This window comes from Eleutherodactylus coqui, chromosome 3, assembly GCF_035609145.1.
Source record: "Eleutherodactylus coqui strain aEleCoq1 chromosome 3, aEleCoq1.hap1, whole genome shotgun sequence".
NCBI lineage: Eukaryota > Metazoa > Chordata > Amphibia > Anura > Eleutherodactylidae > Eleutherodactylus > Eleutherodactylus coqui.
In genome coordinates this window covers 89,394,724-89,466,812 of record NC_089839.1, presented here as the reverse complement: position 1 = coordinate 89,466,812, position 72,089 = coordinate 89,394,724, and the positions used below count along the sequence as shown (strand labels likewise).

Sequence of the window (72,089 nt, the reverse complement as noted above, 5' to 3'; positions counted from 1 at the left end):
CTGTATCCACGGTTTCGACAGGACTTTTGTAGTTTCAGGTGTCAGGTGGGTCTCCTGCAGGCACAGCACATGTGGTTGCCAGGAGCGTACTAAAGAATTTATTGCTGATCGCTTTCTGGCTGCCCCATGCGCCTGACATTCCAGGACACAAAAACTATCCCCGCCATAGGCTGGGGAGAGTCGATCGGGTCCGGATGAATTTCTTTATATTGTTCCGACCGTCAGGAGTCCCACCCCGACACTCGGTTACATTCTTATTATACATCATGCAACAGTATTTCAGTGCATTTTTAAGATCATCATGGAGCTCTTGATACGTACAATTTGTTAACATTACGGTAGTATACTACCAACTTAACACTTAAACAGCTTATTTTGGAACAAACTTTAAATGCTTTTTCTGTTGAGATAGTATTCGTGGCGAACTGGTATTAGGGAGAACCTACTTAGCATAGCTTTAATATGGGCTATACTTGAGGTACTGTTATATAGATCAATAATAGAGGCCGACTTTAGCCTGGTGGGCATTATCTAGGTGGGCCCCCTTGCGGGGGGGGGGGGGGATCTCTCCTCTTCGGGCACTTCCACGTTACCTTTCTCTATATAAATGATAAATTTCGCTATGCCCGGAGCAGAAGACAGGAGGGGGAGAAGGGGGGGGGAGGAGGTATATGATAGGTCAGAAGGAAGGGGGGGGGGGAGGTATATGAAAGGTCAGAAGGAAGGGGGGGGGGGATTAATGGTACCAAGGGGGAGGACAGCTCACCGCCATCTTCGGGGGGGAGCAAGTCGAGCAGCCACAATAGTTTGCAGGAGTCTCAGTCCTGTGTCTCAGTCTCAGATATGGTCTCGGTATGTCTGGGGCACAGTTTCTGATGCGCAGTCATGTGGCTTTTAAAGGTATGTTCGTGTGTTTACACGGGAGTCCTGGCACCTGGAGGAAGAAAGGAGTGGCTTCTGGACGACGTCTGGTAGCCAGCCTCTCTTCTGCTTCGGATGGGGTAGAGAAGAAGCGGGCACGGTCTCCGTCTGTCACTCATAGTTGTGCCGGGTACATCATGGAGTACGGGAGCTGCAGGTCTCGAAGTTGCCTTTTGATTCCGAAGAACGATGCTCGCTGTTTTTGGAGGTTCGCTGAGAAATCTGGGAAAATGGAAACTGTGGCGTTGTCATATCGCAAAGGTCCTCTTTTTCTAGAAGCTTGTAAAATTATATCTCTATCACGAGAGTTGAGTAGTTTAGCCAGCAAGGGTCTAGGTGGTGCGCCTGGTATGGGCGGCTTCATGGGCACCCGGTGGGCTCGCTCAATCACAAAGACTTGTGATAGTCCGGCATTGGGAATAGTGGCATCCCACAGCAGTCCCCAGCAGTAGTAGTGATATCCCACAGTGGCCCCCAGTAGTAATAGTGACATGCCACTGCAGCCACTAGCAGTAATAGTGACATCCCACAGCGGCCCCCAGTAGTAATAGTGATATGCCACAGTGGCCTCAGTAGTAATAGTGACATCGCACAGCGGCCCCCAGCAGTAATAGTGACATCCCACAGCAGCCACCAGCAGTAATAGTGACATCCCGTAGTGGCCCCAGTAATAATAGTGACATCCCACAGCGGTCCCCAGTAGTAATCATGACATGCCACACTGGCCTCAGGAGTAATAGTGGCATCCCACAGCAGTCCTCAGCAGTAGTAGTGATATCCCACAGTGGCCCCCAGTAGTAATAGTGACATGCCACAGTGGCCTCAGTAGTAATAGTGACATCCCACAGCAGCCACCAGCAGTAATAGTGACATCCCGTAGTGGCCCCAGTAATAATAGTGACATCCCACAGCGGCCCCCAGTAGTAATCATGACATGCCACACCGGCCTCAGGAGTAATAGTGGCATCCCTCAGCAGTCCCCAGCAGTAGTAGTGATATCCCACAGTGGCGCCCAGTAGTAATAGTGACATGCCACTGCAGCCACTAGCAGTAATAGTGACATCCCACAGCGGCCCCCAGTAGTAATAGTGATATGCCACAGTGGCCTCAGTAGTAATAGTGACATCGCACAGCGGCCCCAAGCAGTAATAGTGACATCCCACAGCAGCCCCAGTAGTAATATTGACACCCCACAGCGGCCCCAGTAGTAATAGTGACACCCCACTGCGGCCCCTAGTAGTAATAGTGACATCCCACAGCGGCCCCCAGTAGTAATAGTGACATCCCACAGAGGCCCCAAGAGTAATAGTGACATTCCACAGCAGTCCTCCGTAGTAATAGTGACATCCCACAGCAGTCCCAGTAGTAATAGTGGCATCCCACAGCGGCCCACAGTAGTAATAGTGGCATCCCACAGCGCCCCAAGAAGTAATAGTGACATCCCACAGCGACCCCAGTAGTTATAGCACCCTCCTGAGACCCATATACTTACCCCTTCCTCCTCATGAAGCGCTGCTGCTCCTCTGATTGGCACTGCTAGCTGCGCTGATCCCAGGTGCACAGTCTGACCTCAGTGTACGCTGCCGGAAGCCTCCTTTCCCTGCTCTCGCGGAACCTAAGAGGAAGCGTCAGGGAAGGTGAGAAGAGGATCCCGGCTGCACATTAACGTCACAGTGTGCGCCGGGATTAGCACCACAGCTGAGTGAATATCGGCATGTGCTGCTGCTTAGCCCAATTCCTCCCATTCTTTATGTGCTATTTTTATTTTTCTTGCCCAGATGCAGGACTTTGCATTTCTCCTCGTTAAATATCATTGTGTTAGTCGCCACCCACTGTTCAAGCTATTCTAGATCTTTTGAATACTCTCTCTCTCTTCCCCAATGTTAGCTATCCCTCCTAGCTTTGTGTCGTCAACAAATTTGATCAGTTTACCATTATTTCCCTTCTCCAGATCATCTATAAAAATGTTGAACAACACTGGGCCTAGGACAGAGCCTTGTGGTACCCCACTTGATACATTCTTCCACTTGGATGTGCAGCCATTTATGACCACTCTTTGAGTACGATCACTCAGCCAGTTGTGAATCCACCTACCAGTTGCCTTGCCTTGTTGCGTGTAGCCATCAACCCACACAGTATGTTACAGTTTGCTTTACACATATGCCCCCTACCCTGCGGTTGGGTCCAAACCCACCAGGCCGTGTGCCCGCATCTTGAGCCACATATCATAGTATTTTTGACTGGTCTTGCGTTTAGAATATATATTCCTTTCCCAGGGAAGGATTTGGTTAACTTTATTTTTAAATTCACACAATGTAAGAGGAGCCTCATCCAACCAGCGTTGGGCTATCGTTTTTCTTGCTAGATATAGTAGCCTAGCTACTATTGCAAGTTTTTCATGCTCTTCCAGTGCCAAGTCATACATGTAGCCTAAAATGCATACAAATGGCGTTAGATCTATAGCTACACCAAGCACTGTGCCAACCAAATCACATACCTCTGTCCTATCTCGAGGCCCATACTTTTTTTTAGCATAACTATACTAGTTTAAAAAAATTAATATAAGGGCTTATTCACACAAGCGTATATCAGCCGGCCGATATACACTACTGCATGATGCACTGGGAGGTGTATACGCTGTCGGGCGGGGGGGAACAGCCCTTCCCTCCCCCTCGCCGGCTCTCTGCAAGGGGAGGAAGCAGGACTGGACGAGAGGTAGTGTGCGGAGCTCCCGCCCCTCTCCACCCTTTGCTGCTGTTTGCAATGGGAGGGACAAGGCGGGGCTTAGCTGTTTAGGACATTTTCTATAACATACTTAATTGTACTTATATCTACACTTCTTTATTCTACTCTTAGACCTTATGTCCACGGCACGTGCGCATTTCGTGCAGGGAATCCAGCTGTACCCGCGTGGCTGTGTGGGTTTTCTATCTTCTCCACTGCGGATGTGGGAGGCCGCACCATCCGGTGTGCCATTGCACATGCGCAATCAAGTTTTTGGTTTTTTTTAATTTGCTACTTTACCATGGGATCCACGGACCATCTGCAGTGTCAGCTGTAGATGGGTCACGGATCAGACAGTTTCCATTGACTTCAATGGAAGCTGTCAATGCGGGACCCACAGCAAAATGGAGCATGCTGCAATTTGTTTTTCAGACCAAAATGTCCGTAAATCAAATCCGTATGCTAAATTCAGCTGCGGGCACCCATAATTCTCTTTGGGTGGCTTGAACTGCAGATCATCTGTGCGGGTGTCCCGCACTGATTCCTTAATTCAATTTTGCTGGGGGACATGAGGCCTTAAGGTTATTGTCTGCAATCTGTTTCTGACAGCCAAAATCTGAGCACAAATTTGGAATCGACACCCCAAACTGTAAGAAATACAAACATTTGGTCCAGAAAAAATTACATTTTGCTTTTTGCAACATCGCTCTATACATGTGCAGGGATTCTCTTTTAATGCCCTCATATAATACCCTATTTTTGCTTTTGTTTTTATTTTAGATTTTATTTATCCACGGCTTGCTTCAGCGTATCAGCTGGCTTTCCTTGGGCTGTTGGTACCTGGAAGGTTACCTCCATGAACCTGGTTACTGGATTTTTCCAGTATCTTTGGGGTAAGTCCAGTGAATTGTTGCTTTAGAATGTATACCATTTATATTCTGCTTTGTGCTGTTGCTGTTTAGTCTTTGGGTTATGGATGGAGCTAAAGACAATAATGATGTATGACTAGTAAAGATGGACTTTCAGTGTTAGATTAGTCAATGGTTATATTCTCATCTCTTGTAGGACTTTAGGTGAATTAATAGACTGCAAAATAAGGACAGTTGTAATAAATATATAATATATTATGCTCATGTTATTGATAAAAATAGGATATGGTATATTCTGACTGGCCCGCCTGTTTACAAGTAGAGATCTCTAATAAGCAAGCTTGTAACAAAGTGGCTGTCACATGTCATCACTAGCTGCCAAACAGTAACCAAAATGTATCTTTCTTCTGGGACCTGAATATTGAAGGCTGCTCTGTGTAAGGCCTCCTGCACACGGGTGGATTTGCATTGTGGAGTCCCCGGTGGATGTCCGCCCCCGGACTCCACGGCAAATACCGCCCAATAGCATGCTATGGCAAACCGTGATTTCATCTCCGCTTGCGGAGAAGAAATCACAGCATGCTGTGATTCTGTGCGAGCTATGCACAGACAGCTTCCGTGAGCACTGTGGAAGTAGCACGGAATCCGCGTTATCGCCTAGCGCTGACAGCTACTGCATATGCGTGTTGGAGCGACGGCTGGCACTTCCGCACGCTGACATTAGACACCGGACAGGTACGTGGGGTTCACTGGCCAGACATCAACTCAAACTCTGCTGGTGGAATCCGGCATGCGGGGTCTGACCCGCCTGTGTGCAGGAGGCCTAAATGGTCATATAACATCCAAGCTCAAGTCCTGTCAGTTGTGTTGGCTGCCGCATGTTCATAGAATCATAGAATGGTAGACAGATATTTGTCCAGCCTTTGTTTTGAACACTTCCATTGAAGGAGAACCCACCACCTCCCCTGGTAACCTGTTCCACTTATTGATCACCCTCACCATTAGAAAGTTTTTTTCTAATATCTAATCTGTGTCTCCTCTCTTTCAGTTTCATCCCATTGCTTCTAGTCTTTCCTTGTGCAAAGGAGAATAGGGCTGATCTCTCTGCATTGTGACAACCCTTCAGATATTTGTAGACAGCTATTAAGTCTCCTCTCAGCCTTCTTTTTTGCAAGCTAAGCATTCCCAGATCCTTTAACTGTTCTTCATAGGACATGATTTGCAGACCGCTTACCATTTTGGTAACTCTTCTCTGAACTTGCTCCAGTTTGTCTATGTGCCCAGAGCTGGACACAGTATTCCAGATAAGGTCTGACTAAGGAAGAGTACAGAGGGATAATGATCTCACGTGATCTAGACTCTATGCTTCTCTTAATACATCCCAGAATTGTGTTTGCCTTTTTGGCAACTGCATCACATTGTTGACTCATGTTCATTCTCTGATCTATTAGTATACCCAAGTCTTTGGTTATAGCCGGAAGGAAAATCTATATCCACTTCTGGGGACGGAGGATGAGATAAGTCATTCAGCACAAGGTTAGTGAAGCTTTTCTTTCGCTTCCTCCATGTCCTTCACTATTGTAAAAAAAAAAAAAGTTTTTTATTCACACACAAATGCAACGCGTTTCGGCTAACCGGTAGCCTTTTTCAAACATTAAAATAGATTACTACACCGACAAGGAACGTGTGAAATCTCACATACCCTTGCATTCCTCTCGACCACAAGTGGTATTCGGGCGACACTGGATTAGGGGTGCACTCATCAGAGGCACCCCTGTGCAGGAAGACCTTCACCATCTACAAACTATATGCATAATCTGGAGCTCTGGGGTTTTTTGTATAGGATTTGCCTATACCATTGTGTTTGCTCCCTCCCCAATAATATATCTTTGGATTCCCATGGATGCTCTCCCAAGTGGATGTCCTAATGGACCAGCGCATTTGTATTTATAGCCTTACCAGTATATAGGATGTACCGGAGCATCCTGCCTTAAAGAGGACTCTGTTACATCGGGTGAGTCCAATCAATATTTTTTTACCTCTAACGTATCCACTTAGGTTTTCGGGTGCGCCCTATTGATTTTTCAAAACATACTTAGATACTTTTTATTTCCACTATGAATTGTATGTAGGGCGGCTTCACACAGGTATATTTGAGTATAAAAATTTTGTGTTTACAATGCATAAGGAATAGAAGCCACTGAAATCAATGGGTTCATTTACATTTCCGTATCTTCTGGTGCATTTTGTGCGTGCAAACCATAAGCAGCATGCTCTACTTTTGTGCACTTTTGGGAATCAAGGGTCTACAAAGAAGTCCACCTTTTTTTTGGTTTAAATACCTGTGCTATTGTGTGTATACGCATCCATAGAGAACAATGGTCTATCACGTGTGTATATATCGGCAAAATAGAACATGCTGCATTTTTTTTGTATTTGCGTATTATTATGCAATTCCGTCGCTCCAATGTGAACTGTGAGTCCGGCCTTCAGCTGTATTTCGGCTCTGTTCACGTGTATTGGGGCTCCTTTCAGAGTCTCCTGTGCAGATCTGGCGTAAGATGCCGGACGAAAGAGTCATGCATGTAGGACTTGTTCATTCGGTAATAATGGCAGACAGATGCAGGAACCAAACGTCCCCCATTATAGTCAGTGGGGTCCATGCGGCGCAGTTTGGTTCTGTTCATCCAGAGGATCCCCACTTCCTGTTCCCATAACTGAATCCCCAGCGCAGATCTGAGCTCAGCCGTACGCAGACGGGAGCGTTGGACCCATATTGCACTTGTAAAACTGTCATTTTTTTTTCTTTCTGAGACTATCATGCGTTTTGTGTGAAAAACACATCCTATCATTGTAAATGCATTCACCATATCATTGTATATGCGTTGACCCTATCATTGTATATGCGTTTACCCTATCATTGTATATGCATTCACCATATCATTGTATATGCGTTTACCCAATCATTGTATATGCGTTAACCATATCATTGTATATGCGTTTACTCTATCACTGTATATGCGTTTACTCTATCATTGTATATGCGTTTACCCTATCATTGTATATGCGTTTACCCTATCATTGTATATGCGTTTACCCTATCATTGTATATGCGTTTACCCTATCATTGTATATGCGTTTACCCTATCATTGTATATGCGTTTACCCTATCATTGCATATGCGTTTACCCTATCATTGCATATGCGTTTACCCTATCATTGCATATGCGTTTACCCTATCATTGCATATGCGTTTACCCTATCATTGCATATGCGTTTACCCTATCATTGTATATGCGTTTACCCTATCATTGTATATGCGTTTACCCTATCATTGTATGTGCGTTTACCCTATCATTGTATGTGCGTTTACCCTATCATTGTATGTGCGTTTACCCTATCATTGTATGTGCGTTTACCCTATCATTGTATGTGCGTTTACCCTATCATTGTATGTGCGTTTACCCTGTCATTGTATGTGCGTTTACCCTGTCATTGTATGTGCGTTTACCCTGTCATTGTGTGTGCGTTTACCCTGTCATTGTGTGTGCGTTTACCCTGTCATTGTGTGTGCGTTTACCCTGTCATTGTGTGTGCGTTTACCCTGTCATTGTGTGTGCGTTCACCCTGTCATTGTGTGTGCGTTCACCCTGTCATTGTGTGCGCGTTGACCATGTCATTGTGTGCGCGTTGACCATGTCATTGTGTGCGCGTTGACCATGTCATTGTGTGTGCGTTTACCCTGTCATTGTGTGCGTTTACCCTGTCATTGTGTGTGCGTTGACCATGGCATTGTATATGCCTTTACCATAGCATTGTATGTGTTCACCATATCATTGTATATGCGTTTACCATATCATTGTATGAGTTCACCATATCATTGTATATGCGTTTACCCTATCATTGTATATGCGTTTACCCTATCATTGTATATGCGTTTACCCTATCATTGTATATGTGATTTTCTCATATGTTAAAAAAAAAAATCACATATTTCTTCAGCAGTTAAAATAGAAAAAAACGCCCCATTCTTGCACGAAAATCATATGGCATGTGAGTGCGATTCATGTACGTGTAGGAAGGAAGTAGTGGGCATTCTTGAATAAAATCGCCCAAAAATAAGATTTGCTGTGAATTTTCAACCTTCACTCTTGGAGCGAGCAAAAAAAAAAAATCGCTAATCTACATTAACCCGTTGAAATCTAAGGCTTACTCTCACTTACGGGTTTCATCCATTTCACAGTCGGACAGAACTCGCATGGGAAAATCATTTGCGTAAAAAATCCCTAAGAACCTTATCTATTGTGGTGATGATTAAAATATTGGAAGTTTCTTCTGCATCCATTACTTACACTAAGGGGTTAAACTTAGCTCCGCCCCTGTCCCTCCCATTGCAGACAGTGGCAAGGGGGGGAGATAAAGCGGGAACTCAGTGCACTAGCCCCCCCCCCTTTTCCCGTCCCATCCTGCCTACTCCCTCTCCAAAGAGGGGCAGCGTATATCGGCCGGTGTGAAAACCTGACCGATATACGTCCCTCTGAATAAGCCCTTATAATGATATAAACCCCTGATTATAACGGTTTTGCTCTCATTAGCGGTATTGTCGCCCCTTACTAGTGCGGGTGAGATAAGATCGGACTTGCCCCATCCTTCCCGCACTCTTTCCCACATGTAGTAATACTATCTTCCCGCGGTTTTATTGCTAGAGCGGTTTTATATTTGTTATAGCGCACAGTTTGAATATTCAGAGATGAAAAATACCCATTCTTGCACAAGCAGCTCCGTAGCGGCGAGCGCGGTTGTGCAGACAAACCATTTTTTTCAATGAGTTCAGTCACAACTGTATTTATCATGCGACTTTCGGTCGTGACGTATTCGCACATGAACAAGTCATTCTTGTACGTGTATCGTCACATAGTACAGTAATTTTTGCACATGCAGGGCATTTTCACGTACATGTGCAAAACACCCAACCTCATCTAAAAGGCTATTGCATCTAATGAGGTCCAGATGTGGTGTTTTCCCCGCGGTGAGTTGTGTATGTATGTATCCCCGCCCTTAACATATAGCGGAATTTTAAAAAATCACCCACTGCGCATGTCCATGACGTGGGATTCATGCCTACAGGCAGTGCCAGACTCTGCCCATACACGGTCTCTGCCAGCAGCATGGGCTGTGATGTGTAAAACCCGCAGCGTGGTACGCATACAGCCGTGGGCATGAGCCCTCATGTATCACAATACTTTGTAGGAAATATAAGGGCCGCCGTCCATGACCTCCAGCTGAAGGGGCATCAGGTGATGCAATAAGACAAGGATCCAAAGCACAGAAGCATGGAGTGCGTCGGACGGGTGGATTTAGATCCTTGGACTGTCTAAGGATGCAGCACTTGGGGAACCCCGGGTGTCACCCATGACCCCTACCAACTGTATTTGGTCTTTGCTGCGAAGTCCCCAAGCGTTACTCACAAGGATAGTCCCGGGAGTGCGGCTGCTGGCGCTGCACTGGGCTGGGGTGCGGTACGTGGTGGTGTGAATGGGTGCGCAGCTGGTGCAATGGTCAGGGCTGGTGGCATCGATAATGGCAGAAGGTTTGGGCAGGCAGCAAGCAATATAGAGGTCAGATACACAGAGCCGAGGTCAGGGAGCTCAGAAAGCCGACAGAGGGGGACATAGGCAGGAACTCAGAACTGCAATGGGGCTTTGTCACAATGGCTTAAGAGACTGATAAACACCAATAAAACATATAAAAACCTCCAGTACGATAGAAGTTTGGATATTTCCTGATATTTTTCAGGCGTCAGAGATGGTAAAAAAAAAAGGTTGCATGAATAGGTAAAAAAAATTACGGAATAAAATAAAAATCTATACATAACAAAGAAAATGACCCAAAGCCAAATCCAAAACCATACATATTATATATTAAAACGTCTGAAACAAAATGTGGAACCCGTTTCCATACTTTATTTTAGAGTAAATTTTACTAAAAAAAAACTATACATGTTAAAAATATTTTTTTCAAATCTCCTACTTTCCTGTGGGTCCGCGGCACGCTTGCAGTGACAGTTGTGGGTGTGCCGCAGATCGGACGGCTTCCATTGACTCCAATGGAAGCCGTCCCTGCGGGATCTGCGGCAAAATAGAGCATGCTGCGATTTGTTTTCTGGACCCGAAGGTCCGCAAAACAAATCAGCATGCTTTATTAAGCTGCGGGCAACCATAATTGTCTATGGGCGGATTGAACTGCGGATCATCCCTGTGGGTACACCACACAGATTCCGCAATTCAATCCCGCCTGTGGACATGAGCCCTAAGTGGTGACCCTGTGGTTCACTCTTGATGATCCATGTATTTTTCTTAAAACTCAAAGACAGATGTGATCTAGAGGTTGATGGGGTGTAACTACATGCCCCCCCCCCCCGACCCATGACTTAGGTATACGATACCTAGTGGCATTGGGATAACATTAAATAGCACATCCAAACGGAAATAAAGACACCGACACAAAGGTTTATGGAGGGAGAAAGAACATTTTATTTCTAGTTGTAGGAAACTTTAGATTTTATTATGGGGAATTTTGAGGCGGAGTTGCTCCAGAGGAAGGCGAAAAACCCTTTGATAGGAAAAAGCCAATTATCCTTATTTAAAGGGGAAAAATTCCTTCCTGACCCCAAATATGGCGATCAGAGCAAGTCCCAAAATCAAAGCCGAAATCTGACCTGACTTTCTAAAATGTGTTATTGTTTCCATAAATCTATATAAATCTATTACCATTTATTGTTTGTGTGAGATATAATGTGTATTGGAATAAAGCTGTTTATAGACTGTGTTGATCCAGAGGAAGGCGAAAACCCCCTTGAGGAAAGGGCCAATTATCCTGTTTTAAGGGGGTAAAATTCCTTCCTGACCCCAAATATGGCGACCAGAATAAATCCCAGCATCAAACGCCAGCCGCTCACCTCCCTAGTGTATGTGATGTCAGCTAAAGATTGTGTTTCTTTATGTTTATATTATGTTATTTATGTGGCTGGTTCTTTATAAATAAGACCTAACCCTATTTAAGGCTGTGAGTTGATCCAGAAGAAGGCAAAAACCTCCTTGAGGTATGAGCCAATTGTCCTCAAGTTGGAAAAATTCCTTCCTGACCCCAAATATGGCGATCAGAGCAAGTCCCAGGATCAAAGCCGACATCTACACCTATCTGTGTGTATACTTGTGTCTATGTATGTGTTAGTGTCTACACTAGTGTGTAACCTTCATGTATGTGGTGCGTGCTACTTACCTGGCCTGTGCTGAGGTCTTACTAGTAACCAGGAGTTCAGGGATAATAGTCACTTGGGCTATTGTTCCTGAACTCGCCAGTTACCAATCAAGCACAGGCCATTCCTGGGGGTGTAGAGGATCTTCAGGAGAGGATGATGTCCGATGTCAGCCAGAGGATGTCGGGGTCCGGAGTAGCATGATGGTAATGCCGGATACAGTTGGTGGAGAGAGGATGTTGCTGGTAAGCCGGGGTCTTCTACAGCAGCAGAGTTGTGGGTTCAGCAGACAGTTGTCGCGGCCGAGCCTACAAAATATAAGAGAGAATTGTCAGTTTTACCAGTTGTGGATATAAACCAGTGAACTACTGCAACATGACGACTTGTATCAGGATCTGATTTGTATCTGATATAAAGAAAAGATATTTTATATATTAAACTTTTTACAGTATGTGAAGTTCTCCTACAGTGTATGGATATAATCGTAGGTGTCCTGTGTACATAGGTGTATATAGGTGTACAGATACGTGTGTGGAGTTGTATATAGAGGATACTTACCAGATGGTTGTGGCTTCCTTCACAATCGGATTCTTCTCGTCATCCTAAGAAGAAGCAAAGACATAGTAATTACAGAAGCAATAATATTGTAGCCAAGGAGGGAGAAGTCTGCGGACCAGACATGGTGACATGAAGCAGAGGATGATGATGAACACAGAAGTCTGCCTGAAGAACATCATCCCTAGAGGAGGAAGATCTTACCGGGTCCAGCTTGGTGAAGCGTACGAGAATCCGTCTACGGGGTGAAGGGGTGTCCCAACCTTCGGCCATGGAAGGTCTCGATTCTTCGGAACTCTGCTGAAGGGTTTGAATGGCGGCTCTGCTCTTCTCAGTTCCAACTCCTCCCAATTTATGGTGCTGAAGAATCGGTGACCTCTGATGTTCTTCTGGACACCAAGCCTCCTCTTAGGCTTCTTCTGCAGCAGTCCCTTCAGAAGATGCTTTACGTCAGCATCCAGCCAAGATGGAAATTTTGGCTTCTTTCTTTTGATGGACTTGATGATCTTTCTCCTGGAGGAGCCATGGTAGAAAGGGGACTGTCCTGTCGCCATGCAGGATACGACAATCCCCAGGCTCCACCAGTCGACTGCTGCGTCATAGTCCTTCTCGCGAAGCACCTCTGGGGCCACGAAACGATATGTGCCTGTCACGCCGCTGATGATCTTAGATGGGACGACGCCGTCTTGGGCCAGCCCCAGGCCAATAAGGCGAATGTGTCCATCTCCGTCCAGCATGATGTTTGTCGGCTTTATGTCACTGCAATGAAGAAAAGAGAAATGTTAATCTGTTCAGTTAGACAGAAGACTTAGGAATGTACCGCAGCAAAACCGGTCCTAATTCAGGACTTTGGGGAAGCTGGGTACATTATCGCCACCATCTCAAGGAAACAGGGAGATGTGGGACAGTTATACTTAACGGTGGATGATGTAGCGTCGGTGCAGGAACTGGAGACCGCATGCTATCTCCGCTGTGTAGAATCTGAGAAAAGAGTGTAGTATCAATGACATGACATCATTCCCCTGACATCATGTCACCATCATAGTGTCCCCACCAGAAGAGGTGCTGTTTATGGCAGCCTGTATGTCCTCCACTCTTCTATACCTATCATGTCGCCCTCAGTATCCCCCCCACCACCACCCGGCTCCTGATTAGTCATTTACTCACCTCACATGGTTGATGTCCAAGCTGCCGCACATCCTGATCATTGCTGCCAGGCTTCCTCCGGACAGATACTCCGTGATGAAGTAGGCCCGGTCTGCTGACTGCTGTGCGGCGTACCTTACTGAAGATGTCAGCCAGAGAGGAGACTGAAAGCAGCCTGCTGGTCAGTAGACTGCTTTGGGAGTACCGGGGAGGGAGGATTGAGACATCAGGATCTGGTGCTGGAAGTCCTTTTTGCTGTCTCCGTCTCTTAGGACAGAGATGCACAAAAGGTTAGAGAGGGCGAGTGCGCAAATGTCCAGTTTGCTTGCGGCGGCTAGAAGAGGGCCACACCAAGCCACTATGTGCGGACTGTGCGGAGAAGGTGATCCGCGAAGAGGGTTCCTCGGGCATGTCGGACATCCGATCCATGATCCGCGAGGAGATTGAGGCCTCACTCTCATCTCTTTCTCTGCCGCCCCCCACGAAAAGGGTAAGGCGGGCACGAATGGAAGAGTCAGACTCTGAGGAGGTCCTAGAAGATTCTCCTTCAGAATTCATGCCACCCATGGAGGATGCAAGGAAGTATTTCTTTTCATCGGCGGACTTGGGTCAGCTGTTAACTGCAGTCCGGCGCACCATGCAGGTGGAGGAAGAGGTGCCGCAGCAGCCATCCTTTCAGGATAGCCTGTTCCGGGGACTCCTACCACAGCCAAAACCGTCATTTCCAGTTAATGACATTTTAAAACAGCTGATCCTGACAGAGTGGAAACAGGCAGATCAGAAATTCCTCCTGTCCAAGGAATTCAAGGATCGGATGGTCTTCACACCAGAAGATATCGAGTTCCTAGAAACCGTCCCTAAGGTGGATCTGGCGGTTGCCAGGGTCTCAAAAAAAGCAGCCCTTTGAGGACATTTCCCAACTGCGGGATCCACTAGATACCAGAGTGGATTCTGCGATGAAAAAGGCCTGGGAGACCACGGCCCTGACCGTCAAAGCCAACATCACGGCCACATCTGTGGTGAGATCTATGTCGGTCTGGTTAGACCAACTCCAGACGCTGATTTCTCAGAGGGGCTCTAGGGAGGACATCTCCAGCTGCCCTCCCCTCCTCCAGCAGGCAACCGGCTTTCTGGCAGATGCCTCTGTGGAGTCAGTGAGGTTCGGGGCCCGTTCAGCAGCCCTCTCGAACACAGCCAGGAGGGCTGTCTGGGTTAAGGCCTGGACAGGAGATAACGCCTCCAAGAATAGACTCTGTTCCCTGCCCTTCCAAGGACACAGAATCTTCGGGCCTTCCTTGAATACTCTCCTAGAGAAGGCATCGGATAAGAGCCAGGGACTACCATCGGAGAAATCGTTTAAGCGGCCTTCCTCCTCCTACCCTCCTCCTACTCTCCTCCTTTTGCTCCCTCTAGAGCAGTGGTGGCGAACCTATGGCACGCGTGCCAGAGGCGGCACTCAAAGCCTTACCAGCTGGCACTCGCCGCCGTCGTCCGCTCACCAGATTAGTACATACTGCCAGGTGCCGCAGCCCCCCTGCTGGTATTCACTCAGCAGCGCTGCTAGAAGCGCTGATCCCGCCGCACACTGTGATGTCAGTGTGCAGCTGGGATCCTCCTCTCCCCTCCTCTGCAGTCTCCTACTTGGTTCCGCAAGAGCAGGGGAGGGAAGGAGGTGTCCGGCAGCACGTCACAATGTGCTCCTGGGATCAGTGGCAGAAACAGCGCCAAGCAGAGGAGCTGGGGGGGGGGGGGGGGGTCGATTTGGGTCTCAGAGGGTGGGGGGTGCTATTACTACTGGGGGCCACTGTGGGATGTCACGATTGCTACTGGCTACTGTGAAGTGTCACTATTACTACTGGGGACGCTGTGAAGTGTCACTATTACTACTGGGGACCACAGTGGGGTGTCACTATTACAACTGGGGACCACTGTGGGGTGTCACTATTACCGCTGTTGGATGTCACCATTACTGCTGGGGGCTGATGTGGGATGTCACTATTACTACTGGGGCCGATGTGGGATGTCACTATTACTACTGGGGCCGATGTGGGATGTCACTATTACTACTGGGGCCGATGTGGGATGTCACTATTACTACTGGGGCCGATGTGGGATGTCACTATTACTACTGGGGCCGATGTGGGATGTCACTATTACTACTGGGGCCGATGTGGGATGTCACTATTACTACTGGGGCCGATGTGGGATGTCACTATTACTACTGGGGCCGATGTGGGATGTCACTATTACCACTGGGGCCGATGTGGGATGTCACTATTACCACTGGGGCCGATGTGGGATGTCACTATTACCACTGGGGCCGATGTGGGATGTCACTATTACCACTGGGGCCGATGTGGGATGTCACTATTACCACTGGGGCCGATGTGGGATGTCACTATTACCACTGGGGCCGATGTGGGATGTCACTATTACCACTGGGGCCGATGTGGGATGTCACTATTACCACTGGGGCCGATGTGGGATGTCACTATAACCACTGGGGCCGATGTGGGATGTCACTATAACCACTGGGGCCGATGTGGGATGTCACTATAACCACTGGGGCCGATGTGGGATGTCACTATAACCACTGGGGCCGATGTGGGATGTCACTATAACCACTGGGGCCGATGTGGGATGTCACTATAACCACTGGGGCCGATGTGGGATGTCACTATAACCACTGGGGCCGATGTGAGATCTCACTATAACCACTGGGGCCGATGTGGGATGTCACTATAACCACGGGGGCCGATGTGGGATGTCACTATAACCACGGGGGCCGATGTGGGATGTCACTATAACCACGGGGGCCGATGTGGGATGTCACTATAACCACGGGGGCCGATGTGGGGGGGGGGGGGCAATATCACTGCTGGGATATGTTTACATGAAGTGGAAATGCTGTAGAATGTCCTCAGTGGAAATTTCCGTGGGAAATTCTACAGCAATTCCGCATCCAAAAGAAGTCAAAATCTGCACCCTGTCTATTTTGAAACAGCCTTGTCCTTTTAAGAACAACGGAGGTAAAAATCATACGTTGTGATAAGCCCCACCCCCTGACATGTTGGCACTTTACAATAAATAAGTGGGTTTTGAGTTGCAGTTTGGGCACTCAGTCTGTAAAAGGTTCGCCATCACTGCTCTAGAGCATACAAGGGGAAAGGAAAAACCGGACACTGGTCCTATCCCAAAGGCGGAAAGGGTGAGAATCCGCCTTCCCGGATCCTACAAGTAGGGAGTAGACTGAAGGGGTTCGCCCTTAGATGGAGCAAGGTGACCTCCAATCCCTGGGCCTTACGCCTAGTCTCGGATGGCTACAAAATTGAATTTTCCTCCCCTCCTCCCCGGAGGTTCGTGGTCACCCCCTGCCAGTCACCTGCGTCTGCTCAGGCCCTCCAGTTGGGGGTGCAAGAGCTGTTGTCCCTAGGGGCCATCACTCGGGTTCCCGCAGAAGAACTATTCAAGGGGTGCTACTCCCCCTTGTTCCTAATCAAAAAACCCAACGGATCCTATAGAACTATAATTAATCTGAAATTCCTGAATAAATCTATCGCATATCAAAGATTTAAAATGGAATCGGTGCGGTCAGCAATCCTCCTAATTGCGCCGGATAGTGTCATGGCCACCGTGGAATTAAAGGACGCATATTACCATGTCCCTATACACATAGATTCCCAGCGGTTTCTGCGGTTTGCCCTGGTGATAGATGGCTCTGTCTCTCACTTTCAATTTACGTGCCTGCCGTTCGGGATTTCCTCCGCACCCCGGGTGTTCTCCAAACTGGTGTTAGAGATGGTGGCGGCACTAAGGACTGACAAGGTGTTGATTGTCCCATACCGCGACAATTTCCTGATTATAGCAGGATCGGCTTCAGAACTCCAGTTCCAGGCCAACCTCACACTCCGTCTGTTCGAGTCGTTAGGCTGGATCATCAACTCCTCTAAATCCAGTCTTCTGCCCGAGCAGAAGAAAAAATTTCTGGGAGTGATTCTGGACTCACACCATCAGTGCTCATCCCTTCCTAGAAAGGCAAAAAAAAACAAACATCCAGGATGAGTGTCGGGCACTTTCTCTAACCACTGAAGTCTCCCTTAGGAGAGGCATGAGGGTCCTCGGCCTCATGACATCTTGCATCGGGGTAGTCCCTTGGGCCCAGTTACATTGTAGAACCCTCCAAGACTTTATCCTAAACAACTGGGATAAATCCCCCGCCTCCCTGGATCGGAAAGTCGTCCTTACCTACAAGATAAAATCCTCCTTGGAATGGTGGATGTCTATCTCCAACCTTGCCATAGCCACGGCTTGGTACCCCGCATCTCCAGTATCCATCTCTACTGACGCAAGTGCAACTGGTTGGGGGGCCCACTTAGGCCGTCATTACGTCCAAGGGGGCTGGAACCGGGAGGAAGTTGCTCAATCCTCCAACTACAAAGAACTTTGCGCTGTCTGGAAGGCCATTCGGGACCTCGAGACAGAGATCAGGGGTAGACACATTAAGATCTTTTCGGATAACATAACAAATGTGTCCCTCATCCGCCACCAGGGATCCACGCGGAACCCCCGACTCCAAGACCTGGCGGCGAAAGTTCTCCGGTGGATAGAGCAGCGGACGCCTTCCGTCACAGCGTACCACGTAAGGGGCCCAGAGAACTCCATGGCGGACCATCTCAGCCGCAGGAAGATAGACCCCGGGGAGTGGACTCTACATCCACACGCGTTCCAGCTAATTTTAGAGATATGGGGGACACCCAAGGTGGACTTGTTCGTCTCTCGGGAGAACACCAAGTGTCCCCAGTTTTTCTCCAGGGGAGCAGACGGGGGCTCCCTGGGAATAGATGCACTATCCCAGGCCTGGGATTGGGACCTTGCATACGCCTTCCCGCCTATCCCCCTGATTCCTCGGGTCCTAAGGAAAGTTCAGGAGTCCCCAGGCTCTGTTATCCTGGTGGCCCCATTCTGGCCCAAGAGACCCTGGTTTCCGCTCCTGGTCGCTCTCTCGACAAGGAGCCTCTACATCTGCCGCAGAAAGACGACCTCCTTCAGCAGGGCCCCTGATATGCCCAAAGGTCCGACAGTTCAGACTGGCGGCCTGGAAGTTGAGCGGGTAAAATACCTGAGCCAGGGCCTATCAGGGAGGGTGACCACTACGTTATGTGAGAGCCTCAAAAAATCCACCAGGAAAATATACTCCAGGGTGTGGGATACCTGCTCTAGGTGGTTGGGGCATAGTATACATGACCTCCAACAGCCCGACATTAACAAAATACTGGAGTTCCTACGGGATGGGTTGGACATGGGGCTAAGACCTGGTACCCTTAAGGTCCAGGTGGCCGCCCTTGGGCCTTCTTCGACTTCCCCTTAGGCGACCATAGGCTAATTAAGAAATACCTGAAAGGGGCAGTCAGACTCCACCCCTTTATAAGGGAAACCATGCCCCCCTGGGACCTGAACCTTGTTTTACAGGCCCTCTGCGCACACCCCTTTGAGCCTCTGGAAGATCTATCAGTAAAGATCCTCTCCTATAAAGTTGCCTTTCTAGTTGCCATCACATCCGCCAAACGGATCGGGGAGATCCAATCCCTCTCTATTAGGCCCCTGTACATGACCACCTTCCCAGATAAAATAGAGTTCAGGCCTGACCCCTTTTTCCAACCGAAAGTTCTCACAGACTTCCACAGAGAACAGCGAATAGTACTTCCCTCCTTCTGCCAAGAACCCCGTAACACCACGGAACAGAGGTTCCATAATCTAAATGTTAGACGAGCAGTCCTGAAGTATTTGGAGGTCACACATTCCTTCAGGAAGTCTAACAATCTCTTTATTCAATTTCAGGGTCCACGCAGAGGAGGGGCCGCTACTAAGGACTCCTTAGCGCGTTGGGTCAGGAGGGCCATAGAAGAGGCATACAGATCCCAGGGGATCCCACTCCCGGGCGACGTTAGAACCATTCCACTAGGGTGGTCGCCTGTTCCTGGGCGGAGAGAGCCCAGGTGACAACCGACCACATCGGCAGAGCCGCCACATGGTCGAGCACTCATACCTTCACTAAACACTATCGCCTGCACCGGGGGGCCAGTCGTGATATGGCCTTTGGGCGGAAGGTGCTACAGGCGGTGGTCCCTCCCTAAAGCCCTTGGTCGTTGGCATTCCTCCATGTGTATGCTGTCAGGATGACGAGGGGAAGACAGGAATTAGGTCCTACCTGTTAATTCCTTTTCTTGAAGTCATCCTGACAGCATAGGGGCTTTTCCCTCCCCTTGAGTTAATTTTACGTGAAGTAACGTATTGTACTTTAATTGCTGTATTAAAAATGATTGGTTAAGCAAGCCGGGTCACTGTAGTTATTTGGTACACACTGGTGAGCCAGTGGTGGGAGTTGTCTTTTGTATTTTCCGCTTCCTGTCCCAACAGTTGTCCAGCAGACAACCTCCATGTGTATGCTGTCAGGATGACTTCAAGAAAAGGAATTAACAGGTAGGACCTAATTCCTGTCATATCCAAGCTAGAAGTAGTACAACAGGATATCAAAGCCTCCATGTCAGCCAGTTTCCCATTTTGTATCCAAGTAGAGGCTGTACAATAGGGTACTATAGTCTCTATTTCTGCGTGTATCACATCTTGTATCCAAGCTAGAAGCGGTACAAATGGAACTAGAGACTCCATACTAACCTGTTTTACACCTTGAAACCAAGCAAGAGGCGGTACAACAGGGTACCAGAGCCTCCGTGCCCACCTTTTTCACATCTTGTATCCAAGCTAGAAGCGGTACAGGATGGTAGTAGAGACTCCATACTAAGCTATTTCACATCTTGTATCCAAGCTAGATGTGGTACAACCGGTTACTAAAACATCCATGCCCGCCCGTATCACGTCTGCTATCCAAGCTATAGGCACTACGACAGTGTACTAGAGGCCACATGTCTGCCTGTATTACATCCTGTGTTCACGCTAGAAGCGGTACAACAGGGTTCTAGAGCCTCCCATCAAGGAGTCAATTTTCCACAATAATGGTCAATGTGTACGGATGGAAATTCCGCAGTGAGATTCCGCGTGCACGCAATTCTATGCAGACAGCTGCAAGTTTGATCGTGAAAAATCTGTGCAGTAACAAATTTGCGGCATGTCCTATTTCTGTGCGAGCGTCACAAAGGCTTGCATAGAAACATCACCGCTGACACGCTCTGCTCTATGCATGGGTGTCTGTGCCATCCGACACATCGCAGAGCAGAGAGAGAAGGCGCCGGACGGGTAAGCGAGAGGTCACTGCAGGGACACTGGTCTCATTCCGCTGTGAGAATCTCGCAGTGTGAATCCGACCCGCCGTGTGCATTCGGCCTTAATTATACTTTTGCTCTGATATTTTAATTACTTTTATCAACATTACAAGGACATATAGGAAGTTCTATTTCATTCAGGCCACTTCTGCCTGGTGTTATATGGTTGTCATCAAAACTACTCTGCCCTCATGAGTCTGCTTTATGTAACTACATGCTGTGTCTCACATTCACTCATCATCACCAAAGCATCTACAGCAAACTTCATGCCTCACATCATCTAAATCTACACAAGCAGCGCCAATCTGCCCCTCTATGGCTAGGCTCACACAAACATGGCGTATATCTGTGAGTGGCCCAGTAGATATCAATGGGCTATTGGCATTATGTGTTGCACACAGGAAAATTGCGTGCGCAATGACAATACGCCCGTGTGAGATCGGCCTAAGTCAAACACACAAGCCTACATCGGGTGAATGTACTCTTTTTTCAGCAATCATCTGCTGAGTTTCCATGGCGACAATTTCACGAAATGCCAAATATTGAATCAAGAAATTCCAAACTTAAGTCCTCTGAAATCCTGGTGCAGTCTGACATATATGATGGAGAAGAAGAACTCCGAGTCGCACAAGCAGAGACAGCGGCTTAACATTAAGGCCATTCTCACACGACCGAGTTTGAATTGTGGAATCCGTGATCGTCACCCGCATGGAAGCTCCGCGGCATTTCGTACACATTGAAACAAATAGAATATTTGCGATGGCATGGAAAAAAAGATTTGAAAAAAATGTGTACTGCGCCTGTCCAACAGGGAGCCGTCCGGACCATCCGCAGTACAGATAAAATTCAGGTACGTGTGGGCGCCGGCCGGGGACAGGGACAGATTCCGGTACGAGCTCGCACATGGGGAATCCGACTGGTCCATGTGAGGCCGGCCTAAGGGTGCGTTCACGTGTGGCGGAAATCCTGTGGTTTTTTTCTTTAACAGAAATTATGCGGTAAAAACAGCAGAAACGTCAATTAATAAAGTGAATGGGATTAACGCAAATCTTGTTTAGGCCAGTGGCAGACGACCGGATTTGAACTGCACAATCCGCGATCGTCACCCGTGCGGACGATCCGTGATATTCCGCATCCACTGAAAGAATAGAATGTTTTCATGTCCGCTCACATGAGCAGCATGTTCTGTTTTTGTGCAGACTCCGCATGGACGGCTTCCATTGTCATTACGGTTTGGTCGCGGTCATTCGTGTCATCGCCTAGCGCTGGAAAAGCAAAGATTTAAAAAACAAAGAGCAAGACCAACGGCGAGCTGCCATGGTCATGCACAATACAAAGCTGACCAGGTATGCAGGGTCCTCAGCCAGGGACAGAGACGGGTTCAGCTGCGGGCTCCTGCAAGCGGAATCCAACCCGTCCATGTGCAGCTGGCCTCATGTGTAGAGTTAAAAAGAAGCTCACATGAGCGAACAATGATTGCGATTTCCACAAGTGGAAATAAATTCGCAGTATCTACTATTTTTGTGCGGACTCCGCACGGACGCCTTCTGTTGTAGTCAATGGAAGCCGTCCGATCCGCAGCATATTCACCGATGTGATTACAGATAGGTCATGGGTACCCGCTTCATCGCCTAGCAACGGCACTGGAAGAGCCAAGATTAAAAAAAGAAAAACAATAAAACTGCACTGTACAGGACCGACAGCGAGCCTCCACAGTCATCCGCAATACAAAACAGACCAGGTATGCAGGGTCCTCAGCCAGGGACAGAGACACATTCTGCTGCGGGCTTCTGCAATCTGAATCCAACCCGTCCGTGTGCAGCCGGCCTCATGCGTAGAGTCAAAAGCTGCAGATCTCCTGCAGGAATGGCAGCCTTCCCGGCTGTTATAATGTGTGGTGGTCCAAAAGGTAAATGGGCCGCATGGGCCGGTCGAGGATAAGTGGTAACAATGGGAGAACATGCTTCTTGTGTGCAGCTCTGAAATAGATGACTACATCATATAATAGTCCTAGACATTACATATCTGTCCGCACATTTCATCTGAACGTAAGAATCCCCATTTAATGATTAACATAACCAGCTGCTGCTAAAGCGCCTTCATGCAACTTTACACCTTATATTGTGGAATCTTATGTCAGCAATCCCCTTCTATATCTGTATGAGTTCTACTACTGGCAGAAGTGATTCAGGTAGTAGAGAGGTGATCAGCAAAACAGGAGAGCCCTTTAAGCCGGTATCACACGAACGAACTTCTGCAAGAGAACTATGTGTACAGCGTGCAGAAATTAGAACCCAATGGGATCGTTTACAAGCGCATAAGTGTACAATGGCCTTGCGCGCAAAAACCCCCCAAAAAAACGCACCATGTGCTATTTTGCTGTGCATTTGCATTAGTAGCCTGGTGCAGAACTCCCATGCTGGGGAGAGTAGGTGCTCGCCTGTCGGATGACAGCCGGGCACTTGCTGTAATAGCGAGAAGTACAGAAAGTTTTGCTTCAGTACGACCGCAGCATGTAGAAGGCTGACAGATATGATCGTGGAGTACCGATGGGTTGCCGCGGCACTCAGAGGCTTTATTATAACGGCTCTGCCAGCTACGGTGACCCATGAGGCTCAGGCTCTGGCTGATCTTCATAGCCATTCTAATACACTGCTACCAACACAGTAGGATAGACAGGCTGGACTAGATGGACAATGTCTTCATTCGGCCTTACATACTATGTTACTATGTTTCCCTGAAAATAAGACAGTGTCTTATAAAATCTTTTGCCTCAAAAGAAGCACAGTGTCTTATTTTTGGGGAGTGTCTTATACTTACCTAGCCGTCGGCATCTGTGTCCCTCGCACTGGTCTCCACGCTGCTGCAGTCATCAGCGCTGACAGAATCCTCTTCTTGTAACAAGGCTTTGAATACCCCGCCTCCGGTAATCGCTTCGTAAATGGATTACCTAATTCCGACCCGCTGATGTGAGTAGAATTATGTAATCCAATGTATTTGATTCATCCGTGTATTACCACGGATCAAACGCGTGCAGAATCTGCAATTTCTCTCCAGTCGTGTGGGGGCGGCCTTAGGTGGATCGCTACCTTTTTATCATGTGACCGGGGACCGCTTAACGAGACCACCGATCACTGCTCCAGGCTCTCGGTGACCTTTGGTAGCCGGGAGCAAGGAGGATCATATCAGGGTTCAAATGCGGAGGCCTCCAGTAAGAAGTTTCATCTCCTCTCACCAATCGCATCGAAGAAGGGAGATTAAACTTCAACTTTCCATGATCGCCCTTATCCAACCGAGGATAAGGATCCCTTTGGGGGACATCGCCGGAGGCCTTAGGGAAATATTTTCACCCCCTTCCTCACGGATTGGTCTGTGACAGGAGGTGAAGCTGTAACTCTTTTACTTTTACATGATCGCCGTTATCCATTGGATAAATTGTTAAAGCACACATAGGCAGGAAGTCACTAAGGGGTTAAGGCGCAAACAGACTTTGTCATTAAGGCCGCTCTCACACAGACAGTTTTTACAGCGTTTAGCGTGGCGTTTGAATAGCCGTCATAAAACACCTCCATTGATCACAATGGAGCTTCTCAGAGGAGCGTTCGAACGCCGCGATCTTCTCACGCTCTATGCTCTATTTTAGTTTGTTTCAGCCCTTTTTAATGCACCTCATCACCGATTGTGAGGATGGAGCGCGTTACACAACGCTGTGGAACATGTTTGAAAATGTTGTACTTAAACACTTTAAAATGCAGCGTTTTAACAGACGCCTGTGTGAAAGCAGCCTTAGGGCTCATGTCCACGGGCGTACACGTAAAACACAGCGGGCCTACCACGGCGTCTTACAAATTACAGCCAATATGCTGCAGAGGGACGGCAGGGGTGGCGTATGCGAATCTCACATCACGGACATGCGCAGTGTGTTTTTTTTACATTTTTATTCCCGCTCTGTTCAGAGTGGGAATGCGTATTGACACACTGGCCTCTCGCAATGTGTGCGTATGGACAGCGTATCATACACAACCCATAAAGAGGGCTGCATATCATGCGCAGAGAAAGAGCATGTCCGCTGACTTTCATTGATCCATTCACCTCGTAGCATGCAACGCACGCTTGATACGCAGTGAAAATACAGTCGTGGACATGAGCCCTGAGGCTGACTTCACACAGCGAGCGTGATGTGTGGCTGTGATTCCGCCTCCATATTGCGCTCCTTACCATGTGATTTTCCCAGGGATGTGAGAGTTCTTATGGGTAAACAGCCTCCATCTCTTCAGGGATGCAGGGATCCTCCTGTGCGGCTGTCACAGAGGATCGCAGAGGTTCTCCCATTGCTTACAATGCAGACAGCGATGCTGCAGCCGCCCCCATTGAGAACAATGCGACTACGATGTGAGAGCACGCAGGTAGATAGAGCATGCTGCAATTTACTTCTCACATTGCATCGCATCGCGGTACCATGCAGGAAAACCTCGCTCATGTGTATGACCCATTCAGAAGAATGGGGTTCATATTTGTGCGTTTTGCAACACACAAATCTTGTGTGATTTTCTCGGCCGCGTGAAGCCGGCCTAAGGGGTTAACTACATTGGTGAGGGCTTATTCCCATGAACGCCTGTAGTGCCCCAGAGTTTTGGGGTCCCCTCCAGCACCTCAGAATACATGTTTTATGTTTGTCATAAATGTGGAATGCATCAGGGTGATGTGTATGGGAGTTTGCAGGCATGAAAGGGTTACTGTCTGGAAAATGTAGTGGCAGTGGTGAGCACGCGGGACGGCGACTCCGCCATTCCGGGATATGTCGTCACATCGTATGGCGCCTGTTGTACAGTTATACTTATGTAGTACATGTGTGATATTCAGTCACTGCTCCTCCGCAGTAATGAGGATATGTCTGTGTACTACACCACCCAGCAGGGAGCTTCATGTGTCCTGATGGGGGGAGTTGTCCTCCTCACTGCTGGGAATAGATGGGGAGAGAGAGAACCTGTGTCATACAGGACGACAACCATTGACCCCTATGGCCGCCTGTCCACGGTCGTTGCGAAATATCGCTAGCAGGGGAGAGAACTGTCAACTCTCCACGGTGAGCCTATTTGATAGATAAGCTAACCGTGTAGAATCGCGGCATGCCGCAATTTACCATCCGCGAGCAGAGAGTTTCTATGATTCTCTGCTCGGGGACATGGGAGGTTGCGCCTTCCATAGCTACACGTGCGCTCACTAGGTTCCTTGTGGCGGATTATCGCCGCGGGGAACGCAGATCACAATCGCCCGTGGACAGGAGCCCTTAAAGGTGAGCTCTCTTTTTTTCTCTTTAGTATTTTTTCTCCACTTTTAAAAATGATCCCCCTTTTTTTATCCGTCCCGTCGCTGTCGGAGGACTGGTGGTTTGCAGGTGTTTTTCAATGATCCTATGTAATGCACTAAAATACTTAAAAAAAACAACTAATGGAGTCAAATGGGGGAAAAAGCGCAATATTGACATGTTCAAGGGGTCAGTCTTTTATGGCGTTCACACTGGCTTCATTCTGCGGGTCGGTACGATTACTACCAGACCGAGTTTATAGAGACTGTTTTAATGTGCTACTTTTAGAAAAATAATTTTTGGAAGAAAATATAATTTCCTGCCGCCTTCTTCAAACAGCCAGAACTTGTTTTATTTCCATTGACATCAGTGTACGACGGCTCGTGTTTTTGCGGGACGTCCTGTACTCTCCGTTTGTACCATTTTGGAGTACATACCACTTTTTCATCGCTTTTCATTACATCTTTTTTTGGAGACTGTGAGACCAAAAAGCTCCATTGTGACGAGTATTTTTTTAATTTTTATTTTTCTGCTGACGTTCACCGTGAGGGGAGAATAATGCGTTACATTCATAGATCTCACTTTTATGGATACAGCGATTCCAAATATGTGCTTGTTGGTTTTAGCAATTTTTTTTTTAACTAGAAATATGGCTTTTTTTTAAACTTTATTTAATGCAACTTTTAAAAACTTTTTTTCATAGCTTCTCCAGTATTATGTAATACCATAGTGATACATTATACCACGATCCTGACTTAATAGGCAATCTGCAATGGCAGCTCTGGGGTTTTCAGAAGTCTTGTGGCTGCCATGGCAACCAAACCGCACCCAAGATCTCATTTCACTGGTGCCGATTGGTACCTCCGATCTCCGATTCGGTAGCAGCATATAAAGGGTTAGCAGCCGCAATCAGCAGGAGTTAAGGAGTCTCCAGCACACAAAATGCCCCCAGAGTAAGTAATGGTGCAAAAACAAATATTGCTCACCTCTCACCTTGCCTCCGAGTCAGCACTGCCGACCCGCTACCCGCTGAGCCAGGAAGTGTCATCGTTCGTATGGTGGTGAGTGTACTGTGCCCGCCTGCGTATCACAAGCGCACGGATACGTACAGGGGGACTCTTTTTTTTTTTTTTTGTTCCAAATTCCCCGCTGTGTTTCAGAGTGGGATGCATATGAAGACGCCACCCAAACGCAATGTATTGTGTATGGACAGCATTTCATACAAATGTATAGGGGTAACGCTGCATACCGGTAGTACATAGGGAAATAGAGCGTGCTGCCATCTATTTCTTGTGCGTATCGATACCCAGTGTCTACACCCACATGTGTAAGGATCAGTGAAAGTCCATTGACTCCATTCACTACGTATCGCGCAGCGTGGACAGTCATGGACATGAGCCCCGTAGACCGATAGTCCGAGTTCTCTGCATGGCTTATTCTTCTGCAAGAATCGCCCATTATTTTCTTTGGGAGCGTAAAAATAAGCACATCACAATCACATGTTCCAGCGCGGCTTGTCCAACACGGCTTCTCTGCAGTATGTGGACGAAATTTTTGCAAATCTCGTCCTCTCTGCTGGATCGGCTCAGATTTAAGATCGCTGGTTTCTGCCCCGTGTGACCCTGGCCTTATGCTGCCGGTCCTTCATGTTACTGAGAATTCTGTCTTCTCCATTAGGATATATTCTGTAATCACAAGACAACGGAAACAAATGCCAACATTACTGGACACATATTGTAAATGTAGGGCTCATCCCCACGAGCGTGACGTATCACGCAGGGAATGAAGTCCGTGAAAGTTCATTGATTGTCATTGAAGCATTCACATTGCATATATATATTGCATGAAATACAGCATGTTCTATTTCACTGCGTATCACGCATGTACAGAACTTTTTTTCTTTGGCTTGTGTATTCAACCATGTTCATACTTGATACATTGTGTATATGCGGCGTTGGATATGCAATGCTGCTACAGAGCGTGTGTGCGTGAGATCCGTATACAGCGACTCTCTGCTGGCATCCATGGCGGGAAAACGCAGGATTCATCTAGCAGTTTCTGCATACGGTTGTGTGAATGAGGCCTTAGGCAATGATTAGGGATGTACTACCATGTTTCCCTGAAAATAAGACCCTGTCTTGTATTAATTTTGCCCCAAAAGAGCCACAGGGTCTTATTTTCGGGGAATGCTTTATTATACTTACCTAGCAGGCGCGGCCCGAGTCCCCCCGCTGGTCTCCACCGTTCCAGCAGGCTTCCGAGTAGTTCTCACCGCCAACAGAACATCGCTTGTTGGTTACGAGGTCTGTAAACCTCATCTACAGCAAGCGATGTTTTGTCGGCGCTGAGAACTGCTAGCAAGCCTGCCTGGGACTGCGGAGACCAGAGGGAGGGACCCGGATGGCGCCTGCTAGCTAAGTATTGCTTTTTTTCATGTATTCTAGCTAGGGCTTATATTTTTGCTGGCAACACACTTCTCTGTTAACCTGACCTATGTCTAAACGCTGCCTACGCTTCTGGCAAAGCAAATGCTGAGGAAGGGGTGCCAAAACACTGAAGCGCGTCTCCTCAGGCTGCCTGTCCACGGGCATTTTTGCATTGCGTTCTCCGTGGCGATAATCCGGCCCCGGGAAAGCGCAGCCCTGTCCACGAGCGGAAAATCACAGCGATTCTCCGCTCGCAGGCAGCAAATGCAGTATGCTGCGCATTGCTGCGATTCTCCGCAGTGAGCCTATCTGTCAGGTAGGCTCACTGCGCAGATCCAACAGCTGGCTCCTGCTCCCCGACGGCGACTCCCTCGGCAGACCTCAGCAACGCTGGTGGACAGGCAGCCTTAAGCCAGTTTCAATAAAGCAGAGTAGTTGAGCTAATCCCCGATCCATTGTGCTTCGCTAAGATAGTCACACCTATACCCAGTTTTTTTTTACTATTGACCAACAGAATCCTTGAAGGATGGCAGGCTACATCAGCTGTGCGGACTGGTCGGCGCCTTTAAGATGCGCTACGCTATTTGCCTAGCGCGGCCTTCCTAAGTTTTGACTCAATTACTCAGTGGCACGCTGACGTGGAATGCGTTAGTTGCTACATTTATAAGTTGATGTCTTGTAGATTTAAAATCCGCCCCGCAGGTCAATTTAAACTGTAGTTTTTTCTCCACATAGCTAAGCTATTTACTTAGTGCGGCCGTGCTGCACAGATAGTGTAGTGCTGAGTCAAGTTGAATTGTGACTCAGTTATTCAGTGGCATGCTGCGCCATTTGCCTGGTGGACTTGTGCCGGACGGTCAGTAGTACCTGTGGACGCATTGTTGGCAATGAGACTAGTGCTGCGCAGTCAACGTTTGCTATATAGCCCTGCGACCTCACACTCTCAAGCCGGTTTCACATGACCTTTTTCCTATTGTGGAATCCGTAGTCGGCGTCCACGCGGAGGATGCACAGCAAATAGCACGCATTGAAAGATACATACGTTCATTTTTTTTTTTTCTTTCACACTCGCGGATACGAATTGAAAAAGTCGCAGAATGTTCTATTTGCTGGGGACTTCCTCCATTGAAGTCAATAGAGGTCATCTGACGTGCAGCCCATCCGCAATGTCTGACGGTGCGGGAAATACAAGTATTTTAAAAAACAAAAATCTGTACTGCGCATGACGGCCTGCGAGCCTCCGCGGTCACCTGCATTACAGATTTTACAGGAACACAGGGTCGCCGGCCAGATTCCGCTGCGGTATCGGGATGTGGGACCTGAAGTGGTCATGTGCAGCCGGCCATACTGAAGACAATGGAGTTGCGGTATAACTCACAAGTAGCTGCGACCCGTATATTGCAAGAAATCCAACCTCGGTGGGGTTTTTGAAATCTGTAGGTTGTGGCAACTAGCGCGACCCCATTGATTTAATTGAAAATGCAACTTCACAGGGCTGCACAGCGATCTTTGGTCACATGACCCATGTCATGGCGAAATACTCCATGGAGTTCCAGCCTTAGAGCTCATGTCCATAACTGTGTTCTCACCGCGGAGACCCGCAGCGTTTTATGCCTACAGCCATGGGTCCTTTGGCCAGATTCACATGAATATATCTGCGCAGCATATCACAGCGGGGGGAAATCATGTGACTGTACGCTGCGATCGCAAAAATTACATTAATATGCACCAATATGCCCGTAAAAGCACATCACTTACAGCGCAAATGTGTTGCACTTAGTCAAGCGTTTTTGGGCATGCGCTCGTATAAAGGGTCCCTGAAACACGCACGCTTATATACGCAATACCTATCACACAAACAAGGAGGCCGTGCTCTGTGCCTGCATCATTTAGGCTGCTGTCACATCTGCGTTGTGGTTCCGTTTTCCTACTCCATTCCAGGAGCAGGAAAGGATTCCCGTGGCTGAACGGGTACGGCTTATGATGAAACCGAACATCCATTCTGTAATCATCATCCTCTGTACAGCGCCGGTGCTCCAAACGGCACATTCGCAGCAGAGGAGAAAATCGGCGGAGAGGTACGCTGGGTCACCGACAGGGCACCGGGTCGAACTCCGCTGTGGGAATCCCGTATGCTGGGTCCGACCCGACCGTGTGCAGACGGCTGGGAGACACTTTGAGTTTCATAATAGACTGTTGCAATGTTATGGGATCATAGTGCAGTAAGTTTATATTATAAGGAGGGCAGCAAGGAGGAAGAAAGTTGTCATATACTTTCTTAGGCCTTGTGTCCACTTGCACGGATACCAATGCTGAATCCCGCAGGGGTATCCGTGCGAGCCCGCGTACATGGAAAGGGAAAGACAGTTTATTACCTCTCCAGGTCCAGAGCAGGTCTCCACTGAGCCGGCCAGATCTTCATTCTTCAGCACGGCGGATGCGTCCGGGGGCGTTGGGCGACACACCCGGCACATGCGCAGTTCTTTCTCTTTTGTTTTTGAATCTCCTGCTTTCCCGCATAACTTTAAAGGCTAATTACAATGAAGCCTCTGTATTTGGCCTTCAGTCATTCACCACCTAATATTCTTCCGCTTTGTTCCACATGTAATCGCTTTACAATATACGTATTTTATGTACATGTCGTAGGCTTCTGTCTGATTGGTTACTGAACAACTCTTTCCATTTGGCAGGCGGACAGATATCAGGGACCTTCAGAGGGGACTTTGGAGCTTCTAAAAAGTGAGATGTTTCCTAGAAGCTGGACTCGTGGTCATTCTGCAACCATCACTTTCTTGATGGCCGCCTTCACTAGCAGAATGCTGTCAGAGACATCTGTACCATAAATCCAGCCGAGGAAGAATGTAGCCTTTTCCGTATTGAACTTCTGTAATTCCCTGCTTGCTGATCGGTCATCACAGAAGGTCTCAGCAGTGTTGGTTCAGCACTTGTTCTGCTGACATCAGTAATATTGTCCCATCCGAGAACAGACATTTGCTTTTGGGATTCCTTACAGGAGCTGCAGGAGTTAGCATTGCCTTGTGCTGGAGAAGATATGGTAAACATGGCTACATTCTCCACTGGCCTGAGACTTGGTCATTTGGTACAGCTAACCAAGTTCAGGACAACCAAGGTGCTGTTATGGTCCTTCCGAAACTAGAAGAACAGATTAAGGATGAGCTCAGAGGCAAGAATGATGGGAAGAAGGTTAGTCTGCAGCACCGAAGTCTTTAAAGAAAGAAAAGTGAGACCACAAAGGCATCGGGTGATTATCCTAGTTCTGAGGATGCACAAAGCGAAGGGGGTAAGTGTGAAATACAGTAAATGCCGTAATATGTAATTTTCTTGCGTTCATGCTATCTTGTGTTCTCAGATTATAGATGTGCTGTCCGCTTCCTACTGCATATAATCCATACAATCTGCACATACAGATTATGGCAGTGCTGGCCAGTTACTACGTAATCCTCAAAACTGCATATACAGATTATGGCAGTGCTGGCCAGTTACTACATAATCCACAAAACTGCATATACAGATTATGGCAGTGCTGGCCATTTACTACATAATCCTCAAAACTGCATATACAGATTATGGCAGTGCTGGCCAGTTACTACGTAATCCACAAAACTGCATATACAGATTATGGCAGTGCTGGCCAGTTACTACATAATCCTCAAAACTGCATATACAGATTATGGCAGCGCTGGCCAGTTACTACATAATCCTCAAAACTGCATATACAGATTATGGCAGCGCTGGCCAGTTACTACGTAATCCTCAAAACTGTAAATACAGATGCAGGCAGGGGGCAATGCAGAATAACAGGCCAACACTGATTGGCTGAGTCTCAGCGAACCAACGCTATGTTTCATCTCTGCATTGCTTAGCGCCACAACAGCGTAAAGCACACCATTCCACCCCTAGTGGTTCCACCCCTTGTAGCCTGTCCTGCCTGACTTCACGATTCCAATTAGAATCAGAATTGTGCTTCACCAAAATGGTGAATTAAAGGGGCTTTCCAGGCGAAAACTATTGGTGACCTTTTCTTAGGACAGATCAATAGTTAATCCGCTTCAGCCCTGCCACTTAGGATCACTGATCGCCAGGACCGTTGCACTGACTTTTTCATCAGGGTCACGATAGGAAGTACCAAAGTCGTCTTCTCTCCTATTGAAATCACTGGGAGTGCTGCCTCCTGTTACACTTCCAGAACTTCTGCCTCCTACATTGGATTCAGAATGATGGGAGTGAAGCCCACTATAACACTTCCTGTGCCGATGGCTATGTCCGGACTGCCATACTTATAGGGGACCGGATGATCAGCTGATCGCCAGGGATCTTGAGCAGCAGGTTCACAGCATTTAATTATAGTGAGGATAGGTCATCAATAGTTTTACCTGGACAACCCATTTAATTAAATTCAAATGTGATTAATCGCCCGGCCCTATCTGTAGATATAGCTTATACAATGAATGTTTTAAGGCTTTTCTTAAAATCCTACTTTATAGATTTCATTTACTATATACCATACAGTTTTCTTTTTTGCTTTCTTTCTGTCTGCCCATGAAAGATATGTCAGAAGAACTCTGTAATACTATATACTACATATCCAAGTGACTTAAAGGGATCCTGTCATCAGGTTCATGCTTGCCGAACCGCAGGTAGCGTGAACCCCGGGAAGCCTGCTGCAGCCGTGAGTGTTTTATACTGAAATGCTAAAACTCACAGCGACAGTATACTTCTTTTATCCGGAAGTGACGTCAGACGCCAGGAGTAGCGGCACGAGACGGAGGCACGAGCGAGCGGGGAGCTGAAGGGGACAGCGGAGCAGCTCAGCAGCCGAAGCAGGTGTGGGGGCAGCGGCAGCCGAAGCAGGTGCGGGGGCAGGAGTGACCAGTGTGACCGGAGCGCAGCAGCCGGCGCCAAGAGGCCACCAGGAGTTCAGCGGAGCAGCTGAGACAGGAGGGCAGAGTGAGCGGCCGCCGGGACAGCGGGTGACGTCACCAGGAGGAGCGGAGGAGCTGAGTATCTACCTCTGTGTGTGTTTGTGAGCTGTGTGTCTTCTGTGTATCTGGTTAGTTGTGTCTTCTGTGTGTGTGTGTGTATGGGGGTCTAAGTGTTTGTGAGGGGGGGGGGAAATTTTGACTGCTTGCGCATAAGTGTCAGTGGGTAAGAGGTTGCGCGAGAGAGGCAGCGGGTGAGGGGTTGCAGCAGCGGGTGAGGGGTTGCGGCAGCGGGTGAGGGGTTGCGGCAGCGGGTGAGGGGTTGCGGCAGCGGGTGAGGGATTGCGGCAGCGGGTCAGCGGTTGCGGCAGCGGGTCAGCGGTTGCGGCAGCGGGACAGCGGTTGCGGCAGCGGGACAGCGGTTGCGGCAGCGGGACAGCGGTTGCGGCAGCGGGTCAGCGGTTGCGGCAGCGGGACAGCGGTTGCGGCAGCGTGTGAGCGGAGTGTGAGCAAGTCTATCTTCACTACTTCCACAAGTAAATTGTAGATCCCCATTAGGATGAGCTCCACGCCTGGCAATGTCATCCAGTGTGCTACTTGTGCAATGTATGCGGTCCTTGATCAGCCGATCGAGGGTGCATACTGTTGCGCAAGATGCATGCACGTTGCAAATTTAGAAGCCCAAATTCTGGATCTAAATGGGCAACTGGCAACACTGAGAGCCATTGACATCATGGAAAGGAGTTTGGTGCTCACTGAGCAGGCACTCGCTGGGGTAGAGGCGGGGGCGGATGGTAGTACGGAAGAGCAGGGGGAGCAGGCAGTCAGCTGGGTGACAGAAAGAAGGAGGGATAGAGGGAAGAGAACCAGGGAGGCTAGTCCTGAACTGGCACAACCCAACAAGTTTGCACGATTGGCAGATGAGGGGGATGCCATTACAGAGCCAGCACCGCTGCAGCACGACACGCCCTCTGAACGCCAGGGGGATGACTGCTCCAGTGAGACGGGGACGGGGAGCGCAGGGCAGGCTAGACAGGTTCTAGTGGTGGGGGACTCAATTATTAGGGGGACAGAGAGGGCAATCTGCCATAAAGACCGGGATCGTCGAACGGTGTGTTGTCTTCCTGGCGCTCGAGTTCGACACATCGCGGATCGGATTGACAGATTACTGGGAGGGGCTGGTGAGGATCCAGCAGTCATGGTGCACGTTGGCACCAATGAACAAGTTAGAGGTCAATGGAGGGCCCTCAAAAATGATTTCAGGGACTTAGGGTCCAAGCTCAGGGCGCGGACCTCCAGGGTAGTTTTCTCGGAAATACTACCTGTACCTAAAGCCACACTAGAAAGGCAGCAGGACCTTAGGGAGGTAAACAAGTGGCTCCGGAGTTGGTGCAAGAAGGAGGGATTTGGGTTCCTGGATAACTGGGCTGACTTTGCGGTCGGCTACAGGCTCTACCGTAGGGACGGGCTGCATCTAAATGGGGAGGGTGCAGCTGTGCTGGGGGAAAAGATGGCTAGAAGGCTGGAGGAGTGTTTAAACTAGGGACTGGGGGGGAGGGTAAAATGAGAAATAGTGGGGTAGCCAGTGTAATTAGCGATCTGGGTCCAAGCAAAGGGAATGGGGGACGAGCAGGGGGTGGGGTTAGTACAGTTAGAACTGATAGATCAGCCATAAGTACGAATAGCAACAAAACAAATTTAAAAAACAAAAAAAATGAAATAAATTGTATGATCACGAATGCACGAAGTCTGATCGGTAAAGTGGGCGAGCTTGAAGCAAGAATGACTGATGAAAGTTATGATATGGTCGGAATTACTGAAACATGGCTTGATGATAAGTGCGATTGGGCGGTGAATTTGCAGGGGTACAATCTCTTCAGAAGAGACCGAAGGAACCAGAAAGGGGGAGGGGTATGTCTGTACGTCAAATCGAACTTGAAGCCGAGGCTACGGGAGGATATAGGGGTAGGAGACGAACAGGTGGAATCTCTGTGGGTAGAAATACAGGGAGGAAAAAATAACAAAATCCTGATAGGGGTCTTCTATCGACCACCAAAAGCAACAGAAGAAACTGAAGACTTACTACTAAGGCAGATAGAAGAGGTGTCAAAACGAAACAAAGTAATTATCATGGGGGACTTTAATTACCCAGATATAACATGGGAGAACGAAACCTGCAAATCTCACAGGGGTGATAAGTTCTTGAGAGTAATTAAAGACAATTACCTGAACCAACTTGTGCAGGAACCAACAAGAGGGAGAGCCATTCTGGACCTAGTGCTAACTAACAAACCGGAACGTATAAAGGGGGTGCAGGTTGAGGGGCACCTGGGGAACAGTGACCACAATATAATCAACTTCCAGCTGTCAATCAATAGAAAGCCTTATCAGGGAGTGACAAAGAAACTAAACTTTAGTAAAGCAAAATTTGATGAGCTTAGAACTACTATCGGTAACATTAATTGGGACAACATCCTCAAAAATATCAGTACGGAGGAAAAATGGGAAAAGTTCAAAAGGATCCTAATCGCCTCATGTGAGCAGTTCATTCCCTTTAAAAATAAAAGAAACTCAGCTAAAAGGAAACCAATGTGGCTCGACAAGACGGTACGAGGGGCAATAAACGAAAAGAAGAAAGCGTTCAAACTACTAAAGCAACAAGGCAGCGAAGAAGCGCTAAAATCATACAGGGAAAAAAACAAAATATGCAAAGATACGATTAAAACTGCCAAGGAGGAAGCAGAAAGACGGATCGCAAAAGAGAGCAGAAACAACCCGAAGCTATTTTTCAACTACATAAACAGCAAAAGGATTTGCAGGGAGAGCGCTGGCCCTTTAAAAAACAATGCAGGAGAAATCATTGATGATGACGAAGGGAAAGCAAATCTAATAAACAGTTTCTTCTCAAGTGTGTTCACCAAAGAAAAGGAAATGCCACACGAGATGCAGGGGAATAAAACGAACCCCTCACAAAATATCTCATACCTAACGCAGGAGGTGGTGCGGAAGCGTCTAAAGAAAACTAAAATTGATAAATCACCGGGCCCAGATGGATTACACCCAAGGATACTAAAGGAACTAAGTGACGAGATAGCTAGGCCGCTATACCTAATATTTCTAGACACTATCAAGACCGGTGTAGTACCATTGGATTGGCGCATTGCCAACGTGGTTCCAATTTACAAAAAAGGGAGCAAAAGTGAGCCTGGTAACTACAGGCCAGTAAGTCTCACTTCAGTAACGGGAAAAATTTTCGAGGGGATTCTGAGAGACGCCATCGATGAGTACCTCAAGGAGATTAAGGGAATAACTCCTCACCAGCATGGATTCATGAAGGGTCGCTCATGTTAGACAAATCTGATCAGTTTCTACGATGAAGTAAGCTCTAAGCTGGACCAGGGAGAATCTATTGATCTTGTATATCTGGACTTCTCTAAAGCCTTTGACACCGTGCCACATAATAGGCTAATATACAAAATGAGGCAGCTCGGACTGGGCGAAAACGTGTGTAAGTGGGTAAAAAATTGGCTCAACGATAGAAAGCAGAGGGTGGTAATAAATGGTTCGTACTCTGATTGGACCACAGTCGCTAGCGGGGTGCCACAGGGTTCAGTATTAGGCCCCACTCTGTTCAACATATTTATCAATGACCTGATAGAGGGGCTGCACAGCAAAATATCAATATTTGCAGATGACACAAAATTATACAATATAATTAATGCAACGGAGGACAATGTGCGGCTACAAACGGACCTGGATAAGCTGGGGGCTTGGGCAGAAAAATGGCAAATGAAGTTCAATGTTGAAAAATGTAAGACTATGCACATGGGCAAGAGGAACAGATGTCACAAATATTCACTTAATGGGGTACCACTAGGGAAAAGTGATATGGAAAAGGATCTGGGGGTATTAGTGGATAATAGACTAAACTGGAGTAACCAATGCCAGTCAGCCGCTGCAAAGGCAAATAAAGTCTTGGGGTGCATCAAAAGAGGTATAGGGGCGAAGGACGAGAACATTATCCTTCCATTATATAAGGCACTTGTCAGACCTCACATGGAATACTGCGTACAATTCTGGACACCGGTGCTCAGGAAAGATGTCACAGTGCTTGAGGGGGTTCAAAGAAGAGCGACTAAACTAATACATGGAATGACGGGACTGGAATACCCAGAGAGGCTATCCAAATTGGGACTATTTACTCTAGAAAAAAGAAGGTTAAGAGGCGACCAAATAACCATGTATAAGTACATGAGGGGACAACACATGGATCTCTCCCGCGATCTGTTTACACCCAGGACCACGACGGTAACAAGAGGACATCCGCTACGATTAGAGGAAAGTAGGTTTCATCACCAACACAGAAAGGGGTTCTTTACTGTAAGAGCAGTTAGACTGTGGAACTCTCTACCGGAGGAAGTGGTGATGGCAAAATCCATAGAGGAGTTTAAAAGGGGACTTGATGTCTTTCTGGAGAAGGATATTACAGGATATAAATTTTAGGTTAAGTGTCAATCCTGGTATATAGGCAGGTAGGAACTATTAGGGGTTGATCCAGGGAACAGTCTGATTGCCATTAGGGAGTCGGGAAGGAATTTTTTCCCCAAAAGGGCTAATTGACTTCTGGCCTTGGGGTTTTTTGCCTTCCTCTGGATCAACACAGTAGGATAGACAGGCTGGACTAGATGGACATGGTCTTCATTCGGCCTTACATACTATGTTACTATGTTACTATGTATTAAGCCCAAATCACCGAAAAATAATCTAAAAACTAACCTTTATTAAATATTTGTTTAACAGAATGAATGGACAGACTCCAAGATGTAGCTGTAAGGGGAGACCCTGGTCTATGGCTGGCCACCAAAGGGTTACACACCTTACAACCTATTCACCTATAGCTGTATAGGGCCGGAGAACCTACAAATCCATGGATGATGCATCGGTATAATATTGTAGCTCCGCGGCGCTGTACCAGGGATGCCAGGGAATAGGAAGGCACTTGGTGTATAAATCTAAGAGCCTTTTGTTTTGTTGGTCCTCCGAGGGGATTGTCTGTATACTCTGCCTGGATTATTGTAGTATACAGCGCACTATTTGCTGCGGACGCCAACAATAAATGCAGCGCTGACTTATGGATCCATGCTATCCTGTAATAAACCACGTTCTCAGTTACTTTCTTTGGTGTTTTAACCCCATTTCCTTATACCCGCTTCTCTCTTTTATCCTGCGTTATTCCCAGCAGGAGAAATAAAAGAAGGTAAACCCTTGTATGCCAGGGGGAGATTTACACCAATGATGGACATATAGTGGCAGCATAAAGACAGGTGCGCTATTTGGCATTAATACCGCACACAATGTCATTTCACTAAGACAAATCGTCTGCTCAGTTTCTAATAAATAAATAGAGTCGCACATGGGGATCAGCACTGGACATCCCCCTTCCCTTCTCCCCATATAGTGTGAGATCCCTGATTGTGGAGGGCGTTTGTTCGCCCCGTTACTCCACATGGGGATCAGCACTGGACATCCCCCTTCCCGTCTCCCCATATATCGTAAGATCCCTGATTGTGGAGGCCATCTGTTCGCCCCGTTACTCCACATGGGGATCAGCACTGGACATCCCCCTTCTCTTCTCCCCCGATAGCGTGAGATCCCTGATTGTGTGGGGTATCTGTCCGCCCTCTTACTCCACATGGGGATCAGCACTGGACATCCCCCTTCCCTTCTCTCCATATAGCGTGAGATCCCTGATTGTGGAGGGCGTCTGTTCGCCCCGTTACTCCACATGGGGATCAGCACAGGACAGCTCCCCTCGGCCGTTCTATATATTGTGCCTCCGCTCTTACTGGGGTCTCCGTGCCCCTTAACTCTTCAGTCTCTGAAGCCACAACTAGTAAGCTGGCTTCTACTAGGGATTAACCCCTTCTCAGTCCCCATAAAGTGCTGGCTATATTTGCCTCAATTAAGGGAGATTCATGACTGCCTATATAAGTGCAATCCATGTCTGTGGAGATCTACATAATTGTACAGGGATCTTGTGAGAGGAAATCACCTTAAAGGGACGGTCATTGTTAATATATAGTGGCCCAAAGAAGACGGTGTACATATAGTACCTAAAGACATCTGGTCTGGCTAACATTCGTGTCATATGACTTCTGCATTCAAACCCCAGCTTGAATAGGTGGCTTATTCATTACCCAAACGCTTATTTCAAATCAAGGCATAGCTGCGCCGATGCGGTGACCAGAAATCTAGATGAGGTAGTCGGCACGTTATCTGCAGCTAGCCCAGTGTAGCCGGCGGCCTGATACCATCTATCATGCGGCTACATCGGTGCCCACTAAGCTCTAGGACAGCGCTGCTCCTCAGCATTGGGAGAGATAGCTAGGGTTTCTCCCATTGATACGGACCATTTACATCGGGTATTAACCCTTTCCTCCCCACTCCTCTATCGGAAGCTGGGGAGAATGCTAGTATTTGGTAAATACTAAATGGCGCGCCTGTCGTTCTGGTGTCTCTGTGTACCCCAAACTTTGGAAACCTATTACTGGGATATTGAGCACAGACACCAGTGGTTAACCCCTTCCTCTCTACTCATTTATCAGAAGCTGAGGAGACAAATTATTTCAGAAAAAACGACAGTGCACGCAGAATAAACGCTAAAATGGCGTGCCTGTCGTTCTGCTGTCTCCATGTTAACCCCTTCCTCTCTATTAATTTATTAGAAACTGAGGAGGCGATTTGTCTTAGTGAAATGACATTGTGCGCGGTATAAACGCCAAATAGCGCACCTGTCATTATGCTGCCACTATATGTCCATCATTGGTGTAAATCTCCCCCTGGCATACAAGGGTTTACCTTCTTTTATTCCTCCTGCTGGGAATAACGCAGGATAAAAGAGAGGAGCGGGTATAAGGAAATGGGGTTAAACACCAAAGGAAATAGCTGAGAACGTGGCTTATTACAGGATAGAATGGACCCATAAGTCAGCGCTGCATTTATTGTTGGCGTCCGCAGCAAATAGTGCGCTGTATACTACAATAATCCAGGCAGAGTATACAGACATTCCCCTCGGAGGACCAACAAAACAAAAGGCTCTTAGATTTATACACCAAGTGCCTTCCTATTCCCTGGCATCCCTGGTACAGCGCCGCGGAGCTACAATGTTATACCGATGCATCATCCATGGATTTGTAGGTTCTCCGGCCCTATACAGCTATAAGGGAATAGGTTGTAAGGTGTGTAACCCTTTGGTGGCCAGCCATAGACCCAGGTCTACCCTTATGTCTACATCTATGAGTCTGTCCATTCATTCTGTTAAACACAAATTTAATAAAATTTAGTTTTAAGATTATTTTTAGGTGATTTGGGCTTAATGAGATAAAAGAAGTATACTGTCACTCTATTTCGGTGATTTATACTGAAACACTGTATCTTTTCAGAATAAATATACTATAAATAGAGATGAGCGAGTATACTCGGTAAAGGCAATTGCTCGAGCGAGCATTGCCTTTACCAAGTACCTGCCCGCTCAAGATGAAACGTTCGAGTGCCGCCGGCGGGCAGGGAGCTGCGGGGGAAAGCGGGGCGAAATGGAGGGGAGATCTCTCTCTCCCTCTCTCCCCCTCGCTCCCTCCTGATGACAGCCGCTACTCACCGCTCCCCCGCGCCGGCACCCGAACGTTTCATCTCGAGCGGGCAGGTACTCTGCAAAGGCAATGCTCGCTCGAGCAATTGCCTTTACTGAGTATACTCGCTCATCTCTAACTATAAAGTTTGACGTGGCACTGAGTCCGAGTCACGGGGGTGGGCCGCACCGGACCCTCACTGCCCGCTGCATAATAGATATAATTACAAGATGTGCCAGATTATCAGGAGGAAAGACATTATTTGTAGAGTTTCTCCAGTCTGGATAATAGAGGAGGGTCTGAGGGTCCTGAGCAGAACCACCTACTATTATCTTCGGGTCACATGGTGGAATCCGATGCGGACGTTTCCATTTTTAAAAACTGCAGGAGTAACCTGCGGCCAAGTCACATGTTTCTGCCGCTTATTTACTGCACAGACAGCTCCCCTAAAACCATGGCAGAAATCCACAGTTTCTCTGCCGTGGATCCGCACACGGATTTAGCCGCATCAAAGAGCAAAATCGGCGGAATTTTCCTTGCTAACATGCGTGAAATGACCTGACGCTACTTCACACAGATACGTGGATTATGTCCATTGACACGGCTAAATCTGCTTGTAAACCTGCGGCAGAATCATGCAGCTCAGCCACAGATTTCTCCTGCGGTTTTTAGAAGTTGAAGATTCCGCATCAGATTCCGCCACGGGACCCTCATGAATCCGTGATACTGCGTTTAAAAAAGTCTCTGGGATATTTCTTGGCATTTTGGGTCAGGATGAGTATCATTTCTCCATAAGGAGAGCACCTAGAAGGTAAGGAAGGAGACTTATAAGGCCATCCATGCTCCTCTGGGAAATATGCAAGTAGGGAAGATGGAACAATACCCCTGCAGCGCCACCTATTGGAGGGCAGTTTTCCTGCAAGTCAATGTCAGACTTTTTAGACAAGCCTTCCATCTTCCTATTTGCATATGGCATTGTGTAAATGCTTTCGTTAAAGGGTCATTTCAGATATGCATACTGCCATCTCTACAATGAGAAGTTTATAAGTAATGAGTAGACGCACAGCTGGAAGATCAGATGCTGTTACTGATGCAGTTGTGCCATCCTAGAAGCCGTTCCTGCACCCACTATTGCCCCCCTTAGGCTAGGTTCACAAAGGACTGAAATCTCATGGAGCGACCACACGGAAATATCGCCAGATTTCTGCAGGAAAAATGAATCTTCACACTTTTGCAGTGTCTTCGCCGCCTGCATTCCGCTGCAGCCATCTCTCCCCATAGAGAGTAGAGAGGCTGCAGCGGAAACAGTGAAAGAATCGACATGTCGCATCTTTTAATTCTGAGTCACTGCGGAAGTATTGCAGGACAGACGGCTTTCATTGACTGCAATGGAAACCGTCCGTGAGATTTTTCGCATAGAATAAAACATGCTGCACTTCTCCTCTGCGAGCGGAAAATCGCAGTTGATTTCCTCTCGTGGGCAGGGGAGAATCATTTAACACTTCATGTCTATGGACGGACATTGCTGCGGAATTCACGGTGGGTGTCTGACCGTGAATTCCGCAGCTATAATCCGTCCCTGGGCATTTGGCCTAAATAAGACATCCAATGGAAATAAAGACACCGACACAAAGATTTATGGAGAAGGAACATTTTATTTCTAGTTGTAGGAAATGGTAGATTTTATTATGGGGAATGTTGAGGCGGAATTGATCCAGAGGAAGGCGAAAACCCTTTGATAGGAAAAAGCCAATTATCCTTGTATAAAGGGGAAAAATTCCTTCCTGACCCCAAATATGGCGATCAGAGCAAGTCCCAAGATCAAAGCCGAAATCTGACCTGACTTTCTAAAATGTATTATTGTTTCCATAAATGTATATAAATCTGTTACCATTTATTGTTTGTGTGAGATATAAAGTGTATTGGACTAAAGCTGTTTATAGACTGTGTTGATCCTGAGGAAGGCGAAAACCCCCTTCAGGAAAGAGCCAATTATCCTGTTTTAAGGAGGGAAAATTCCTTCCTGACCCCAAATATGGCGACCAGAATAAATTCCAGGATCAACGCCAGCCGCTCACCTCCCTAGTGTATGTGATGTCAGCTAAAGATTGTGCTTGTTTATGTTATGTTATTTATGTGGCTGATTCCTTATAAATAAGACCTAACCCTATTTAAGGCTGTGAGTTGATCCAGAGGAAGGCAAAAACCTCCTTGAGGTATGAGCCAATTGTCCTCAAGTTGGAAAAATTCCTTCCTGACCCCAAATATGGCGATCAGAGCAAGTCCCTGGATCAAAGCCGACATCTACACCTATCTGTGTGTATACTTGTGTCTATGTATGTGTTAGTGTCTACACTAGTGTCTAACCTTCATGTATGTGGTGCGTGCTACTTACGTGGCCTGTGCCGAGGTCTTACTAGTAACCAGGAGTTCAGGGATAATAGTCACTCGGGCTATTGTTCCTGAACTCGCCAGTTACCAATCAAGCACAGGCTGCTCCTGGGGGCGTTGAGGGTCTTCAGGAGAGGATGATATCCGATGTCAGCTGGAGGATGTCGGGGTTCAGGGTTACATGATGGTAATGCAGGATGCAGTTGGTGGAGAGAGGATGTTGTTGGTAAGCCGGGGTCTTCTACAGCAGCAGAGTCGTGGGTTAAGCAGATAGTTGGCACGGGTTGAGCCTACAAGACATAAGACAGAATTGTCAATTTTACCAGCAGTGGATATAAACCAGTGAACTAATGTAACATGATGGCTTGTATCAGGATCTGCTTTGTATCTGATCTAAAGAAAAGATACTTTATATATTAATCTTTCTATAGTATGTGAGGTTCTGCTACAGTGTATGGATATAATGGTAGATGTCCTGTGTGTATAGGTGTATATAGGTGTACAGATATGAATGTGTAGGTGTATATAGGTGTACAGATATGAATATGTAGGTGTATATAGGTGTACGGATATGAATGTGTAGGTGTATATAGGTGTACAGATATGAATGTGTAGGTGTATATAGGTGTACAGATGGGTATGTGTAGGTGTATATAGAAGATACTTACCAGATGGTCGTGGCTTCCTTCACAATCGGATTCTTCTCGTCATCCTAAGAAGAAGCAGAGACATAGTAATTACAGGAGCAATAATAATGTAGCCGAGGAGGGAGAAGTCTGCGGACCAGACATGGTGACATGAAGCAGGGTTACTATATGACCTCCTGTGCTGTCTGACACTAGAGGAACAATGATGGTGAACACAGAGGTCTGCCTGAAGAACATCATCCCTAGAGGAGGAAGATCTTACCGGGTCCAGCTTGGTGAAGTGTACGAGAATCCGTCCACGGGGTGAAGGGGTGTCCCATCCTCCGGCCATGGCAGGTCTCTGTTTCTCGGAACTCTGCTGAAGGGCTTGAATGGCGGCTCTGCCCTTCTCAGTTCCAGCTCCTCCCAATTTACGGTGTTGAAGAATCGGTGACCTCTGATGTTCTTGCGGACACCCAGCCTCTTCTTAGGCTTCTTTCGCAGCAGTCTCTTCACAAGATGCTTTACGTCCGCATCAAGCCAAGATGGGAATTTTGGCTTCTTTCTTTTGATGGACTTGATGATCTTTCTCTTGGAGGAGCCGTGGTAGAAAGGGGACTGTCCTGTCGCCATCCAGGATACGACAATCCCCAGGCTCCACCAGTCGACTGCTGCGTCGTAGTCCTTTTTGCGAAGCACCTCTGGGGCCATGAATCGATATGTGCCCGTCACCCCGCTGATCTTCTTAGACGGGACAACGCCGTCTTGGGCCAGCCCCAGGTCAATCAGGCGGATGTGTCCATCTCCGTCCAGCATGATGTTCGCCGGCTTTATGTCACTGCAAAGAAAAAAGAGAAATGTTAGTCTGTTCAGTGATACAGAAGACTTGGGAATGTACCGCAGCCAAACCAGTCCTAATTCAGAACTCTGGGAAAGCTGGGTACATTATCTCCACCAATGAAACGGGGAGATGTGGGAAAGTTGTGCTTACCGATGGATGATGTATCGTCGGTGCAGGAACTGGAGGCCGCAAGCAATCTCCGCTGTGTAGAATCTGAGAGAAGAGTGTAGTATCAATGACATGACATCAGTCCCCCGACATCATGTCACCATCATAGTGTCCCCACCAGAAGAGGTGCTGTTTATGGCAGCCTGTATGTCCTCCACTCTTCTATACCTGTCATGTCGCCCTCAGTATCCCCCCCCCCCCCCACCCGGCTCCTGATTAGTCATTTACTCACCTCACATGGTTGATGTCCAAGCTGCCGCACATTCTGATCATTGCTGCCAGGCTTCCTCCGGACAGATACTCCGTGATGAAGTAGGCCCGGTCTGCTGACTGCTGTGCGGCGTACAGATGGCAGATGAAGGGGCAGTCTTGGGCCTTTAGGAGTATCCGCCGCTCTCTCCTTATGACGTCCGCCTTGCTCTTTTCTCTGTCGACAACCTTGATGGCCATAAAGGTGTTCCTTCCGGGGAAAGATGCCAGGACCACCTCAAGAAAGCAGATAGGAAATTATCACTGACAGCGGCCAGAGGGGAAAGTCATATACATTTATTACATAGGGGATTTATCACTAGGCCGCCTTCACACGGCCAAGAAGAGCGCGCAAGATTTGTACTCTGCGAGACGCACAAATAAGAACCCCATTCCTTTGAATGGAATCATATATCATGACCGTTTTTCTCTTTTTTTTTTTTCAGCATCTTGATGCTGGAAAAAAATATTTGCAGCATGTTCTCTCTGCACGTTCCTCGGACGCATCGCCCGTTGTTTTTTTTTTTTTTTAGAATGAATGTGTATAAGTCAATCAATTAATAGATGAATAAATCTGCCCCCCCCCCCCAAAAAAAAAGTCCCTACATTTATAAGAGTTCGCTGTCCATTGAGCATAAAGAGCTTATAAATTCATATATATACAAACAATAAATAATCGCTATTTCCAAGCACATAATATAAATAATACAATGAAGCATAAACAGAAATACATCTTTTATTTGCTGATAAAACAGTAGATCCTTTCCATCAGGGGTTACTGACTCTTATTACCGCCAGCGTCATCCCATTATAAACACCCGCAGTCACGCCAGGGCATGAAGGGGCGTGCAGAGAGCCGTCCCCCGAAGGACACCGAAACGTCCCGCTGTCCAGCAGCGAGGTCACGGAGTGCAGGGAAAGTTTAGCGCCACAGTTGCCTAGCAACAAACCACCAAGAATTATAATAAGAATGCGATCTAGAAATAAGCCTTGTGATTATAACGGCTCAATCATCACCAGTCCCAGAAATATGGAAATGTGCAGAGAATTCCCCCTGATTGTGGTAACGCCGTCCCTACCTGCCAGTTGTCCCATATAGAAGTATCCTAAGCCTCTCCTGTGGGTTACATGGCTGATAACAGGGAACAATAGTCTGCACAGGTAATGGAAGTAGTGAAAATAGCAGTCATATAACTTACCTCGCTGAAGCTTCCTCTGCCCAAGATCTGAAGGGCGGTGAAGCGATTGATGTTAAATCCGCGGTCTGATGGTAGAGGGTCCTGGCTGGTGCCCGGTCTTGGCTCCTCATCCTCTCCGCTCCTCCTCCTCTTTATCTCCGTGAGTCCGCTCACGCACTCCTCTTCTCTCTTACGCTTTTCGGCATCTCTATGTCCATTGGACGACATTTTTCTCAATCCAATAGTCTTCGATCCAACCGCTGCCGTCGTCAGTTGAAAGGAAATGGCAGTTGGCCGAGTGGAGGTCAAAGGTCAGTGAAGCTGCCAGTACTTTGCTTGCCAGTACTCTTCTCTGCCATATACACAGTGATGTGGGCACCTTGAGTGATGGTCTAGTGCCCAAAGAAATGGAGAAATTCATGGCTGGTTCTTCTAGGGCCACATTATTAGTAGATGGGGCAAGGATGGCACTTCATGTCTGGGTTGGCAGTGGTGCCCATAGTTTATCAGAAATTTCTGGAGTTTTAGAAAACTTACAGTTGTGTGGACATTGAAACAAACCCGCTGGAGGGATAAACCATAAATTGTACTAATGAGAGGAATAATAAAGCCTTCTGAGGGTCATTTTCTGCTGCAGTCAATAAGTGTCCATCATCCAGATACATGGCGTGTATTTCCATAGGTTACAATGGGCAGCGCCCTCGCCAGTGCAGATCTGGGTGTAGCGGGCGGAGATGCTTTTATGGAGGTTATCCCCTTAGAGACCAAGCTTTTTTTTTTTTTTCGTTTTTCCATTTTTTTGTTTTTTCCTCCTTTCTTTTAAAGCATTGTAACCCCTTTATATATCCCTCGCCGTCGCTATATGAGGGCTTGTGAGGGCGAGACAAGTTTTATTCTTCAATGGTATTATTTAAATTACCATATAATGCACTGAAAAAGTGAAATTCCGCCATCTTTCAGTGCGTCTTGTTACAAACTGGTACAATAATGACATAACGTTATTCTGTAGGTCGGTACGACTACTACCATACCAAACTTTATAGAGTTTTTTTTGCTGAACTACTTGTATTTTTTTCAAAGACATTTAATTTTTATAAATTATTTTCTGCCGCTATCTTCTGTGCGCAATAGCTTTTTTAATTTTTCTGTTGACACAGTTGTACGAGGCCTCATTTCTTGCGGGACGTCCTGTAGTTTACATTGCTGATATTTTGTAATACATAAGACTTTTTGATCGCTTTTTATTGCAGTGTGAACAAAAATGCGAATTTCTGGTGTTCTTTATTTTTTTTCTGCCGACGTTCACCGTGCGGCGTTAATAATGTGATACTTTGGTAGGTTGAACTTTTACAGACATGGCGATACCAAATATGTATTTTTGCTTTTATTATTTATATTTTTTTTATTATAAATATGGTTGAAGGTTATTGTTTTTTTTTAACTTTTATTACTTTGTTTTTCATAATTTAGTAAACTTAATTGATCTTATTTTTCATTTTTTCTTTTAGCCTCCATAGGGAACAAGAACCTACAATGCTTTGATCGCTCCTGCAGTATGATGTGATGCCACAGGAGGTCAAACATAAGTAAATGGTTTCAGTGTTTACAGCCTTGGGGATCCATCTTCCATCCTTATTATAGGTTATTTCCTGTTTCCCTGTATTACATCCCTCAGTACTAGTGATGGTTGTCGCAGTCATGTAGCCGTCACTCATCTTCATAGTAACCATTATAATAAACATTGTAGAGAATGATACATTGTAATTTCCTATTATGTTCTTTCAGATTCATCACTGCTCAGACTGACCCAGAAGCAGAATCAGAGGACGAGCCTGGAGTGGGAATTGTCAAAGCCGAAAGGGCTAAAATCCTCAAAGAAGAAGCTGAACTTCATCCTCTGCTGCAGCAAGCGGATAGCATCCACAAAGGCTCCGAGTCCGATAAACATGACGGCTTCAGAGTGTTACTGAACAAGCAGGAAAAGGTACTGAAAGAACTGCCTTCCTGTGGGCCTAATACATATACTGTACGGGGGGCTGTCAGTCGCTCGGGGTGCGTGAACAGGCTTTCTCTAAGGGTACGGGCGCACCTAGCAGAATTGGGGTGGATATTCTGCAATGAAAAATATACACCAAAAGCTGCTTCCAAATGTGGATTATTGGTGTGGATTTAGATGCTGAGTTTACCATAGAGCCGCAGCAGACTTCACATCTTCCATTGAGAGGGTGAAATCGTCTGCAGGTCCGAAGGCAAAAATGGCACCAAAATGTGCACCAAATGCTCTACTGATTTTGGTGCTGATCCACACTAAAATACGCTGTGTGTGAATGCCCCCTCATCCCAAATCACATGTTACATGACAGTACTAAGTCACATTCTAGAAAAGTATTTCCCCACCTTCCACGTATCCTATGCTGCCCACAAAGTTTTAAAACTTTGCAATCCTCATTTTATTGTAGTCCATCCATAAAGCAACTCGCTGGAACAGTTCTTTTCACACCGATAAGGCACATCCTGTGGACTCACATTGTATATTTAAGACTTAGCTAAATCTCTTTATGTCTCTTGGTTCTGTCTGAATCCTCAAATGGGTTTCATTGGCGACCTTGAACAAAACCATAGGCTGCCATTACTAAAGCTGAGACCAAAGCTGCACGTTTTCATTTCAGCAGGTTTCTGTTGGTTTCCCACATTTGTGCCGGACAGAATAACTTAGTCGACTACACGGCTCTATCTGGCCAGAAACTAACGGAAACCTAGTTAAATGGAGACCTTTTGTCTCCATTTGACTAATGAAAGCCTATTGTTGTGTCCGGGAGCTCCGTCTGAATGACCTGGACATACAAGATCCGTGACTGAAGGCTTAGAAGGGTATTTCAATCTCAGCAAATAAAAGGAATCCCTTGTATAATAAAGAGTTACAATCTTCTGATATAATTTCTATATGAATTCCTCCGTTTACAAGACCTCTGCTTGCAGTCATTTAATAGAAGTTTTCACTGTTTACTCCCAGAGTATAAAATCTCCCGTGGTCCTGTGCAGATCATGCATGTGCTTGACTTGTTGCAAGCACTTAAAGGCCGGGCGCAGAAGAGCGTGTTGTGAAATGCTGTGTGTATACTGCAGAGCTTTACCGCTGTGTAACCCGGTGTACGGCAGCGATTTTTGACTCTGCATGACAGCGTATCTCACACACGCAGTTTCCTTGTTCATTTTTTACTTCCCGCTGTGTCGCTTAGTAACTTTGCGTATAAACGCTACTCATACGCAATGTAATTTGAGCCTGAAGTCCATGGTGGCCACATCTCGAGTTCTCCACAGGAGCGCTGATAACATTGTTTTCAGCTGCAGTCCTGTGACAGAACAAAGAGGCTGTGTTCAGAGAACAGACCACCTGCTGTTATCTGCATACATCAAAGGCATGCTCATGTTAATGCAAATGAATCTAATAATCCACTAATGGCTATTAGTGCCCATTAGCAGCTTATCCAAAATGATCACTCGAACTGTCAATCATCCTATCTTTTGATTGTATTTTTATGGATCCTCTTTGTGGGTAAATGGGGCTTAAGGGTTTCAGATGGCCTTTGTTAACGATCGATCGTTCACGGTTGGCCTGTGAAGGCTGCTGTCTGTGATGATGATGATGATACATGATTTTAAATGGCAATTTGAACAAAGCGACTGAAGGATCTGTTCCATGATCGGAGACCGAGCCCGGGCTTCTGTTAATGAGATGCAAATCTGTCATTAAACAGGAACAACTTCTTAATGACCCGACAACTGCCAGAAATCCAACACCGCAGATTAACTTTTCGACAGGTATCTGCCGTTACCCGGCATCTGTCATCGTCATTAATATTCCAAAAAGGCGCAAATCGTTGGATGAAAATGGTCTTTCAGACCAAGACGGGTTTTTATCCACTGAAGGTAAAGAAGGAAAATGGCTGTAAGATTTGAGAACCTCGAGGATTTGATACAAGTGTAACAGAATACTTTTCTAAAACCAGAATACCCCTTTAAGTGGACTACAAATACGTAAAGGTTGTAGGGAGATGTAATAGCGGCTGTAGGGCTGTCCATAGACCTCAATGCGAGCAGCTCTCAAGAGTAGAGAAAGCAGCACGAAGGCAAAAGGGGGGAGAGCCCCACGTGGGTCTGGCTGTTAAAAGTCGTCTGGTTATATCTGTCGCGGCACCGGCTCCCCGCACCCCCCGAGACCCATCGCTCACCATCCCACCGCCAGCTGGAACTGCGGTGAGTCACGGTACGTGTTCCACAACTCCCAAGCTTGATTACTTAGCCTGGGTCCCTCCGCTCCTTCGTCGCCTAGCTCTTCCATATACATTAACTGGTTCAGTCCCTGAGCGAATTCCAGGATTGAAGGAGCTGAGATTACCGCTCGGGCCGCTGTAAGGAAATGCCGTAGAAGCTCCTTTTTGATGACAGCGAATGGGCCCGGATAATTGACAGCACTGCCAGCTGCAAGGTGACCTCCGCTGCACAATGCGACGCTCCCTCATACTGGAACGGCTTTTATATGCAACTTAGCGCAGATGCTGACGTGTAAAGGCTGGATCTGCTGGTCTGGCTCTCCTAGCGGGAGACACTCTATGGATTACATAAGCCCCGTGAACAGAAGTCTTCTTCATAAGAACCCCTTTATAGGGATGGAATTGGTAGTGACATTCTGAACATTACTTCAGTATATTTTAATGTTTTTTTCCAGAAAAAAATAGTTTGTTTTCGGGAAAACCTCCAGCATAAATGATGCAACACTTCTTCATGTACAAGATAATATACCTACTGACTGGGTTTCCTGTACGAAGTGTTTTCCGGTATCATGGCCCCACTTAATCATTTCTCTGCTCAGATTTTTTCAGCTTGTGATGAATTAGATCACGTTATGAAAGTTTTTTTTGTCTTTTTTCAGTACGGAAATAAGGTTGACTTCCTCTGGAGGCTGGCGCCGGCGTACAGCGACATGTTTTCTCTCACAAACGATGTAGAAGAGAAGAAGCGCTATGCAGCCGACGGTAAGACGGGATTTATGAAAATCTTCTATGTTTGCTCGTGTAAAGGATTTTTCCCAAGATAGATATTTATAACACATTAGTTATTTTGTAAGCGCAAAATATCTGATTGGTGGGGGTGAGATCACTGAGACCCACGCCCATCTCCTGGATGGGTACTGCTGCCCCGTTCACCATTGCCTCCAGAGTGGTGATGGCATGTACATGCTCCCCATCCAAACTATAAGTGGTACAACGAGGTACCAGAGCGTCCATTCTTGCCTGTATCACATCTCGTATTCAAGCTAGAAGTGGTACAACTGTTTACTAAACCCCCCCATGCCCGCCGGTATCACATTTGCTATCCAAGCTAGAGATGGTACGACAGCGTACTAGAGTCTATATACCCATAGAGTCCATATCTAAGCTAGAAGTGCTACAAAAGAGTTCTATAGCCTCCGTGCCCAACCGTATCACATCTGCTATCAAAGCTTAGTGTGCCTTCACATGGGCGTTACGTTTTTGGTCGGTGCCAAAATGCAGTGAAAGGACAAATGTGTATCTGCTTTGTAAAGTGGTCATGCCTTTTTACACCGAAATCGATGAAAAGATGGCTTCATATTATTGATGCAAAAAAAGCCGAAAAATAAAACATGCCAAGATTTTTGGCTATCGCAACTGAGAACACATCACAGTTGTAAATGAAACCATCGAAAGACATTGCTTTCATAAATCAGCTTTTTTACTCACTCTCGCATAGAGCAAAAAACATGCAATTTTAGTGTCCGTGTGGAGGTACCATAAAGGTAGTATAACAGGGAACTACAGCCTCCATGTCCGCCTGTATCACATCTAGTATCTAAGCTAGAGGCAGTACAACAGGGTACTAAAGCCTCCATGCCCGCCTGTATCACATCTAGTATCTAAGCTAGAGGCAGTACAACAGGGTACTAAAGCCTCCATGTCCGCCTGTATCACATCTAGTATCTAAGCTAGAGGCAGTACAACAGGGTACTAAAGCCTCCATGCCCGTCCGTGTCACATCTGCTATCCAGCTAGAGGTGATACAACAACGTAGTATAGCTTCCATACCCCCTGCATGACATCTTGTATCCAAGGTAGAATGGCACAACAGGGTACTAGAGCCTCCATGCCTACCTGTATCAAATCGTTTATCCAAGCTAGAATTGTTACAACAGGATACTAGAGTCACCGTGCCCACCTGTATCAAATCGTTTATCCAAGTGAGAGGTGGTAAAACAGGGAACTAGATTCTAAATGCCCGCCTCTTTCACATATTGTAAGCCAGAAGCTGGACAACGGGATACTAGAGCCTCCATAGCCAACTGTCTAACATCTTGTATTCAAGCTAAAAGTGTTAAAACAGGGTACTAGAGGCGCCATGCCTGCCTATATCACATCTTGTATCCAAGCTAGAAGTGGTGCAACAGGATACTAGAGCCTCCAAAGACACCTGTTTCACTTCTTGTTTTTAAGCTCGAAGTGGTATAAAAGGGTACCATAGCCTCCATGCCCGCCCGTATCACATCTAGTATCCAAAGGTAGAGGTGGTATAACAGGGTATTAGAGCCTCCATGTCCGCCTGTATCACATCTAGTATCCAAGCTAGAGGTGGTATAACAGGGTACTAGAGCCTCCATGCCTGCCTGTGTCTCATCTTGCATCCTAACTAGAAGCCGTGCAGCAGGGTACTAGAGCCAACATAGTCACCTGTTTCACATCTTGTATCCAAGCTAAAAGTGGTACAACAGGGTACTAAAGCCTTCATGCCCGCCCTATATCGCATCTTGTATCCAAGCTAGAAGCGGTACAACAGGGTGGGTATTAGGGCCTCCATGCCCACCTGTATCACATCTACTATCCAAGCTACAGATGGCACAACAGTGTATTAGGGCTTCCATGCCCCCTGTAAACCATCTTGTATCCAAGTGAGAGATGGTACAACAGAGTACTAGAGTCTACATGTCTGCCCCTGTCACATCTTATATTCAAGCTAGAAGTGGTACAACAAGGTACAAAAGCTTCCATGCCCGATCTGTATCACATCTTGTTTCCAAGCTAGAAGTGGTACAACAGGGTAATATCATAGCGTTCTAGAAAGACATCTAGTCCCCTCTTAAACTGCTCTTTGGATTTTGCCATCACCATGTCCTCAGGCAGTGAGTTCCACACTCTCAGGGCTCCCATCCACTGGCGTTTTTTTTCTCCACTGCGATGCGATTCTAAAGTTAAAGTCTCGCATTGCAGTGCGAGAAAAACGCAGGCAGATATCCCAAAATCGCTGGGATATCGCTGCGACATCGCCAGTCTCTTCAATGGGGCCAGCGGCAGCAGCGCTAGCCCCATTGAAAAGATATGGAGAATGCCGCTGACTTCTGCCGGAGGACGCAGCTGACAGCAGGAGAGGTGAGTAACTTTTTTAATTATTTTTTTTTAACCACTTTTTTATGTCACAGCTGTGGCAGAAGTCCGCGTCATTCTCCATATCTTTTCAATGGGGCTAGCGCTGTTGCCGCTGGCCCCATTGATAAGACTGTCGCAGCGATATCCCAGCGGTTTTTCGGACTGCTCTCGCAGCGCAGTGGAGAAAAAAACGCTAGTGGGTGGGAGCCCTCACTGCTCTTATAGTGCTGGTATCGGCTGTTGAGCTGCTCCGCTGTCCCCTTTAGCCCCCTGCTCATGCCTCCATCTCGTGCCGCTGCTCCTGGCGTCAGCCCCAGTAGTACGTGTTCCCCACAGTGGCCCCAGTAGTAAGTGTTCTCCACAGTGGCCCCAGTAGTAAGTGTTCTCCACAGTGGCCCCAGTAGTAAGTGTTCCCCACAGTGGCCCCAGTAGTACGTCTTCCCCACAGTGGCCCCAGTAGTAAGTGTCCCCCACAGTGGCCCCAGTAGTAAGTGTCCCCCACAGTGGCCCCAGTAGTAAGTGTCCCCCACAGTGGCCCCAGTAGTAAGTGTCCCCCACAGTGGCCCCAGTAGTAAGTGTCCCCCACAGTGGCCCCAGTAGTAAGTGTCCCCCACAGTGGCCCCAGTAGTAATAGTGTTCCCCACAGTGGCCCCAGTAGTAATAGTGTTCCCCACAGTGGCCCCAGTAGTAATAGTGTTCCCCACAGTGGCCCCAGTAGTAATAGTGTTCCCCACAGTGGCCCCAGTAGTAATAGTGTTCCCCACAGTGGCCCCAGTAGTAATAGTGTTCCCCACAGTGGCCTCTGCAGTAAGTGTTCCCCCACAGTGGTCTCTGCAGTTTAGTGACCCCCCACAGTGGCCTCTGCAGTAATAGTGCCCCCCCCACAGTGTCCTCTGCAGTAATAGTGACCACCCCACAGTGGCCTCTGCAGTAATAGTGACCACCCCACAGTGGCCTCTGCAGTAATAGTGACCCCCCACAGTGGCCTCTGCAGTATTAGTGACCCCCCACAGTGGCCTCTGCAGTAATAGTGACCCCCCCCACACACACACAGTGGCCTGTGCAGTAATAGTGACCCCCCCCTCAGTGGTCTCTGAGGTAATAGTGACCCCCCACATGTGGCCTCTGCAGTAATAGTGACCCCCCCCCCCCACAGTGGCCTCTGCATTAATAGTGACCCCCCCCCCCACAGTGGCCTCTGCAGTAATAGTGACCCCTCCCCACAGTGGCCTCTGCAGTAATAGTGACCCCCCCCCCACAGTGGCCTCTGCAGTAATAGTGACCCCCCCACACAGTGGCCTCTGCAGTAATAGTGACCCCCCCACACAGTGGCCTCTGCAGTAATAGTGACTCCCCACAGTGGCCTCTGTAGTAATAGTGACCCCCCACAGTGGCCTCTGCAATAACAACGACCCCCACAATTGCCTAAGCAGTAATAGTGCCCCCCAACCCCCCATAGCGGCCCCAGTGGTAATAGTGAATTAAGATGAGTCAGCACGATGAACAATAAAGTGTCTATGTGCACACGAGCGTGTAGACCATTTTTGTAAATAGTATATAAGACGGGCTGAGAGTATATGGGCAGGAGGCTCGCCTATGGATCTGATGAGATGCCTGGGACCTTTACCCTGATTTGACGTGACTCCTGCCTCGATAGAAATCCAGGGCTTCATTTACAATGGGCTCTGGGTCTCTAGAGCGATGGCAGTTTTTGGAGACCGCTATAGACCAGAAATGGAAGGGACCTTTTTATTTGTTTTTAATACTTCTGTCTGCTTTATTGTCCTTTCTCTTGTGTCAGTGGGTCCCAAAATCAATCCTTCCACTATAAGGGGGTATTGCAGGCTAATGCTGAGGATGTGATGTCCTCGGGATGAGTTGTCAGTGGTTGACCAGCTGGGGTCCGCCACTTCGATTCGCCGCCGATCAGCTGATTGTCCGGCTTGTCAGTGCAGCAAGCTGGACATTGTCATTGGTGGTCTGGGTCAGGAGTGTGGTAGGTGGCTTCATTCCCATTGAGATCAGTGGGAGTGATGCTTTCAATTACACTTCCGGATTCTCATTGCAGTCAGAGCCAAAGGTGAAATGGGAGGCATCGCTCCTGTTGTTTTTGGTGAGGGGGGAAGCTATCTATTGCATTTCTAGCCTTGACTACCAATGACTATATCCAGCCCCGCTGTACTGACAGTGAGCCAGAGGATAAACTAATGTAGCGGGGATTCTGAGCGGCGGATCCCCGCTGGTTGACTGTTGGTGCTCTATCCTGGGGATAGGTCATCAATGGTAAAAGCACGGAATAACCCTTTAATTGCCAACATATTCCTTACATATACTTTTGATGTATATATTCTATATATATTGATATTTTATCAATTGCAGCTTGAACAAGGTAGTAAATGGTTGGCTATCTATCAGTTCCATGGAAATAGAGCCGTGCTCACACATTAGCAGTATAACTCTATTCACAAGGGGGCTAGGGGACTGCCATTCTCATGATCACTGGAGGTCCCGGTGGTCGGTCTCCCAGTCTCGTACATTTATCTCCTAGTTTTCCTGGTGGTTTAGGGTAGAAGAACGGGTTCAAATGTATTTCACTTCACACTGTGAGGTGCCCCTAAGTGGTTTAGGGAGTTTTGACCAAAGTGATTATATGTTGCACAGGGCTTCTGTGGGTTCAGCTATTTCCAGTTCAGCAACAGAACTACCCTGCACTTCTTTTAATGTTTTTATGGGTTCAGGTGAGAAATGTTAAGATAAAGTAACTTTTAAAAAGGTTGAAATGCTTTAGTATGGAAAACTAATTTGAACTAAACGTCTTATATATAATGTTTATGGCCATCTCTACCACCCCAGCTGAGGCCATGCGGACACACAACTGGGTACATAGAAGTGTCGGACAAAGCCTAAGGCCTCATGTTCACTTGAAAAATACAATCCGCGCAGAATCTGCCGCGTATTTGCTTTAAGTGGTATTTTTTTTGCATGCAGATATCCGCACACATTGCTATCAATGTGTTAGCAATGTTGCTGATTCGCGCGGAATGCGCGGCAGAATCGAGCATGCCGCTTTTTTTCTCCCGCGCATGAAAAATGCAATTCTTTTAAAATGCCATCCGCGGGTGCAAAATTCAATTTAATGGACCGTGGATGGCCAATGATTCCCTATGGGCAAAATCCGCTGCGGATTCCGCAATTCCATTTAGCTAGTGGACATGAGGCCTTAGAGCTCTCCTTACTGCTACACATGAAGTTCAGTTCTGGTCCCAGGGCCTTAAAGGGGTTCTACCAAGATTATAACTTATCCCCTATACACAGGATGAGGGAATAAGTGTTTAATCAGTGAAGGTCCAGTTGCTAGTACACCTACCAATGAGAAGAATTGGGGTCCTTTGTTTTTCATGGATGAATGGAGTGGCGGTCAAGCATACACATTGCTTCTTCTACATCCCTATGGAACTGCCAGAGATAGCGAGCATGCGTGCTGGGGGAGAGCTGTATCATGGGATTGATTGGCTAGTGGGAGTGGCCTAATTTAGGGATGTTGACACTATAGGGGATTATAGGACAAGCAGGCATCTATAAAGCAACATGCTCTACAGGGGCTCCTGTGAAGTAAGCAGGAACAGAGTAGAGGAGAACAAACAGTCTTTCTCGTATTATAAGCTTGCAACGTTTAAGCTTTTCTTTAGATTTCTGTACGACTTGTTGGCGGTTGCATTTAGTAAAGTTGCGTTGTTTACACTAAATGTGGTTGCAGTTGTTTTCTTAATGGGGAACCACTTGGGATTCACCACCCTGCGTGTTACTAATCAGTGTATCGCTTCACATCAGGAAGGAGGACATGATGGGTTGGTTGTCTGGTTATGCCCAGGATCTGTGATCATCTCAAGTGTCTCTGATCCTGGGTTTACACATACAATATCTTCCCTTGGGCTTGCCGTACAGGCTGCACTGCAGTTTGTGGCTTACGTGTTAATATTCATATCTTTGTGGAAACCAGAGCTGTAATTGCCTTCACATGGGGCAAATATTCAGTTTGTTGCACTTGCCCTGCATTTACATACCTTACCAAGGCCTCCCCCTGGCACCTGGGGCACGTGCTCCCTTTCATCCCTCATTTACATAACTCACCAAGGCTTCCCCCGACACCTGGGGCACGTGCTCCCTCTCATCCCTCATTTACATACCTCATCAAGGCCCCCCTGGCACCTGGGGCACATGCCCTTTCTCATCCCTCATTTACATACCTCGCCAAGGCCCCCCACCGCTCCCGACACCTGGGGTACATGCCCTTTCTCATCCCTCATTTACATACTTCACCAAGGCCCCCCCCCCCTGGCACCTGGGGCACATGCCCCCTCTGATCCCTCCCTGACCTCCGTCTAGCTACAACTTTGCTGCAAACAACCATTTTCTCACCCATATGTATTTGGATTCAATTCCATAAATTTAAGAAATGGTTTATTTAGAAAGTATTGTCTGAAATCAACCTTCACCAGAAAATAAATTCTCGCATGCTCCAAAATAAAAACTTAAGAGAAGTGTCAATTATAAAAGACTTTATTTATTTAAGGTTTTCAACATTTTAGTTTTATGGCTTCCCTAAGGCTGCAGATCCAAAAGAAGGCGAAAAATCCCTCGACACTTTTAGCCAATTTGTGTCACAGGGGAAAAATTCCTTCTTGACCCCGGGAAAAGGCGATCAGTCCTAGAACCCTGGATCAGAGCCGCTGATGATAGTGTGATGGTGGTGGGCATTGTACATGTAGAGCTGGAGGGGGCGCGCTGTGTGGGTGTCCAAATGAAGTTGCTGGCTGGGTGTACAGCTAGTAGACGCTGTGTGGTGGGGTGCATGGTGACGGCGCTGTATGGCGGTGTGCAGGGTGAGAGTGTTGTGTGGCGGGGTGCAGGGTGAGGGCGCTGTATGGCAGGGTACAGGGTGGGACGGTGTGTGACTGCACCCCCCTTATAGTCCGAGGGAAGAATCATTTGCTGTTTCAGTGGATGAATGAGCGATCCTGGTTGTCAGGTCATGGTCACATGATCAGTACTTCCAGAATTACAGCCTTCATTCATTCAGAATTGTTGTCACAGCAAATGGAGGATAATGCTTGCTTGATTGCAGCATCTCTCTGTAGAGCTGGGGGGCGCTGTGTGGCTGCGTGCAGGGTGAATTCGCTGTGCGGCTGCCTGTTGGGTGAGGGCGCTGTGCGGCTGCGTGCGGGGTGAGTGCGCTGTGTGACTGCACCCGTCCAAGGGAAGAATCATTTGCTGTTCCAGTGGATGAATGAGCGATCCTGGTTGTCAGGTCATGGTCACATGATCAGTACTTCCAGAATTACAGCCTTCATTCATTCAGAATTGTTGTCACAGCAAATGGAGGATAATGCTTGCTTGATTGCAGCATCTCTCTGTAGAGCTGGGGGGCGCTGTGTGGCTGCGTGCAGGGTGAATGCGCTGTGCGGCTGCCTGTTGGGTGAGGGCGCTGTGTTGCGGGGCGCAGGGTGAGACGCTGTGTGACTGCACCCGTCCAAGGGAAGAATCATTTGCTGCTCCAGTGGATGAATGAGCGATCCTGGTTGTCAGGTCATGGTCACATGATCAGTACTTCCAGAATTACAGCCTTCATTCATTCAGAATTGTTGTCACAGCAAATGGAGGATAATGCTTGCTTCATTGCAGCATCTCTCTGTAGAGCTGGGGGGCACTGTGTGGCTGCGTGCAGGGTGAAATCGCTGTGCGGCTGCCTGTTGGGTGAGGGCGCTGTGTGGCGGGGCGCAGGGTGGGACGCTGTGTGACTGCACCCGTCCAAGGGAAGAATCATTTGCTGTTGCAGTGGATGAATGAGCGATCCTGGTTGTCAGGTCATGGTCACATGATCAGTACTTCCAGAATTACAGCCTTCATTCATTCTGAATTGTTGTCACAGCAAATGGAGGATAATGCTTGCTTCATTGCAGCATCTCTCTGTAGAGCTGGGGGGCGCTGTGTGGCTGCGTGCAGGGTGAATGCGCTGTGCGGCTGCCTGTTGGGTGAGGGCGCTGTGTGGTGGGGCGCAGGGTGGGACGCTGTGTGACTGCACCTGTCCAAGGGAAGAATCATTTGCTGTTCCAGTGGATGAATGAGCGATCCTGGTTGTCAGGTCATGGTCACATGATCAGTACTTCCAGAATTACAGCCTTCATTCATTCAGAATTGTTGTCACAGCAAATGGAGGATAATGCTTGCTTGATTGCAGCATCTCTCTGTAAAACTGGGGGGCGCTGTGTGGCTGCGTGCAGGGTGAATGCGCTGTGCGGCTGCCTGTTGGGTGAGGGCGCTGTGTTGCGGGGCGCAGGGTGGGACGCTGTGTGACTGCACCCGTCCAAGGGAAGAATCATTTGCTGTTGCAGTGGATGAATGAGCGATCCTGGTTGTCAGGTCATGGTCACATGATCAGTACTTCCAGAATTACAGCCTTCATTCATTCTGAATTGTTGTCACAGCAAATGGAGGATAATGCTTGCTTCATTGCAGCATCTCTCTGTAGAGCTGGGGGGCGCTGTGTGGCTGCGTGCAGGGTGAATGCGCTGTGCGGCTGCCTGTTGGGTGAGGGCGCTGTGTGGTGGGGCGCAGGGTGGGACGCTGTGTGACTGCACCTGTCCAAGGGAAGAATCATTTGCTGTTCCAGTGGATGAATGAGCGATCCTGGTTGTCAGGTCATGGTCACATGATCAGTACTTCCAGAATTACAGCCTTCATTCATTCAGAATTGTTGTCACAGCAAATGGAGGATAATGCTTGCTTGATTGCAGCATCTCTCTGTAGAGCTGGGGGGCGCTGTGTGGCTGCGTGCAGGGTGAATGCGCTGTGCGGCTGCCTGTTGGGTGAGGGCGCTGTGCGGCTGCGTGCGGGGTGAGTGCGCTGTGTGACTGCACCCGTCCAAGGGAAGAATCATTTGCTGTTCCAGTGGATGAATGAGCGATCCTGGTTGTCAGGTCATGGTCACATGATCAGTACTTCCGGAATTACAGCCTTCATTCATTCAGAATTGTTGTCACAGCAAATGGATGGAGGATAATGCTTGCTTCATTGCAGCATCTCTCTGTAGAGCTGGGGGGCGCTGTGTGGCTGCGTGCAGGGTGAGGGCGCTGTGTGGCGGGGCGCAGGGTGGGACGCTGTGTGACTGCACCCGTCCAAGGGAAGAATCATTTGCTGTTCCAGTGGATGAATGAGCGATCCTGGTTGTCAGGTCATGGTCACATGATCAGTACTTCCAGAATTACAGCCTTCATTCATTCAGAATTGTTGTCACAGCAAATGGAGGATAATGCTTGCTTCATTGCAGCATCTCTCTGTAGAGCTGGGGGGCGCTGTGTGGCTGCGTGCAGGGTGAATGCGCTGTGCGGCTGCCTGTTGGGTGAGGGCGCTGTGTTGCGGGGCGCAGGGTGGGACGCTGTGTGACTGCACCCGTCCAAGGGAAGAATCATTTGCTGCTCCAGTGGATGAATGAGCGATCCTGGTTGTCAGGTCATGGTCACATGATCAGTACTTCCGGAATTACAGCCTTCATTCATTCAGAATTGTTGTCACAGCAAATGGAGGATAATGCTTGCTTGATTGCAGCATCTCTCTGTAGAGCTGGGGGGCGCTGTGTGGCTGCGTGCAGGGTGAATGCGCTGTGCGGCTGCCTGTTGGGTGAGGGCACTGTGTTGCGGGGCGCAGGGTGGAACGCTGTGTGACTGCAACCGTCCAAGGGAAGAATCATTTGCTGCTCCAGTGGATGAATGAGCGATCCTGGTTGTCAGGTCATGGTCACATGATCAGTACTTCCAGAATTACAGCCTTCATTCATTCAGAATTGTTGTCACAGCAAATGGAGGATAATGCTTGCTGCATTGCAGCATCTCTCTGTAGAGCTGGGGGGGCGCTGTGTGGCTGCGTGCAGGGTGAATGCGCTGTGCGGCTGCCTGTTGGGTGAGGGCGCTTTGTGGCGGGGCGCAGGGCGAGACGCTGTGTGACTGCACCCGTCCAAGGGAAGAATCATTTGCTGCTCCAGTGGATGAATGAGCGATCCTGGTTGTCAGGTCATGGTCACATGATCAGTACTTCCAGAATTACAGCCTTCATTCATTCAGAATTGTTGTCGCAGCAAATGGAGGATAATGCTTGCTTCATTGCAGCATCTCTCTGTAGAGCTGGGGTGTGCTGTGCGGGGTGAGGGCGCTGTGCGCCTGTGTGCGGGGTGAGGGCGCTGTGCACCTGCGTGCGGGGTGAGGGCGCTGTGCGGCTGCCTGCGGGGTGAGGGCGCTGTGCGGCTGCCTGCAGGGTGAGGGCGCTGTGCGGCTGCCTGCAGGGTGAGGGCGCTGTGCGGCTGCCTGCGGGCTGAGGGCGCTGTGCGGCTGCCTGCGGGCTGAGGGCGCTGTGCGGCTGCCTGCGGGCTGAGGGCGCTGTGCGGCTGCCTGCGGGCTGAGGGCGCTGTGCGGCTGCCTGCGGGCTGAGGGCGCTGTGCGGCTGCCTGCGGGCTGAGGGCGCTGTGCGGCTGCCTGCGGGCTGAGGGCGCTGTGAGGCTGCCTGCGGGCTGAGGGCGCTGTGAGGCTGCCTGCGGGCTGAGGGCGCTGTGAGGCTGCCTGCAGGGTGAGGGCGCTGTGTGGTGGGGCGCAGGCTGGGCATGGGCTGGGCTACTCACAGATCGTCCATGCTTGGCGGGTTGGTAGCGTGTGGTGTTGGGTAGTTCCGCAGTATCTTCCTTAATCTTTCACTGAATGCCATGAACTCGGGTCTTGCTTGCTGTCCGTCTAGGTTGGCCCGTTCCTCACGCACATTGCCTGGTAGCCAGCAGCTCTGCGACTTCCGGAAAGTGATGGTGTTACCTGCGCTGCATCCTCTCTCTTCGTCCTCGCCTCGTGATCAGAATGCGGTGATGTCACAATGTTTAGAATTCTCTCATCCTATGATGTCACAATAAGTGCTCCACAGGCCGCCATCTTGTTATATCGCAAATGATGATGAAAGCGGTCGCATCACTACATGCAAAGTGGATGGGACCATAAAGGTCGCATATAAATTATGCACAACATTAACCCCTAAATGCTTCTTGATGTACTGTTAAGTCATGGAGGTTTGGGGTTTGTATGGAATGGGTTCTGGGCCGATTCTACTCTATACAATGCTGTCTGGTATAGCTGACACCCGCCTGCAACATATTAACCCTTTAAATGCTCCGATCGAAGTTTGGAGGTCCCTAACGGTTACAATGGCAGCTGGGGGCCTTCTGCACACTCTCAGGGCTTCCATTGTAGATTGCCTATGAAGCCATGCCTGTGATCTGTTCTCTGCCTGATCTTAAAAGGGGTTGTCCCAAGTTTGCATTCATTATAATGTTGCTTCCATCAAAAAGGCTCTTAGAGAATCATTATATTGTGCATGAGAGCTAAGGTGAAATGCAAGTGCCTGTAGCGCCAAATGGTGAGGGATAGAGGAATACAATGCTTTGACATCGCAAGTTACCCAGGTTTTATCTGCCCCCCATTTGTGTCCTGCTAATATTTGAATGACTTTATTGCTATTAGGAATATATCCGGGGATTTGAACTACCACAGCAATTGGGTAGATAGAAAATTACAGCCTGAGTCTCTCACATAGGGATCCTCGTCCCGAAACTATTGGGCGCATGGGAGGTGGAAATACATTTTTGTGAGACTTGGGAATCCCATAAAAATTTGCAAGAATAGGATTTTTGGGAACTAGATAAGCCATTTCTTTGTCGCTTAATACCCCCATTGAGCCCCCTCTGGTAATCAAATCAGACAATGAATGGGTGAATGTTACGGTGGGATCAATCTCTAATTTTCTATAAGTTTTATCATCATTGAGTATTTTTTCAACACCTAAACTGTATAATGCATTATCCATTATGGCAATGGTGCCCCCTTTGTCCGATTGCTGAATTATTAAATCAGTATCGTTAATGAGATTCTGTAAGTCACGTCTCTGGGACACTGAGATGTTAACATTTTTATATTTGGATGCATCTTTCTTTTGACTGGATCTATATAGGTCATTAAGATCTCTTTCCATACTGTTTTGAAAATCACCCACCCATCTAGTTCTGAGATGTTTGGGGTAAAAAGAGGGATTGGGAATCCTCGTATCTGATGGCATTGGAATTGAATCTGGTGCCATATCAGTGTCCATCTGTTCTTTTTCTAGTTGTTCTAAATCCCAGAGAAAGGCAATGTCCCATGTTGTTAGGTCTCCATGTTTGTCGTCTTGTTTTGCAGACTCCTAAGAAGCTGTTCTGTTTGCCCCATTGATTCTGGTTTGTTCGCAGAAATACTTCTTTACAATGAGGTCCCGAACAAATTTGTTTAGGTCCAGCATAGTATTGAAATGGTCAAACGTGCAGTCAGGTACAAAATTCCTACCCTTATTGATAATTTCCAATTGCTGGTTAAAGAGAATACGGGGTGTGAAAACAATTATATTGTCCGCTAATTCCGAATGGTTGGTCTGCGGCTGGGGTATCTCCTTCTTGGCATATGGCCCCCTCTCGGTGCCTCGTTTTTTGACAGTCTCCCCATAGTCTGCATTCTTTGTGTTGGTTCTTCAAATACCTGAGGGTCACCACTGGAGACATCTGATGATACATAGGATGTGTCCCCTTCCCACTCTGAGGAGGAGAATGTGACACTATTCAAATTGCCTGTATGACTTCTCATTGATTGTTTCTTGAGAATTGATTTGGGGTTTTGAATCCTTTTGGAACTCCAGTTGTAAACTTTGTCATCTTGGTAATCGCGTCTGTCTCTTTCCAGTTTGGTTTTTTTTATGTGAATTATCTTTTCTTCCATTTTATGTAGTTCCATATCCTGTTTTTGTATTAGATTATCCCATTCTGTGGAATTCTAAGTTGCTCTCAATTTATGTTCAATGTCTTGTATGTCTTTCTGCAATTTATTTAATTTTAATTGCTCATTATCAACTATCAATCTCATCAGTTTAGCAGAGCAATCGGAGAGGATATCATTCCAACTGGACAGAAAATCATCATCATAAATTGTTGTTGGTATTTTTTTCAAACGCAATCCTCTTGGGATCATTGTAAGATCCCAATATTTATTCAGGGAGTGTTGGTCCCACCAAGTCTGTAATTCTGATTTCTTATAGTTGGTTAATGATTGGATTAACCCCTTTGTGTCAGGATGCATACTTTGTATATTGTCCTGAAACAGACTGGATAATTTTTGCATCCTGGCCCGGACAACTGTTTCTTGTTCAGCCATCATACTTTGTTGAAAACACCAATAAAAATTAACATAGGTACATTAGAGTCCCATAAAACGTACTAATAATAGATGGTATACCTTAGTGGCTAAATTTTCATTTACAAATAGTGTGAGGATCGTGAGCAAATGTCCAAAAATAATGGAGATACTGCACTTATAAATATGGGTAGAATTTACCTCAATCCTTGTATACTTGCATTTGGTGCTGTGCATAGTCTCCTCAGAACAAGTTATTCATAGCAACACCGGCCGGGTAATTCCAAAGAAAAAGACACTTGAAAATAGTGTGCTGTGCTGTCAGCTTGCTCACTTCATATGTCTCACGATCCACTGCTTGCTCAAACGGTTTCACCTGCCCCTGGTCCTGGGCTTAAACAGCAGAAAATTCCATGCAGGAAAAAGTGTCATCCACGCTTGCTTGCAGAATAAAATGTATAATCTTCCTTTATTTAGACATATTTAAAATTTGCCAGGTATACACATCTCTGGACCAGACGCGTATGGGGATGGGATGAGGTGAGAGGACATTATATGGGGGATGTGATGAGGAGCAGCAGACAGTACATGGGGGATGTGATGAGTCTTAAAGAGGATCTGCAGCACCTGAAGTAAGGAATGTCTTCTCATTCACTGCCTGACTGACATGAGGCTCTTCTTAAGGAGAGTATATAGTAGATAGGTTGTTGAATCGTATATATTGTATATCATACATGTGACTATATATATGTGCGATCAAGGAGACGTACTGTCAGATGGGTTCTTCTTCCCCCTTTCGTTTACTTCCTTTCCTTAAAGGGGTTGTCCCGCGCCGAAACGGGTTTTTTTTTTTTCAATAGCCCCCCCCCGTTCGGCGCGAGACAAACCCGATGCAGGGGTTAAAAAAGAAAACCGGAGAGTCCTTACCTGAATCCCCGCGCTCCGGTGACTTCTTACTTACCTGGTGAAGATGGCCGCCGGGATCTTCCCCCTCGGTGGACCGCAGGGCTTCTGTGCGGTCCATTGCCGATTCCAGCCTCCTGATTGGCTGGAATCGGCACTTGACGGGGCGGAGCTACGAGGAGCCGGTCTCCGGCACGAGCGGCCCCATTCCGAAAAGAAGAAGACCGGACTGCGCAAGCGCGTCTAATCCGGCGATTAGACGCTGAAAATTAGACGGCACCATGGAGACGAGGACGCTAGCAATGGAACAGGTAAGTGAATAACTTCTGATAACTTCTGTATGGCTCATAATTAATGCACAATGTACATTACAAAGTGCATTAATATGGCCATACAGAAGTGTATACCCCCACTTGCTTTCGCGGGACAACCCCTTTAATTAATTCCGAATACTTGTAAATTTCAGCTTTTTCTTCCCCAACGGAGGACACGGCCCAGGTACGATCCTGTCCTATAACAGAGCTAGCAGTGTGGTTGCTATACTTTGCATCAGCAGGAACCCCTAAATATTCAATCATCCATGGCTAATCTGAGATCAGAGGTGGGCAAGAAATATAATGTCACTCGCAGTCACCAATAAGATGGTGGATCAGTGATTTGCAGCCGATGGCTCTCCAGCTGTTCTGTGACCGCAGTGTGATGGGAGTTACATATCACAGACCACTTTATGTAGTAGTACAAGTATTTTGTTAGTGTTTTATATAATTGAAGCTTAATTTATATAAAACCCTAACAATATACTTGCACTACTACAACTGATCAGCTGTTCAGCGGTCGGTGCACACCTGCACTTATATGACTGCTGCAGGAAGCACACAGCTCTGTTCCCGCAGTGGTGAGGCTTGGTATTACAGGCCATTCACTTCAATGGGAAGTTACCCTGCAATATGAGACCGGACCCTTGCTGTGGGAACAGAGCTGTCTGCTTCTTGTAGAGATTAGCTAGTGTGCAAGTGCAGCGGCCCAGCGAAAAGCAGAGTGTTGGGGGTCCTGGAAAGCAGACCCCACTGATCTCCTATTGATCATCTATTCTAAGGACAGGTCATCAATGGTTTATAACTGAGACAACCCCTTTGTCTTCTCTTATTTCTCTCCAGATTGAGGCCAATAAAGAGCAGATTTCATAAAGAAGAAGCTGAATGAAGAGAAGAAAGAAGCTAAAGAAAACAACCCGGAGAAGCTGGTGTAGTATGTAGGATGCCCTAAATGTCATCTTAATAGGACTAGCATTGTGGTGTGCACCATGTAAATGAGCGTGCAGCTATTTCTGGGTGACTTTTTCCTTCCAGATCCCCCTGTGTATTAATCCTTCGGATTCCATATATCAGCTACCACTATGGTCAGTTCATATGAGGTGTAATGACGATGTGATGCTGGCAGGAAAATTCATCAAAACTGGTGCAGGTGAAAAATGGTCAGTGGAAATCTATTTGCTTTGGGTAACTGCGCCAGTTTTCCTTGCACAAAGTTCATTGAGATTCTCCCTTTGCGAGTAGACTACTGTAGGTGAAGTGATATTCTGAGATGTTCCCCATAACTTCTGACAGCACCTAATAATATAACAGGGGGGTCTACTGAATGAGCAGCTGTATAGGACGTAATTTACTTAGACAGCCTGTTCGCTCCATATCGCTGCTAAAGACTTAAAGGGATTGTACCAAGATATAACGTTATCCCCTATCCCCCACTGATCACAAGAACGGGGATCCTAATGGTCTCCCCACATGAATGGAGCAGTGATAACGCATGCCTACTGCCACTCAAATCAATTAAATGACAGCACTGGAGATTGCTGGGAGTTTGTACAATTTCTGCATTGTGACTGAATGAATAGAGCGACTGTCACATGCGCATTCTCCTCTCCATTTATCTAGGCACTTTCAGGAACTCTTTTCTCGGGATTAGTGGGAGTCCCAGCGTTTGGATCACCACTGATCATAAGGTTATTCCCTATCTGGTGGCTGGTGGATACGGGATAATTTTAGTTCTTGGTACAATTCCTTTAAACAAAGGTTTTAAACTCCTCCTTTCTGCTGGAATCAACTCTTGGGTTTGGCTCAAAGAACTGCAGTAGAGTTATTCCAAAAAGCGCTGTGTGGGAAACCACCTTTAGCGTAAGGCCAGATGTAGAATACGCATCTACCGCCGCAGAATTGTGTTCGGTAAATCAGCGATGTGTCACAGTACAAGCAATGCAGATGCGACTTCACGTAACCTTCACACCACTTGGGGCAGATTTTGCCACTGCAAAAAATTAGTGTCAGATCTGTAACGTACGGCTTTACCGTAACAGTCACTTGGGGAACTCTTTCTATGGATGTGGTATATGATGTCTTCCTTTTGTCTTAGACTTGTGGAAAGCAAGAAGAAAACTGTCATAAGAACAGAAGAACGACTACTGAACTTGGAGGTGCAGGAGACTGACTGAGAAGACAAGAAACAGATGGCCTTGAGTTCCTTCAAGCTGAACTATCTGGATTCCCGGATTTCGGTGGCTGGTGAGTTCTTTAATTTCTTGTGGAAAGTTTGCATATTCTTCATGTCTGCAAATCAATTATGTGCATTGCATGTCTTTATAACAAAGTCTATCGCTGGTCTCACACCTTAGATAGCAGTCGGCCAAATGGTTATTTGGGTGACAGCTATTCCTTTTGACACAGTTGGAACATCCCTGTACACATGAAATGGTAGTCTGGTCCTACCAAAATCAGTGTGTTCAGCTGCTGTTGATCTAATGTGTATGGGCACATTTTAAAGGGAACCTGTCACCACCTGAGAGAACCTAACCTAAGCTCTACTGCTCATAGGGCAGGTTCTGAGGGGCCCAGGAATGTTATTATGATTACCCGTCTCTCTGTTCCCGCGCGGTCACCCACGGAGGTTGGCACGGCCTGCAGACATGAGTCCACTTGCGCATGCTTCCACATGTGATGGCGTGGGAATGAGCCGGGTGAGCTTAAAAACTACATCCCCGGACTCCTTGGAACCTGCCCTAAATGGAAAACTTACTTAGATGGGAGCTCTCATGTCCTTGAGACTTCCCCAAATGGATTTCAGGCCGGGTAAGTTTATCCAAAACAGTTGTCGTCCAAAAAGGGGGGATTTTAATTGACCAAATAGCAATAAATACAGGTAGGTAGACAAATCACTGGGCACAGGTAATAAAACAGATGGTGCAACGTGTTTCAGGACGGTATGTGGCCTTTTATAAAGCATAGTAAACAGGGTATCAGGACTTCCTTTTATACTAGGTGGTATTCCCTTCATAGAGGAGCAGTGTACTGGCGCTGTTCTCACTGTAAGGCCCACATTGATGACATCACGCGTCATAACGCTGGCGTCCGTCACTGCCAGCTTTATAGTAACGTGGTGTCTCCCCGAGCTCGCTCGCCCGGGTTCTATCACGGCACGTAGTTGTGATGTAACTAGTGATATTAGCTATGTGAAACGTTATCCCGAACGGGCGCTGCATTCCAGCGCCCATTCCACTGGACATGGGATGGCCTCCCTGGAGTGTCATGTGCTCCAAAGGCTGCGTTCCAGCGGGGTGTGTATATCTCTTAGCTAGGTAGCCATCCTGAGAGTGAAAAAATGTAGTGTTGTTGTTTGTACAGCATTAATGATTAAACAGTGTGTTTAATATGGTTCATCCCTGGTCTAATGTATATAAGGTTGTTAAAATGTTGTGGATTTGGGAAACATTAAATATAAATAGTTGTAACATATAGTATTTTTGAATATGAAAACTACACATAACTAATTACATATATTATTACATATATTATTAAGCAAATACAAGCTAATACAGGCAGCTGCAGCACTACTGCAGGCAATCAATATATTATTATGCCATGGCTACGACGATACAAGCAAATACAAGCGGCTGCAGCACTACTGCAGGCAATTCATATCTAAATATAAGCGGCATTGTGAGATTTACTGACTCCTAAACTCGTGAGGTTCTTAGCACACATTTTGATCAAAACATGTGAGCCCATCTGCCACGTCAAGGCGACCTCTTGTAGATGGGACCTACACTACACTAACCTCTCTTTAGGCCTATTGGGCTAACCCCTTCAAGTTCTCACTGTGGGAGGAGGGTAAAACATTCAAGGAGGGACAAATGGAAGCATCTAACTGATGCTTGGGGTCTAAGTTGCAAGACATTTTTCCATCTATCTAGATGTCTGGGGGTTTGTTTTTTGCAGGACAATTTTTTAATTCGTTTACCATATAATGTACGGGAAAACTGTACAATGTACATCAAACATGAGCTCAGTGTATTCTGTAGGTCGGTACGATTGTGATACCAAATTTAAGTAGCTCTTTGTTGGGCGACGTTTAAAATATGAAATATCTTTTTAATTAAGAATTATTTTTGGTTACCGTGAGTTTTTTTATTTTTCCGTTGATGCAGCTGTGTGGTGGCTTGTTTATTGTGGATGACTGACGGTTTCTAGTTCTATTATTTTGGGGTACATACGACTTTTTGACCGTTTTTAGTTACATTTTTTCTAGGTAAACCAAAAAGTGGAATTCTGGTTTTGTATACTATTTTTTTGGACGATGTTCACCGATATTTTAATAGATCAGACTTACAGGCGCAGCATTACCAAATGTGTTTTTTTTATGCCCCTTTTAGAATTAAATTATTTACAGCTGCTATTATTGTTATCTTCAATCACAGCTGTTGTGGCTGGAGGTGAGATGTCATAGACAGCAGACCCCCTCCATGTATGGAGCAGGCTCCGCTCCCGGGCACACTCCATTCAAAAACCATGCGCACATCTGCTTGGCATGTGAAAAAAAAAAATCCGGCCTCCTCCACCCCTTAATAGCCGGCCATCACTCACCTCATTTCCCCATCGCTCATTACAATACTGTGATGGGCGGGAGAAAGTGCAATTACCAGTAAATGTGAAATAATCATAGACATGTGCTGCAATGTCATTACCAAAAAAAAAAAAATCCGGCCTCCTTCCACCCCTTAATAGCCGGCCATCGCGCACCAATGTGTTTCCCCTTCACCCGTGGCAGCACCATCAGCTGCTGCTGTCATTGGTTCGGGGAAATCCATCTACTGGTAAGAAAACAAAAATATTTTTGTTAAGGTCTTTAGTATAGCGCACATGTCTATGATTCTATGGGCGCAGATGTTGTGGCGCCTGTACTTACCGCCAGCTGGGTGGTACTGCTGGCACACTCCTAGGGGGTCCCTCAGCGTTCTTTCTCCTGGTGTTCTCACGGGGGCTCAGTAGGGCTGCTCGCTCTGGTGGTCTTAGAGCCGGTGTCTAAGAGGGTCTTCAAGTTGGAGAATGAAAACTCTCTGAACATGGCCTGGTCTTTAGGTGACGGGCGGAAGTCCTTGGCCTCTGCTGCTTCCACGGCGTCCAGATGGAATGGCTCTAGATGTTCAGGCTTAGATGACTGCAAAAAAAAGGAGAAACAATTCTGATTATGGTGAGAAGAGTTTTCCAATGTGAGACAGTTATGGCATATCTACGGTTCTGGCTGTACTAGAGAGGAAGACTAGCAGGGGGTGTCACTGAGGTCAGATCCCCAACAATTAGGCTAATATGGCATATTCTGTGAATACACAATATATGCTGTAGATGGGGTTAGCATTTTAAGGCTTTGATTTCTTGAAACTCCGGACCTGTTCGCTGACTGCTTTTGAATCAATGGAATTAAGCTGCAATACCAGGCACAGCCACTAAATGATATATGGAACTGTGCCTGTTATACAAGGAAGATCCCGCAGTGCTCACCTCCCACTGATCTGATATTGATAGCCTATCCTAAGAATAAGTCATCAATATTTAATGTGGCTTTCCAATCATGAACTATTGATGGTCCATCCTCTGGATAGACACTCAGTAGTAGATCGGGAATGGCGCCCTCACCATTCAGGATTTTTTACAACTTCTGTTCATTTACTT

At 47.2% G+C, this 72,089-nt stretch overlaps 1 pseudogene; it reads left to right on the top strand.

Annotated features, from left to right (window-relative positions):
- The first annotated feature begins 13,882 nt into the window (after positions 1-13,882).
- LOC136620146 (regulator of microtubule dynamics protein 2-like) lies at positions 13,883-51,606 on the top strand (annotated as a pseudogene).
- The last annotated feature ends 20,483 nt before the right edge of the window (positions 51,607-72,089 follow it).